This window comes from Marmota flaviventris, chromosome Y (assembly GCF_047511675.1).
Source record: "Marmota flaviventris isolate mMarFla1 chromosome Y, mMarFla1.hap1, whole genome shotgun sequence".
NCBI lineage: Eukaryota > Metazoa > Chordata > Mammalia > Rodentia > Sciuridae > Marmota > Marmota flaviventris.
The window spans coordinates 12,623,184-12,695,272 of NC_092519.1; the positions used below are offsets into that span (position 1 = coordinate 12,623,184).

At 38.8% G+C, this 72,089-nt stretch overlaps 1 protein-coding gene across 1 annotated transcript; it reads right to left on the reverse strand.

The window, feature by feature from the left end:
- Window positions 1-19,205: 19,205 nt before the first annotated feature.
- On the reverse strand, window positions 19,206-45,011 carry LOC139703579 (sex-determining region Y protein-like). Its single transcript, XM_071607070.1, has 2 exons — window positions 44,992-45,011; window positions 19,206-19,743 (listed from the first exon to the last, which is right to left on the reverse strand). Exons 1-2 carry the CDS (start codon window positions 45,009-45,011, stop codon window positions 19,206-19,208), a joined length of 558 nt encoding a protein of 185 aa, XP_071463171.1.
- Between the last annotated feature and the right edge of the window lie 27,078 nt (window positions 45,012-72,089).

The window sequence follows — 72,089 nt, forward strand, 5'->3', positions numbered from 1 at the left end:
CCTTACCCACAAAATCACCATAGCAGTAAACCTCTGAATCTCTGTTCTCCAGATTCAGTGCAATGTAGTTTCTCCTGCCCATAATGGCCATGCTCAGCTACTGGGTTAAATATGAATCAGTGCCTAGAAAATCTTGCAGTGCGATAAGAAGGTCTCTACAAGAATGTTTTAATCAGGGAAATGGGGAGGGGAAACTAGCCACTTCTTATCTTTGGTCCTTGGAAGAGGATCAGAACAGTGACTCTGGTTGTGAAATAAAGAAATATACTCATAAAACGTCTTAGGAAATTTACCTTCATGGCAGAGAGCAATCTATCCTACATGTCACCTCTGCTTTTACATATGGTATGTCCCTCCGTTGTGTACCAGCCTGCCACTGACAAGAATTAAGTAACAAAATGTTCACAATACCTCAGTTGAGTCTTCTAAAAATCTCTCTTTGAGATTGGTAAACAGTATGCTTAGGGTCTTTGCCAGCCTGAGGTAGAAAAACAGCCCACTCCAAATTGAAACTCAAGCTGATACTAAGATAATACTATGAAATTGCCATCCATCTGGGTCGTGGTCTAGTATAAGTTCCTGCTTTTGGAGAGCTCTGTGGCCTGAACACGTTCATTGGCTGATTTTTAATCTTATCTGACAACCTCTAGTGGCCCCTATATAACATTATGTGCTCTCTGCCTTTGTTCTTGTTTCACCCTCCTAATACCCCTGTGATCACCTAAACTCTTTCTTATTAGATTTTTCTGTAGCCTACATAATTGTATAGGCTGTATAACTGAGTAGGGTGATAAATGATTTGAGCATCAAAGACATTAGCAGTTAAAAATAGAATAAAAGAATCTGTGATTTCTTTCCTTATGACTACCAGATGACAGTGAATTGCCACCACTGAAAGTGTTACAGCCTGTGAATTCATTGTTCTTCAACAAAGTCTGACAATGTGGAAGGACACAAATGTATTTGGTCTTTATTAATGGCATAGCTTAGTCACAACACTGCCTTTTGTTATTTTAATAAAATGGAAATAAACTTTTAGGAACTCATGTGCCTAGCTTGGTTTTCCTTTGACTCACTGACAGTGCACATAGACCCTTGACCTTTCTTTTGCTGTTATCTGGAGATATTTTGCCAACTTTGTATTACTCTAGAATTAATTTGAAGTCCTTTCTGGAACAGTTTGTTTGATAGAAAAACTCTGGACTTTTCTCTGTCATGGGGTGCTTTGTTTAATGGTACTGGTTTGTTTCTTTGGAAGAGATAATAGGAGACATATGATATTTGAGAGATATGTGTTGTGAAAATGAAAAGCACTTTCTCAGAGATACTTAAAGAAGTTTGGGTTATAACATTGTCTACATATCTGAAAGAATAGTCTGATTCAATGCAACTATTACATATGGTTAACTTGAGAACAGACTTAGTAGTCTCTGCAATCTGATGGCTGCAATAAGAGATTTATCTACCTAAGAGACTAATCCCTTTTCAGAAGCATATACTTTATCCCTACTTATCCATTTCTGCTTCTGATTTCTGATATGGCATCATTGTAAAATGAGCTAAAAATTGGGTTTCTTTGTTGGTATCGTTAGATGTTGATCATAAGTTCTTGCGGTATTTTCAGAAGTTAAGTATTAGTCTGTCCATATCTTTATTGAGTAACATATTCTGTATGCTTTTACAAAAGTTTAATTATTGTATTTTTCATATTGGATACAAGAGAAAATCTGATGTTTAAAATTTTTTATACCCTAGACTTTGAGACATTTGTCTCTTTCAGCTTATTTTTATAATCCCATCTTTATAAAAGGTTCATATTGTAATAGAGGCTCCTTTCATGTAAACAGGTCTATCATATACTTTGAATATAAAACTGGATGCCCAACCTCTGGCAGCTTCTTTCCTCTTATTTCTGGCTTTTTTCTTCTTTCTTCTTCTTTTCTCCCTTTCACTTCAAATCAACATTAACATCTTTGTTGTCCTTAGCCAAGTTATTTGTCCTGCTCACTGTCCACACACATAATACTTTAAATCATGATTATTTTAGTAAAAGTAAAATTTTAGTAAAATAATTTTAGTAAAATTTGGTAAGTTACTAAGTTCCCTAAGTAATAAATATTCCTTCTATATTGTTTATAGTAATTTTTACTTAATGTGAGCTATGTATCTGTAGTTAATAAGGGACTTGTTCATTGAATATCTCAAGGAATCTTTGAGGATAAAAATTTTAATACAAAATATATGTAAGACTATTTTATTTAGTTATTTTTTAAATTAACTAAATGTTATAAATGTTTTATTATTAAAATTTTCAAGTTTTTCTATTTTATAGAGAAGGTCTTATGGAACTGACTTGTAGTGAAGAAAAATCAATATGACATAGAGAATGACCAAATTAAAATACGACAATATAAAAATCATCGCATATGGGTAGTATTTCCTCAATTTAAAAATGATTAGTAAAAAGTTTCTTTGGTTTGTTTGATAAGTGAGTCTTAGTGTGAGAGCTACCTAGAAACCTTAATAATCAGCACATGCTGGTGAAGAAGACAGTTCTACAGATGTTTAGCTCCAACCACTCAAAACCTCCCTCTGACCTATAACAACAGGCATGGGCTCGAGTATATCCATGTATCTGGCTCTCTTGAGGACCATGTTTTCAGTCAACATGTTCAAAGTGAGGTAGCACTTTGCAGGGGCAAAACTATACAGAACAGAGCTTGCAGATAATGGCAGTGTCCGTGGACTCCAGAGAGAGCATGATCCTTGGATCTATTAGTAGGTAACAGTGAAGCAGTCCAAAGACTCACACCCAGAAGACCCTTACCAAAATTAAGCAGAAACACCCTACCATATTTGTGCCACATAACTTCCTCTTCTTATCAGAGAGTTTTTTGCATAAGACATCAGTTATCAGCAAAAATCTGCAGAAGCCATTGTGGTTTGCAGCTTCCTCTTTGTTTATAAATGCCAAGTTTGCAGGAAAAACTTGTGAAACCCTTATCTGTCTAGGGGATGGAATAAAACATGTTTGTCATATGACCTTCCTAGCATCCTATCCCACCCCACACTGGGTATAAACTTCAAAGAATTTCTAGACTCATCGTTCAGAGGAAGAATTCTTGGGTGAGAGCCACCTCTGAACCATGCAGTCATTAAGCCTACTTCCTGAAAGTTTCTCAGGTGTCCAGACTTCTATTCTACTTCATTTGGTGACCCTGGTAGAACAGTGGGAAGGATGATAGTTTTCTGCCTCTCTTGTCTCCAGGTATAACTTCCCTGGGATGTCAGAGGACAACACTTCTCCTTGATGCACCACAGGCCACTCCTGTAGCTACTTCAAGTGATTCACCTGGCATGCCAAAGCTGCTGCCCCAGGGCACCACAGAACCCAGGAAGAACAGGAACCAGGACTAGGGGACTTGGACCACCACCAGACTAATCTGGTAGGACCTTCCCATAGAAGCCTACACAGGTGGAAGAAAGGCTTGATCAAACTATGAGGGTCCTAGGGAACCTACAAAGTATGTGGAGCCAAGGAAAACCTGGGAAGTCACCAAGTAGTCTCTGTTTGAGGTCAGCAAGTAGGGCAAAAACCTGTGACTCTGAAACTCTTTTACAGGATGGGTAGTAGAATTTGTGGAATTTTAGGAACTTGCTCTGGCCATCTCTGTGTGAAAGTGTGTAAAACTGTGTGAATGAGATGGACAAAGGAAGGGTTCCAACCCTACCCAAGGGCTGAAACAAGTGTGGAGTCCTGATCTATGATTCCTGATCTATACATTCTGTGGCAGATTTACACCAAACAATGGTGGATCTAGGTAAAAGCTTCAGATTGGGGGTTGATACCAACTCACAAGGCTAAGAGGACCCTATGTCTGTGAGACAAAAACAGCTGGGGATAGATAAAATGTGTGTTGTCCTAAGTATGCAATACTGATGCAGGGTGGAACATGCAGGGAGGCATACAAAGGAAAGTGAGTCTTTTGAAATGTATGTAAGGAAACTTTAAGAAGGGTTTTAATGGTGACTCTGAGGTGAAATTCACTTCACAAGGTTATATGCTTTGGGTGATATAATGGCCTGCCTTTGAAATGAGATGGCCACCAGAGGATCATTAGACAAAAGTGTCACTGGTAAGTTTTCTTTAATAGTTGTCAGAACCCTGAAAAACCAGAACAGTTCCTGTATATTGATTGTTGGTGAGAGATAGTACAGAAAGAGCCCCCTTGGTTGTGAGCCTTTCTAGAAAGACAATCCAAGTTAATATTACCTTAGCCTATAGTAGCCTCAAATCCCCAAATAGAGGGAATAAAAAAAAAAATCCTAACAATGCACAGACAGAAATAACATCCCCCCACACACACCTGCTCCTGCCATGAGCCAGAAAAGAACTCATCACTTTACATGTCACTCTACCTGACTTTGCCAAGACTACTAGGCAATAGGCTGTCCTCTCAGGCTCCTTGTCCCGAGAGGGAAAAAAAATGGTGGCCCCTTGACACTGGCCAGTCCTTCTTCCTTGATTTCCTCAGTGCCAGAGGCTTCCCCAGAGCCAAAGGCTCCTCCACCTTCAAGATCAAGGCTGGGGCTAATTCTACGACCAGAGCCACAACCCAGATGAGAGCTCTTCAGAAGACCCTGTGAGAGAATAGAGGACCTGCCTATGAAGACCAGAACAATGCAGTTTTGTATGCAAGCCTTTTACCACCACTGATCTTTCAAACTGGAAAAATCATACTCCCTCCTACGTGGAAAAACCCTGGGCCATGATTAATCTGATGCAGTCCAATGCCCAGATTCACTGACCTACCTGGGTTGAGAGAGGAACACATACAGGTGACCTCAGCAGCTTTAATGTGGCTAGAGGAACATGCTCCAGATGCACAAGACAACATCAAAGCCCAAGCCCAAGCCTAAGGCCAGTGCCCCAACACAGACCCAGGGGAGGGCCCCAACAAAGAGGAAGATGATCTCCTAAAAATAGATACTAAGAGGCCTTCATAGACAGCCCATAGAAAGGATAAGGAGAGGCCTAAACATGAACAAGATATCACAAGTACTCCAAAAGCCTGGTGAAAGCCTCAGCCAGTTCCATGAATGACTATGCAAAACCATTCAACCATCTCTCCCCTTTGATTAGGAGGCACCAGACAAATAGTGGTAAACAAACCCAGAGCTGAGTGAAGGGGCCACCACAGTTTTCATTAACCAAGGCCAAGAGTCTCAATGAGAGGCAGACCAAAACATAAAGAAGAGGATGAATCTCTTCGCAGCTCCCCTCACTGCAAACCCAGAGGTCACTCAAAGGGGGGGGGGGGGAGGGGGCGGGTCCTACCAGCACAAAGACAAAACAAATATCAAAGTTGGGGCCAGATTCAGGGCCAAAGAAAGGTCTAACTGAAGGAGTCAGCTCACCGGTGGACTAAGCTGATGTGCCTACTTTTACATCTAGAAGGCCAGCTGACCTGAACCAGGCTGCTACAGGGCTTCCAAAACTTACCAATCATCTTTAGGATGGCGGTGTCTTCCAATTTGAGAGTCTTTCCTTCAAAAGCACGTGAATGCTGGCCTCTGATGTAGATGCACATTGCTCCAATATGTAGATAACTTGTGACTGGCCAGAACAACCTGAGAAGATTGCATGAAGGGGATGCAACTGCTTCTTGTGATCCTATGTGAAACTGGCCACAAAGTCTCAAAGGAAGAAAACCCACATCTATCAAGAAAAAGTCATGTACCTTGGTTTGTATCCAATGTGGGGACATCAGAAACTGGGCCCCCAGAGAAAACAAGTGATCAGCTTAGTTCTGGTCCCTTCAAAATGCTGTCAGATCAGAGAGTACTGGGTGCTGCTGGATTCTGCTGTACATGGATCCTCAACTTTTCAGTTATGGTCAAACCCCTCTAACAAAGCCACAAAGAAGGGAGAATGAGATCTTCTGATGTCAGGACCAACACAACAAAAAGTCTTTGAGGACATTAAAAAGCACTTATCCATCCATCTGCACTAGGACTCCCTGACCTCACAAAGCCTTTCTTTCTGTATGTCCATGTAGGTGGTGAAATAGCTATAGGAGTGCTGACACAAAAGCTGGAGACATGGCACCATTCAGTGGCCTATCTATCTAAACAGCTTGACTCTGTATCCCAAGGCTGGCTACCTTGTTTTGGAGCCTTTTCAGCCACAGCCCTTCTGATGTTAGAGGCTGACAGCTGAATATGGGTCAGGAAGTAACACTCTGCACTAACACTGTTGAAATGCAAAGGACAATATTGACTGAGTAATGTGAGGATGATCAGCTACCAGGGCATGTTATGTGAAAATACCCAGGTCCCCATTAAAGTCATCTGGATTCTGAACCCAGCAATTCTGCTGCCCTTCAGGCCTGGGCAAAGTGATCATAACTGCATTGAGGTTATCAAATGTTCTCCAGTAAGCTGGAACTGACAGACCAGTCCCTCAAGCATTCTGATGTGGAGTGCTTCACAGATAAAAGCAGTTTCATAGATGACAGAAAACATCTTTTTGGGAATATGGTGGCTGCTCTGGTGGACTCCACCACGGAGGCAAAGCCTCTGCCTCAGGGAAAGCAGCATCAAAGGCAGAAACTATTGCTCTGATGCAAGCACTCCAAGGGACAATAGAAGTCTATGTCAGTATCTACACAGACTCAAAGTGTGATTTTACTACCCTTCATGGGCCTTATATTATAAAAAAAAAAACAGGCTAATTAATTAATTTAGGATAAAAAGACAAAAAAATATGGACAGAAAATTCTTAATCCTCTAACACTGTGGTTGCTCAGGGAAACCTACGAGAAGACAAAAAAGCAAAGTTAGTTACCTACAAGAAAAAGAAAGGAAATCCAGCCCGAGGCTTAAATGCCATCTGTCTGCCTGACCCTCTAACAGATTGAAGAGTCAAAATATTCCCAATGTGAAAGTAATTAGTTTAAGACCGAAAAAAGAAGGGTATCTCCCAAGTGGATGTTGGATTTTCTGATGGCCTCAGGAGTCCCTAAGACTCTAGCCCCTGTCATCATCAGACAGTTCCAAAGGGGATCCTACATTGACAGAGGAGCACTCGACTCAGCATTTCTCTGTCCTCCAATTCACAAGCTTCTCTTAAGTGATCTGTGAACAGTACAAAACTTGTGCCCTAAACAACTCACTCCCAGATTTGGTATCCCAATAACTACTGGTTCAGACAATGGGCCAACTTTTGTGACAGAAGTGATACAATTATTGGCCAACTGTTGAAATTTCAGATGAAAATTACATGCAGCTATAGGCCACAGAATCCTGGTAAAGTAGAATGGACAAATAGGGATTTTATAGGCTCAATTAGGCACACTGTGTCAGGAAGTTCACCTGCATTGAGATAAAATTCTCTCTATAAAATACTGTTAATGATTATATCTACTCCCATCCAGAGTACTAGATTCTCTTCTTACAAGCTAATATGGAGATCTCCCCTACTTATCAGGGGGATTACAGGAAGACTTAAGAGAAATAAGAGAATTAACATTGAGACAACAGCTTCAGGCTTTAAAGAAAACTGAAGACTCTCAACCAATGGGTTAGAGAAAAGTTGTCAGTAATTTGGACCACAGATGTATACTCTTCAAGCTTGAAGATTCAATCTAGGACAAAGAATGAAATATTGAGCCCTTTAAATTGTCTTAGAAGGCCTTTTCACTGTTATTTTACAGAGCTTTTTACTGTTATTTTATATAATTGCAGTAAAGGTTACAGGGATAGTTCCTTAGATTTGCTACACCAGGCTCAAGCCCACAGCCATGAACCTGGAATGGACTCCAGACCCTGCTGCACTTCTTAAGCTGACCATTCAGAGGAAGGAAACACTGGAGAAGCTTGAGGTTCAGAAGGACAACAGCCCTGTTCAGCCACTTGGGAGCTGGCTGATCAGTATGGCAGAAGATAAACACACCTACAGGACAAATAAACATACCTGATCTTATAATGTAATGCACTGCCACCCCTTACTTCTCATCATATATATATATATATATATATATATATATATATATATATATATATATATATATATATGCATGCTTGATTTTTGCTAAAAGTTTGATAACAGTGACTCCCACTGCCTGCACTCTAGGTAAGAAAATTCCATTTGTACTTTTTTTTTTTTTTAACCTTGCTTATATAGGTTTTCTAGGGTTTGTTTGGTGTTATTAGTTTCACATTGTTAACTTACACTGTTTAACCTGCATGTTTTATCTATCACTTAGTTTGGTCTCCTTTGATAATTAATAAACCATGTGAACTATGTGTCAAGTCAATCTTTTACAATTAAGGAGTGATATGAAACGTATATTTAGGACCTGCCACCCCAGAGAGATGCTATAATTGGATGAGTATTTGTCTAGGGATCCCCTTGTGTGAGAATCTAGGACCAAGAAGAAAAGGGTCCATTAGAAACTTAATCTAGATGGTCAAGTAAAGATGACTGGAGTAAAGATGACTGGCCACCCCAGAAGATTATTGCCACTCAAGGTCCTGCTACCTGGGCACAGGATGACAAATCGAGGCTATAGAATGCCTGTTCACAGACTAAACTTGATTACGTACTTACAAACTGTACTAAAAGTTATTATTAATCAAACTGCTACATCTTTGGACCTCCTTGCCACACAACAGACCCAGACACAAGTGGCTATCTCTCAAGACTGCTTGGAGTTAGATTACCGAAAAAGGGGAAATATGTAAAAAGTTCAACAGTTCAGACTGTCACATCCAAAGAGATGACAATGGACATGCAGCTAAAGTCATAGCCAGCAATATCAGAAAACTAGCACATGTGTCAGTTCAAACCTGAAAGGGCATTAAAGCTTGGGATCCAACCTCACATTTGGAGGATGGTTTTCAACTCTTGGTGGACTAAAAGCTTAACTGGCATAATAGGTATTCTGCTATTTAGAGAATGTTTATTGCTCCAATGTTTGCTCCCCTTAATATTAGAAAGGCAACAACTAAGATTATGGCATCATATACAGCTTGAAGCCAAGAGGATGTTGATGGTATTTTATGTAAATAATTAAATAATAATCATCAAAGAGGGTATGATCCAGGCCAGAGGTCCCCACCCAGAAGACCCTTGCCATAATTAAGCAGAGACCTCCACCATATTTGTGCCATGCAAGTTCCTCTTCTTATCAGAGATCTTTTTGCACAGGACATCAGCTATCAGCAAAAATCTGCAGAAGCCATTGTGGTCTGTAGCTGCTTCTTTATTCATAAATGCCAGATGTGCAGGGAAAAAACTTGTGAAACTGCTGTCTGTCTAGAGAATGGAAAGGAACATGCTTGTCACATCGACCACCTTTGAAGCCAGCATCAAAGACAGGCAGTCAGTATAGATAGGTAAATCAAGTGGGATCAAAGAACAGAGGCCAATCTGGGTCTGGAAAATTGAAATGCTAATGCCTTCAGAGCTCTTACTCCACCCTTATCCCTGATAACCTGCCCCTGCTCCAACCTGTTGCTAAGGTAACCTGTCCCAAGAAATGTCTCACCCTACAGGGAGTTATAAATGTTGCTAATTCACCCTGCCCCCTGCCCTTTCTGCCTGGATCACATCCACCTTGGCCCTCCTGCCTATCTGTGTCTCTCCTTTTGGCCATCCCATCAGAGCATCTCCTGGGCTGAGTCACACAGGCAGGAAGGAGAGAGGTAAAGTGAAGAGAGCAAGAGAACAAAAGAAATTTAGGATGTATAAAAGAAGCAGGACACCCTCGCTTCTTGGGATACAAGGATAGCAGCTAAGGCCCCCTTGTCCCCCCCGCCCCCCCCCCCCCCCCCGCCAGGAGAAGTCTATGTTATCCCTTTTTAAATAAACCCTGTTCTATATGCTTGCTTCAGCTTTCTTCTAAAATGTTATATTTCAACATGCAAAGGTGGGACTCCACACCTTCCACTGCACACTAGGTATAAATTTCAAAGAATTTCTATCATCATTGTTCATTGGAAAAATTCTTAGATGAGAGCCACCTCTGAACCCTGCAGTCAAGAGTGGTTCCTGGTTTTATACTAAGAAAGTGAGTCAGCCCTGGGAATGGTTAAAATTCCATAGAACTTGTGATTTAAGAGTTTGAAGCAGGAGGATTATGAGTTCACAAAGAGCCTCCGCAATTTAGCAAGATGCTGTCTCTAAATAAAAATGTTAAAAGAGGTGGGAATATGGCTCAGTGGTCAAATGCACCTGGTACCAACTCCCCATTCCTGCCCCCACCCCCAACCCCCCCCCCAAAAAAAAATTTTATGCAACTTCACAAATGTTTTCCTCTTATTTTAATGACTATCAAGTTATATATAATTACAAGACAGTGGGACTAACAGTTTATCAAAACACTTTTAAAAAATGAGTCTTAATATATCAAAGAATCTCCATTCAAAAGGAAAATACATCAGATAGTTTATCCAATGACTGGCTATTTTTAACAGAGTTGTTCCCCCACCCCCCAACTCTTTAGATTGCTTTGTGATTTATTTTATAAAATACATTTCAGTACATGTGTGTGCATTCTTAACTGATGAAATGACAGCAATTCTTGTAACCTGTATTCTAATATTTTATAGTTTTATAAAATGTACCTATATTCTAAAAAATATATACTACCCATTTAGTGATTAATCTTGATTTACATAAAAGTATCTCTGTCTGATGGACACCTTTCTAGTGCAGAACTGAAAGGATTACATTTCTAGACATGTTGCTTTTTTAGGAAAGTAAAGATGATAAAACTGAAAATCATGTTTATTAGTTTAAATCTATAATATTTCCACTTATCAACGTTTTGTATTTTTTCTGGCCTAAGAGCTATCTTTTCTGAAGGATATAGAAAATAAGTCCAATTTCCCCTATCCTGCCTTGTCTGGGGTAGCATTAAGGATTTTGTCACTTAAAATCTCAGGCCTCAGCCAGAGGGAAGAAAGGAAGGAAAAACAGGGGGAACACAAAGGGAATTTACACCTGTACAAGGAAAATAAAAGAGGACACAGAGACAAGATGCAGACGCAGAGGGGCCAAGCTGCCCACTTCATTTATGTCAGCAGGTTACTTTAGATCATTGGCATCTTTAGTACATATTGTTCATCGTATTACTAGGCAGGTTACAGACTTAGCAACATTATGAAGCTTATTCCTCAGTTACATACTAGGTTACAATGTGCAATGTTAGGAACTTTGTGTAGGTCTCAAGAAAGTCCATTGCACAGATTTGTGGTTGTCTAACAATAGAGTTCCTTTATTCCCAGGAGCTGAGCGCCTGAGATTAGGGTGGAGGCTGATAAGCCTCTAACATAAGAGTTTCCTCCTTAAGTACATTACTACAGCAGCAAGGTAACCTGTGTCTGCACAGAAGTTTTCCCAGCAGTTGGGCATTCTGTGTCTTGCCCACAAACTTCCTAGCAGTCAGGCATTCTGTGTCTTTGCACAGAATCTTCCTAGCCACCAAGCATGCCACATCATAAAGCTATCAGAGACCTCAATCCCAAACACAGAACTCCTACACACCTGACTGGCACCTGACCCCCACCCCCCTCTAATGGGTCGGCTGGCCTCAATACGGTTAGCCCCAGGAAATTCCCTATCCATACTCCTGTTGCACCCTAATGGATCAGCTGAGCCCAAAGCAATGAACCCTAGAAACTATCCCTGCCTCCAACCCTAGATGAAACCTATGGAACTCAGACTGTTTCTTTAGCCTATCATCTGACCTATTGACTCTGCGCTGAATAAAGAAGAGCTTGCTGATCCCAGTGCTACTTCCTGCCTTCCACCTTTGTCTTTGTGCTTCTGCATTATTTTGCTTAAAATTTGATAAAAGGGGTCTTCTGATAGAGTCAGGCTATCACATCCCCCTCCAATAACTCAAATGAAAGTAAAGGGAAAATCAAACAGAAGCCAAGATTCTTGACACAGATTCAGTAGTGGTGTAAGAGAAAATCATGCAGACTCTGAGGAAAGAATCAGAGTCACTTGTCACATCTCACTTAAGTGATAAACAGTCAGGGATAACATAGATAGCTTTTATGCAAACTGAAATTCAAGACTGTTGAATCTTTCAAAGTTTGCCTTCTTCAGCAATAAGCAACTGACCTCTTAGTTTGAAGTTCAACATAACCGTCCTGCAATGCACTGCTAGCCAACTGACATGGAAGCTCCAATTATGTCATTACAGTATGGACTAAACAGAGATGATTTCAAACTTACAAATTCTCCTCCATATGAAATTGGGACTGATTCCTCAGGCTGAGAGTAGAGACTAGGGAGGCTTCAACCCCTTTCGAACTGCTTCTTCAATCTATTCACCCACCTCTAACATTCTACCTTTTACTATTCTAAGTTCTAAAATATTGTTTTTAAATGCTATCTGTAAGGCTCCCCCACCACACACACACACACACACCCAAAAATAAAAGTGATATGTTTATCTAAAGGGAGATAAGATGCTGGTCCCAGGAATTCTTGCTCCTTTTTATATGACAAGGCAGCTCCAGGGTCACAGAACCTATGAAATATCTGAAACTCCTTTTGGTCAATGACTTGGAAAGAGGTGAAGGTTATAAAACTCCTGGGTTTTTGTTTGTTTGTTTGTTTGTTTTTAATCCTAGTATATCACTTCCACTCTTAAAATCTTTTTGTGGTCCAAGAGCTTTTGGGAGATAGGACTTTTGAAACAATTAAGCTTCTTCTATATTCTTTGTCTTGACAAACTAGCTTTAAATTTAAAAAAAAAAATCTACCAATTTGACTCTGAATATTTCTAAAGTAGTGAGCATTGTGGTGCAGACTTTTTTTTTTCCTCCTCCGTAGAATCTTGTGTCCCCCAGTAACATATTCCAGCTGCTGAAGCTCCTGAGTGTTTGGAAAAACCCTTTCCTTTGTTGGGTGGAGACAGTTTGTTCTGCCATTTGGTCTGCTTTGAGAAAAAAAAAAATGGAAAAAATAGCCTCAGTCATCTGGTAAGCACTCCAGTGTGCATGCCAGCAATACTGACAGTTACAAGTGAGGAGTCCTGCTTCCTCCCGTGTTGAAGCATAACATTAGAGAAACAGGCTGAGGCAAGCATATAAAGCAGGCTTTACTAAAAAAGGATGGAGAAGCAGGCTATAGCTGAGATCCTTGTATCCCAGGAAGTGAGAGCGTTCTGCCTTTCTAATATATCATGGTCTTCCTTTGTTCTATTGCTCTCTTTCGTTTACCTCTCTCCTTCCTGCCTATGTGACTAGGCCCAGGAGATGCTCAAGTGGGATGGCCAAAAGGTGAGAAGCAGATGGACAAGAGGGGCCAAGATGGAGTGATCTGGGCAGGAAGAGGGTGTAATTAACAACTTTTATAACTCCCTGTAGGAAGGGATATTTCCTGGGGTCAGGTTACCTTAGCAACAGACTGGAACAGGGGCAGTTTATCTTGATAAGGATGAAAAGGGCTCTGAAGGTATTTCAATACCTCAGGGAACAGTGTCCAACTTCCAAGACTCGTATTGGCCTCCTTGGTCTCACCTCACTTGATTTACCTATCTATACGGATGTCCTGTCTATTTCTGGCTTCACCAGGAGGCCTGACTCTACACATTTGATTCCACTTCATGTGAACATCTTGTCCCTTTTCATGGAAGATTTCTGTAGCACTGTTGGTATAGTTAGTAGAAGTAGGGAATCTAGGACTGGTTTTGTTTGTTTGATTCACTCATCTGGCCTGTCTGTTTTAAGGATTTCCAATCTGTTGGTCTTGGTCTTGTAATATATACTACCGGCACTTTAAGACAAGGGCAACCCCACCATCAGTTCCTACCAATACCCTCTTGAAAACACAATCTTGGCTGAATGAACCATGTAAATCTATTTGCCTATGACTAAGAAAAAGAGGGTGCTTTACATAGCTCAGATAATGCATGCTTTGGAAGGTGAGGAAAGAAGATTAGCATATGATATTTTGAATTGTGCAATTGGATTTTGGCTGGTCAGAACACAGATACAGAAAATTTTGTATTTGCAGGCATTTATGCATTACTCAGTAAGGAATCTGGATGGTCAGGAGTTAAGTTAATGGTGCAAGAAAGGCATAGCTTCCTGTATCCAAAGATAAGAGGACACCAAAAGGAAAAGTTGAGAAAATTTTAAATTCTTTCAACACAGTGTCAGATGATCAGCACCACTTCTTGGCCTAACTCCTGCTTTGGACATAGCCCCACATGGCTGCAGCTTATCCTTGCTATGAACTGAGAGGACCTGGGATGCCCACTCTGGGCCTGAAGAAAGAAGCACAGGAAATGGGGGGCACTCATAAACGGTCTCTGAGGATTTGGTTTCTGCCTCACCTTCTAACCTGTCTCTGGCTCTGATGAAGTCTCTTCTGCCTCTGCAGGACCAGCCAGGCTAGGAGAATTCTGGCAGTGAAAGACTGACCTAGGGAAGGGAATGATCTTCCCTTTTAAGAGCCAGTAGGGTACTCCATCTGGTCAGAAAAATACCTATTGTCAAGGCAGGGAATTTCCCTACAGAAAATGCACAAGGGGAATGGCAGGTTGAGCAATTGTGCCAGGAGGGGAAAAAAAAAAAAATTAAAACCTGAATGCAGCTAGAGAATGAGTGTCCAAAGCGTGCGTGTGCGTGCGCACGCGCGCGCGCGCGCACACACACACACACACACACACACACACACATTAGCCTCTTCTTTCAGACTTTGTAACTCCAGGGTGAAAGGTGGAGGCCAAGGTATGAGTCAGATCATCCTTGGACCCTGCTTCAGCTACACCTGGAACAACAATGTTCATCATACCTGCATGGTAACAAGTGGAATCTTCTCTGTAAGACCTCTTTGTGGGAAAGAGAGACCCAGACATAAGGAGAAAATTTCAACAAATGGAGGAAATAATTAACATACTTTCCCAGCTAGCTGATGTTGCTTTAACAATCCAGAAGGGTTAACGCCCAGAAGGAGCAGAAACTAAAATCAATATGTGTTTCACTGGCAGACTGTTCCTGCACAGGGATTCTTAGGTAAGTATAAGGAAAAAAGTGGGAACGACTGCCCTCCATTGAAGAAGAAGAAGAAGAAGAAGAGGAGGAGGAGGAGGAGGAGGAGGAGAGGAAGGGAGGGGGGAGGAGGAGGAGGAGGAGGAGAGGAAGGGAGGGGGGAGGAGGAGGAGGAGGAGGAGGAGGAGGAGGAGGAGGAGGAGGAGGAGGAGGAGGAGGAGGGCCTACTTCATGGCAGAAGTACAATGGCAAAAGGATCATTCACAGAAGTAAAGGTGCCCACAAGCCACAACCAAATTGATCCTCTGAGAAACAAATGATCTCCTAAATTCAAGGCTCAGAGTATAAGTTATAGGGCATAGAGGCACAAAGCTATGTAGAAGCTCCTAATCCAAAGCCCCACAACAGCCCCAGGTACAATTGATAGTGAGGCCCAATTGTTTGACATCCTGATCAAGAGTGGTGCAAATTATTCTGTTTTAAATTCAAAATTAACCTTTCAGCAACGACCTTGTAAGTGCTGGGTATGTTGGTCAGGCTCAGTGGCATCCATTGATCCAACCACTTGAATTCAAGCTGGAAGAACAAAAACTAAGAAGTAGCTTTTTGTCAGATTATTTGATCCCTCTCCTGAGGCTATATTTGTTGCGTATACTAAATGCACAAATAACATTTTCACCACCCTTAAGAGCTAAGATTACATTTACAAGTGCCAGAAAATGTGCCCTAGTTGCAGCTTTCACTTGCCAACTAGGAAAAGAAAAGTGAGCCAACTTCCTGGAGGTCCATGAGGAAGGGAGGAACATCTATGATCTGATGGGACCCTGGGAAGCATGCTCAGTGCTACCCCAAGCAAGATTTTACTTAAGCCAAGGATAACCTGTCCCTCAAATACAGATTGAGTTGAGCTTGCTGGTTCTTCTATAACTGTCCTGACTGTAAGGATCTTTAGGTTCTTTGTCTCTCTGATTCAGAATGAGATCCACAGAAACAAAGGACAAGAGCAAAGTAATAGGGTTTATTAAACTAATAGAAACCAGAGCGTCTGCAGTGGGGAAGAGTCGCAAGGGAGGGTTGATGCCAGGTAGCTATTGTCTAGGGGTTTATGTGATATTGGAGAGGAGTAAGGGGGCCTTCAAGACCATAGGCTAGAGATTTTTAAAGAAGTGGGTGTTTGAGTCCAGTGACACTGGAAAACCTGATATTTGTGGCCCTGTCCAATCAAGGTGTTGATCACATGCAGCTTTGCCTCAGGGAGTAGCTTAGAGTTTTGGTGCATATCTCCAGGCTCCAATGTGGTCACTGGTTATGAGCGATCTACACCACATGTGGTCAAAGGCAGAAATGTGGAAGTAAAATGCAGGCTGAGGAGGGGCCCTTAACCCTGTCTGCCTTTACATTTCTGTCTACTGCTCACATGAAGAAACCCCACACAGATGAGAACTGATTTGTTCAAGACCTATAGATGGTATTGTTCAGGATATCACTGCATAGTTTTGAATTGCTATACTCTGGCGACTGTGATAATTATAGGTACTTCACAATGCTTGAATTAAAGAATGTATTCTTTTTGCATTCCACTGGATAGGAAGTCCCAATTATTGTTTATTTTGAGTGGCAGCACCCTGATGCAAAAATAACCGCCAGTATTGCTGAAATATCCTACCACAGAGATTCAAAACCTCTTTTTCTCTGTTTAATGAGAGTCTAGAAAAGGCCTACAAAGGTTATGACTAGATCAAATTGAAATATCTTTCATTATTAGGATGGCATTCTTGTAGTTAGCCCTGACTATGTACATTGTCTTTCAAACTCTGTTACTGTACTGAGATACCTCACCCCATGTTATATGAGGTGTTCACAAATAAGGCTCAGATTTATGAACAAGAAGTCATGTAAGGATTCCAGATTATCCAAGGAACCCAAAGTTTGAGAGGTATCTTTAGCCATAGAAAGTGCAGAAACCAGAGACTGTTACATAAATTACTTGGAATCACAGAATAATGGTGTCTTCAGATCCCCCCCCCCCCTCTCTTTAACAGATACGTAGAGTTCTATATGAAGTCTTAATGGGAACAGAAAAAGAATCTTTGCTTTGGACCCCAGAATGCCATGTAAGTCAAGAAGTCTTTGACTAAGCTGCATTTAAGAAGTTAATGTGTCATAAAAGCTCTTGCTCTAAGGAGTTCAGACTATGTGTACATGAGAAACAAGGTACAGCCCTTGGAGTTCTCTTACAGTATTGGGAGGCATACCAATACTGCAGCTTATTTGTCAAAGCATCTTGACCTCATGGCAAAAGGAGGCGCTCACCATGACTTCAGGCGATGGCTACCACTTGTGATTCACTGTAGGAGGGGGAGAAGTTCACTCTAGATTGTGTTGGTACCTCATCAACTCCTGGAACTATTAAAACATAGATGACTGTTTAAGGTATGAAGAAATGCAAAGTCATTCCCTCAGACAACACTAATGTCAACTATAAAATGGTCTCCATCTTAAATCTGGCTACCCTGTTGACAGCAAGTGATAATGGGCCAATACATATGACATGAGATCTTAGGTGCTTTTTAAACAAATCTAGAAGGTTGGATTTGTTTGATCGATTGAAGACCCAGATTGGGACCTTTACACCAAAGGGAGCAGGTTTGTGAACAATGGCCAGATGATAGCCAGATATGCTGGAATCACAGAAAAGGAGATATTGGAAGCCAAGCCTCTGTTATCAGGAACATCAGCCCAGAAAGCTGAGCTAATTGCTCTGACAAGGGCTCTGAGACTGCCTAAAGGAGAGAAACTTGAGTCCTCATTCAAAATATTGTTTTATTATAGTACATGCCTATGGAGCTGTTAAAAAGGGGTAGGGTGCTATTCACCAGTGAAAAAAGGAAATCAAACATGCCTCCTAAATTGCTGTGGCTGGTCTTGAACTTTGTTATCCTCCTGCCTCAGATGCTGGGGTTACAGGCTCACTTATTTTTAAATCTCAAACTTACTTTGAAAAACAGGACAGCTAGCTCTAATGTATACTATTTTACTGTTGGAATTTAATTATTTGAGGTATTGTAAAGGCAATGAATTTCAAAACGAGGGGGTGTGTATTGGAAAATTGACAAATGACATCCACATGACTTTCCCTCCGCCCTAAAAAATGATGCCTTTGCATGTAAACTGCCAGTTTTCCACATCCCTGTACATGGAAATTTTATAACGTCTATGGCTTAAATTTTCATTGAAATCTCATCTACTGGAGCAGCTTGGACTCCCTTATCTGCCTCCCACGATGGGAATTGTTCATATTCTCAACACTTAATCGCTATTTAAGGTTTAAAAACTTAAAAGTTGGTCGTCTATGGAAAAAGGTAGATTTGTTATTGTCAAAAAAAAAAAAAAAAAAAAAAAGTTTTCAAGAAACAGAGGAAAAGTTGACTGTCGTGCACAGAGAAAAATGGCCATGAGTCAAAGATTTTATTCCACCAGTAGATGTTACACTTGGTTCTAAGCAAACATCCATGCCCACAGACTTGCGCCGCCCAGTAAAGGCAACGAATTTCAAAAGGAGGAGTGGAGGCTCCACAAAACAAGAGTTTACAAATCCGTTTCTTGGTTATGCGCAATTTGTAAGGCCAGCAAAATAGCTGAAAGACCACTAGTGAACAACTGTCTGGAGAAAGGAATAGTTTAACACGCTTAAGGAAGTGCAACATTTTCTTTCCCAAAGCCTGCTTTTTTTTGGGGGGTGTGCTTCCCACCTCTATATATCTGAGCTATAGTATTAAAAACAAAGAGTAGTGCACCGTTTTACAGAGACCGTACTCCGATAAACCACCACCAAAACGTGGGTCCAATCACTTCAGAACGTCCAAATCTTTATGCGTTAAACCCGTTCACATACCTTATTGTGAAATCAAAGTTTAAAAATGAGATAATAACAAAAGTTAAGTTGAACGGGGCCTTCCTTAGCGGGAGAAAGGAATTCCATACGGAATCTGAACGTAAGAAAGTCACGGTGTAAACTACGATAAGGGAACATCGGCTTAGGTCTGCGCAGCCAGAATTACCCGCTAGTCACTCAGGTTTGTGCGGTGCTTCGGTGCTGGGGCCCTGGGCTCCAGCAGTCGGAGCTGCAGCCCGCTGGCTGGTGTCAGTAAGTGGGGCTATGAATGGCTTCGCTGGCTCTGCTTTCATCAGTGCAGGTTTTCTGAACTGCGCTCTGGCTGCCCAAGGTTATGCAGCCTCGCGTCCACCGACGCCTGGCTGCACAGTTTTAATGGGGGCTCTTCGGGCAGGGAACTGCTGCCAGTCTTCTGTTGAGTCTTAACCTTCCTGCGAGGCCGATACTTGTAGTTCGGGTATTTCTCTCTGTGCATGGCCTGTAGTCTCTGTGCCTCTTGGAAGAATGGCCATTTTTCGGCTTCTGTAAGCGTTTTCCACCGGTATCCCAGCAGCTTGCTGATCTCTGAATTTCGCATGCTGGGGTTCTCCAGAGCCATCTTGCGCCGCTGGTCGCGAGACCATACCATGAAAGCATTCAAGGGTCTCTTGACCCGGCCCTGGGTCCCTTTAAGGTTGCCTCCTGTTTCACACTGATCATTTGAGCTAGAGTGGTCGATCCCAAGGAAGGAAGAGTTTTTTCCGAAGTCGAGGCCATCCTGTTGCTGCTGGGCTGGACTGTAATCGCTGGGGTTCAGTACTGTGAACATAGCCGAAGAATATGATGGTGCGCTTGAAGACGCACAGGGCAGGACCAGAAGGGAGGGGAGGAGAGGGGAAGACACAATCCAAGGAGTAAGACTTCGAAAGCGTGCTTCACTGTTCAAAAATGTCTTTCTATCAGAGCCTTGCTACCCTGCCATTTGTAATGAAAAGTTCATTTCTCCTCCCACAAGACCTCTCCCAACCCCCAACCACGCCCCAAACAACCTACCCGCCAGCGCGTCTATCAGCCCACCTACTCTCAATCAAAACATGGTATAACTCAGAAACTCGGTGACAGTAGCTCTCCTGCCAGTCCCGCACACTAGAGGCTCTACTATTCGCCTTAAGGGGGAGGAGGGGGGAATAAAGCAAAACCTTGCTATCTGAGAACTCATTGGGCACAGCTCCTGGCTGAGGGATACGAATGTATTATTAGTATCAATAGGAGTGAATGTTATCTTCAAAAACTCGTAGCTCAGAGCTTGAGGAGAACCTACTTCTGTTAGGCACACACCACTGGATATTGAATTAAGAGTACTCTTCCCCCACCCACGTCCATCTGTGCAATTGAAAATGTTATGTGAATTTGCGGCTGGCAAATACTTTAGAATTCCATTTCCTTATCTAGGCTAACAAGTATCAGAATACTCACAAATAATTAGCGCTCAATAAGGATTGACTTCAGGAACAACGAATACTGAACTTTCTGAACTTCTGAACGTTTCTTTAAATAAAAGAAAAACAGGGCCCAGCGGGCTGCCACACGCCCTGAAAAATGTAGAACGTCTCCTTGAGACAGGAGACGTTCTCAGCAACTTAATCAGGCCCTAAGTGAACTTGGTGAAAACCCTGTCTCAAAAAAGAAAAGAAAAAAAAAAAAGGAAGAAGAAGAAGAAGGAGAAGGAGAAGGAGAAGGAGAAGAAGAAGAAGAAGAAGAAGAAGAAGAAGAAGAAGGAGGAGGAGGAGGAGAAGAAGAAAGGGTGGGGGCGGCGGGGTGAGTGGGGATGGAGCTCCTTGGGGAGTGCTGCAGGTTCTATTCCAAGAAAACAAAGGAAAGGAAAAAAAGCAGATAACCTTGAAACCCACTCAAAACGGTTCCAGTGAAGTGACATACCATTAAACAGGGACTCATTTTGTCCCTTTGTGGTAAACTGTTGCATATTCCCCCTCTCTGGTGGTGGGGATTGAAATTCGGGTTGCTATGTACTAGGCAAGCGCCCTCCCACTGAGCCACCTCCCCAGACCCAGTGCTATGCTTTTAAGGTTACTGGGTTCAGTTTCATAGAACTAGCGATTTGGAAAAACATCTATCATAGATCCGAACTAATTTTCCATCCATAGCTCTCCCTATCCCTGACTGACAGCCACAGGTGATCATCTTCTACATTTTTCACCAACCAACTTCAAAATTAAAAGGCTATGGTTTACTAAATAAGAACCGACTTCTTTTGATGTTAAAGTTGGAGTTGAGGAAACGGGTCTTAATAGATCAAAGATGAAATAAAATAGTATTAGGGGACAGACAGGTGTGAATAGAGGAACCATGAGTTGAAAGGAATATTCTCTAAAATGGTCCTTCTCTGCTGACTCCTATGTGCTCCTGTGTGAGTGTGTTTGTGTGTGTGTGTGTCTGTGTCTGTGTGTGTGTGTGTGTGTGAGAGAGAGAGAGAGAGAGAGAGAGAGAGAGAGAGATAGTGAGCAAGCAAAATATTTTCATTTTCCACATTGTCAGCCTTTAAACACACCAGACTCTCCTTATTACCTTCCAAAAGTACGTTTAAAACCCCTTCCCAGATTCACTCCCACCCACACACCCATACACACACACACATATGTCAGTGACAGGTTATTGATGACAGGTCATTTTATCCAATTATAAAATATTAAATGACATAAATAAATCCACAGCTAAATTTGTTATTTCTCTATAAATCTGAAAGAGACTACCATTACAGAGGACTTTACTTTGGAGAACACCAGCTTGGTAAAATGCTATTGTGAACTTTATGTTTTAAAGACTTGTAGAGTTGGAGGACATGAATACATCTAATGTATAAAGAAGTCAATTACAATGATGTTCTTATATTGACCAAGTTTAACTTTTAAAGAAATATTTAGAATCTGTAGTGTAGTATATAATAAGGTAAAATAATATTGTGTATCTAACCAGACTTGTAAAAACCCTATCTCCTTTAGGACTGGTTCTCCTAAATAGTACTGGTTCTCCTAACCCACACAAGTCATTATCTTGATAGATAAGAGATGATCAGTGTTTTAACACATCCCAGTTACTTCAACACATGCAGAGTTAAATTGTGGTTTTTATCAGTATATTAAAATTTGACCTTAACACATATGTTAACACAACATACAGCATACCTGAAATAACTTTGTGCTTATTATATCCAAATTAGTCACACCCAACTCTTTTGAGATTACCTTTCACAAGCCTTATAACTTGTGTACATTACCATACAAAAGACTTACTCATCTGGAAACATCTGCTTTTCTTTTCTTTCTATTTTTTTCCATTCTATAATATATTTCTTGTATCTCTTTCCTAGTTGCTGGCCCTATCTTAAGTTTATATTCTAAACAATCCTTATGAGATGTCTGAGGTTAGACAAATTACTCCATTTTAATAAGGTGAAATACTTTGGGCTTTTTATAGTATTTTAATCAAGAGACAACTGAAATATTTTACTCTTTGCATATAGAATTACATATGTTAGAGTTTTAACTCATAGTAAGTAGTCTTGTTTTTAGTAAAGGTCCAGAAACAAAACAATCTTAATTTTTTTTTCCATTTAGCAATGTATAAAAACACATTTGATAAATTTCAATATATATTAACTTCTGGGATTCAAAAAATCAATAGTATTTGAATTTACATTTAGCAATGATGTATTAGTATTTTAACTTTGCAAACTAATTGATGCCCCCTTTAACCTACACATTTATGAAGATTAATACCATTTACATTAAATCTAATTTACTGATTTTTAGCTGTTAACTTTAGGTTGCCCATGGAAACCAAGATATCAGACAAGTGTAATTAGCAATATAAGCCATCTTTTCTCTGTTGAAGAAGAATCCTAGAAGCAATGGACATTACCCTTTAAATATTTTACAGAGACCAAAACTCTATTAATTGCCTGACCACCTAGAAAACTGTGTGGGTTAATAAGATGTCTTAACTGTTATCTGGTTGGTTGGTTGATTGATTTTTGGTACCAGGGATTAAACCAGAAGTGCTTCATCACTGAACCACATCCCCACCCCTTTTCACTTTTATTTAGAGACAGGGTCTTGCTAAATTGCCTGGGGCTTCCCTAAATTGCTAAGTCTGGCTTTGAACTTAGGATCTTCATGCCTCAGCCTCCCAAACTGCTGAGATTATAGGTATGCACCAAATAAGCCTGGCCTGCTTAACCAATTTAAAACAAACTTTTTCTTAAAGATTTAAGTCACATGAACTCAAAGGTATTTAGATCCATTCATCATTATTTGTTTTGTTTTGTTTGTTTAATTTTAATATCCATATGCCAATTTTGGTTTCATGTAAATGGTACAGAAACAAAAATACATTTGTTAACACAATATACAATACACAAGTGTGCACAAATATACATAAAAAGCAGCAGGAAACAAAGAATTTAGAGCTTTGTATTGAATACTTGATCTCTGAATAAAGACAGCAGGAAAAGTGGATAGACGGTTTAAAACCAAACCAAACAAACCCAACAACTACAATTGGCCAAAACAAGACTGATTTGGGAAATAGATATATAATTAACTTGGGTATGTTTTAATCTACCACAAAAGACCATGAGCTCAAAAAATAGAGACTTTGCAGGGAGCGGGGATTGGGGTGGACACATCCACAATTACTCTAGTAAAGGAGAACCCGGAACATCTATATCAGACCAGAGTGAACTTTTTGGACCAGATTAGTTAGTCTACCTATTTAAAGAATATGGGAGCCCACAAGTTCCTCAGGGAAAAAAAATTTTTTTTTCAATTGAAAGAAGATTTGTAAATATAGGATCCATTTTAATTTTCTTTCCCTGTGCTCATCTAAAGAGAAGTGGAAACCTCACAGGAAGCATTTCATCTCCTAATGTCCCCCAGCTTATCCTGTCAGCTTCCTGAAGCTGATTCAGGGTAATCCCAGCTGCATAATTCCCATAATAGAACGCAGACCTTGTAAGCATCCTCAAAATGTGCAGAACCTAGTACAGCTGGCCTTTCCAGATACTCTCCACCTTTCTCTCCTGTTCTCCAATATTTAGGGAGGAACTTACTGAGAACACAATCCCAGAGCACAGGGACAATAAAACAGCCATTTACATCCCACAGCAGGTTGGGTTTAAAAGTGACACTGTTTTCCTCTGGTCTTGAACTGCTTTTGGACGATTGTTTATGAAATTGTTACTTTGTTCCAGATGTAAGCTTTGGAGACATGGAGATTGTTGGGTAGAACGTGACCTAGGCAATGCTGCCTTGAAACATATCTTTCATTTCAGAACCAGAGTCATCGAAAGGTTACTCTGACTCAGCCTGACTAAACCCCTGACAATACTTCACTTATAGGCAAAGCATCCCAAACACTACATTCAGTCTCAGATAACGTAAATTGTTATCTGAGACTAAAATCCACACCACAGGATTCTTCTCTGAAAACCCCATAGTCATAGCCTAATTCCTTCATCCTCACTCTCCTACCGGTAAGTCTGGAGTGCTTGCCTAACATTCACAGGGCTCTCGGATCAATTCCTAGCACCACCAAAAAACAAAACAAAAACAACAACAACAACAACAACAACAACAAAAAATGAAATATTTTGGTCTTTATTAGAATGTGCTCTAGACTTAACCCAATAATTAGCTCAAGAGTTTTCCTCTAGAGTCACCAAGAATCAAAGGTGGAGAAAAGAGTTTCATAGAAGGCTGAATGGAGAAAGCAACCCCCAAAAAGAATTGAGGTAACTGAAGATAACCAATAACCAAAGAAGGCCAATGATAACTGGATGGGACTACCAAATGTCACAGGGCTGGGTCCTTAGGAAAACTGAGGCAACATGAAGACCCCCTTCCCCCGCCTTTAAGCCCCGATTCTTGTGATCAAGTATGAAAGATCTCCGACATGCCATCTAGAATAACAAAAATGAATTTGTGAAAAGAATAGGAAAAGGGAAGGGGAATATTCTCAAGGAAGAGAGAGGGTCTCTCTGAGAAGAGAGTGACAGCATGCCCCTACCGCCTTCCAGTTTTGTTGTGATCCCAGAGAATTTTCCAGAGAATCCCACCCAGGTCCACCTCTTGACTTTTGACTGATGATGGCAGGGTGACATCATACTTTGAAGTCCCTGCTGCCATGACACCTGTGGGTCACCTTGGACCAAACTGACTGGTTCTAATTGGAACCTATTCCTACAGATTTTATGATTGGAGGAATTATTCTTATCTCTGTTTCGGGATCTGGTCTATGAAAAGGGTCACAAAAGTTTCCCCTTTAGGGTAACTTTGGTTCCTCTTTTCAACATTATTTCTGGCCTGCATTTCTCCTGTAGGTAACAGGTAGTTTGCTGAAGAATGTGACATATCTGCCCACTCAACCCAGGCAGGGATGAAGGTCAACTGCTTCCCAGAGAAGAAAACATGTAGGATTCAGCAGAAATAGGCTCATTCTACAGAATGATTTCCTTAACCTCATATTTCCATCATGTGCAACTCTTTTGTCTCCTACCATCACAAGAAAACAATCCTGAGCTTCTACCACTCTTACAAGCCATTTTTTTTAATTGTTTGTTTATTGTTGTTGTTATTATCATTTGTTTACCTGCTTGTTTTTGGTTTTGGTTGTGGGTGTTTTTTTTTTTTTTTGCTGTTGTTGTTGTTGTTGTTATTGTTGTTCTGAGGTAATTTTAGCACAGAGATACATTCCTAGTTCTTTTTATTTAATTATTTTTATTTTATTTTGAGACAGGGTCTCTGCTAAGCTGATGAAAATTCTAACTTGCTACAGCTGCCCTTGGAAGTTCCATACTCCTGCTTCAGGCTTCCCAGGCATTGGGATTAGAGGAAGCACAACACACCTGCCCTGTGTAAGTCTTGAACCCATATTGGATTAATGAAGATTGATGCTCAGTTACTTAATTGCTGTGCCTGATTGTTCTAAGGTTCTAACTTACTTATTAACTCATTTTCTTAATGACTAATTATTCAACCGTCATATGTTCTAATACTGGTCTGAGACCCTGAAGGCACACAGATGTGTATCTTCGTGGAACTTACTTTGTAGTAGTATAGCCAGGTGTGAAATAAACAGATATTGTCAGATATCTATGTTCTGTGAAGATGAGTGGATTAAAGAGAAAATTGAGATGAGTCTGCAGTTTTGGAGAGGGTGGCTAACATCCCCTCAGTGCTCACTTGGATACTCTTAAGGCTGACTCCTGTGACCCTCACTCCATTTACAATCTCTGCCTGAGGGCAATTTTTCTGTTCATGGAAGTATGCTGCCGTACAAGTATTAGATAAGTGTTAGATATTTACTGCCTCTTGTTTTAGTCAGTTTTTCATTAGTATAACAGAACTATATAAGATGACCTAAAGAGATATATATATATATATATATATATATATATATATATATATATATATATATATATATAATGATTATTTAAAGAGAAAGAGGGTTATTTTGGCTCAAGTTCTGGAGGTTTCAAGGTTTCAGAATAGGATTGGGTAGCCCTTTCGTTTGGACCTCCAGTGAGAGTAGCTGAGCATTTAATGAAGAAATCCCTTCACTTCACCAGCTGGAAGAAAATCTGAGAGACAATAGGCCAAAGCACTTAGTCCCCCTTGGGGACATGCCTCCAATAACCTATAGAACTTTCACAAGGGCCCACTTCTTCAATATCAAAGCACCTCCCATTAGTGCCATTTGGGAACCAAGTCTTTAACATATGGACTTTTTGGAATATTCATCTAAACCATTATATTCTACTCCTGTTCCCCAAATGTCCAAGTCCAGCTCACAATGCAGAATTCATTCTGTCTACCTGGAGAACTTCAAAATACCTAAGCAGCACTGCTCAGAAGTTTGAATTCTAAAAGCACCTCTGAGCCTAAATCCTTACTTATAAATGAACTCCTATAAGAAATAAAAATAAAGTTATATAATTCTAATATCCAATGGTGGGACAGGCACAGGGTAAAGGGGATTGGAAGGAAAACAGGCAGGAGGGGATAAGCCCAAGGCAAAACTAAAATCCAGCAGGACAAACATTAAATCTTAAAAGTAAAGGTGGCAGCCTGGACACAGTGTGGTAGGATGTGAGCGCCCATGAGCTTGAGCACCCCTGCCCTTGTGACTTTACTGTTTCCAGGCAATGTGACTATAACAGAGAAATAGAAGCTGTTTTTGTTAAAAGTGCTGACTCTTTTAGTGTGCCTGCAGATACCCAACTTGTAACTAAAAACACGATATATATTGGCATCTCTGCCTTCATTTTTGTATCTGCTTCCTTTATTACCTAAAACTTTGTGGGAACTGAGCTCTATACTTAGGCATGGTGATATAAGTTTTTCGATCCTAGATTTATTTAACCTCTCTTTCCCCCCTTTCAAGACTGTTGGGACCCTCACATTCCAGATTTTACAATGTCTTGTTCAGACCCCTGGAATAGTGCTAGCAGTCCCAGTCATTCTCCAACCATGTTCAAGGAATAAGAAAGCCTAGTAGGCAGATCACCCTATGAAGAGATTGTACCATAGGCAGGAGAAATTACATCCTAGGGACAAAAAATTGCCTCATTTCAGGACCATAGTTCTGATAATCATACTGAGCCGCAAGTAGAGATTTCCCTCTCAAATGATGAACTTTTTCCAGAGCCACCTTGCATAGTCAGAACTGAGATAATGACAAACCAGATCCCTCTTTGACCAAGGCTGCTTAACTATGTGTACTTCTCACCCCTCCCCCCGATGTGACCATATTAATAAAGTTATTTTTCCTAGTTTTATTTACTTATTTTTCACCATTATTTTTTCTGTTTGGTTTTTGGGGTGAATGGCCAGGCCTTATTTTTTTTGGAACACCCATAATCAGGTTGCTGGCCTAATACTTTAGAAACATGGTCACTCTTTTAGGATGCTTTAAATGTAGCCCATGGCTTTATTCATTCCATTGAGTTTGAACTTCATTCCCACAACTTATCTGACCCTAATGTATACTGCCTGGTTTTCCAAGTTTCCTTTAAGCGCATTGGTGGACACCAACATGACCACATCATTCCAGCAATCTGTATGCCTGCAAAACCAGTTTCATAAGGATGGCAGCAAAGTTTGTTGCTAGCACAAGCTGTACCTGTGCCTGTCTGAAGTGCAGTGGCCCTTGAGTGACTTCATGGCTGTGTACAAGGAAAAATATCCCAAGGAGGTTCAGTGTCCACCAGGGGCTGGCTTTCTTAAATAATACTTCTCCAGAAAAATCTTTTAAATAAATTTTCTTACTCATCTCTCTTAGGGTGCCCTTAAAGATTTCAGAGATACTTCCAAGCATCTTTCCTTTTGCCTTGATGAAAAGCACGAATTCTTATCAGGACTAATCTCTTTAGCAAACACACTCTCCTTAGTCTCATGTTTACATGTGCTCCATTACTGGCCAGAGTATAAATTTCTCAAACCATCCCACTGTAAATTAGGCGAAAAGTATTTAGTATTCATGCTTCAACCTAAGTGATTTTCTTCCTTAAAATATCCTCCACCAATTAAACTAGTCTACCACCTTTAAACATGCCCTCCCACAAGTTATCAGGTCATGAACAAATAGCAGTTGAAATTTTCATCCTGGTGTATCAAGGATGGGTTTTCCTCCGATTCCCAAGGAGTCCACATTTCCACTTGAAGCCTCATTAGTATGGCCTTTCCTGTTCACATATCTATCAGTATTCTTGTCTTCTTATCCTTCACAGGAATCACATATTAAGTTTCCGTTATAGCCTTCTAGGTTTTCTCTAGCCTGTTCCACCAGACTGCTCCGACCTCTTTCAGTCAACCAATTCCAAAAGTTTCTCCACATCAACAAGTCAAGTTAGAATCAATCATCCTCTTCTCAGTACTAATTTTGTGATTAATTTAGTGTTAAGTAGCAAGTCAGCCATAAATGAATGAGCAGGGAATAGAAAGTGAAGGGTCACTGAACCTCACAGAGAGCTTTATCTGAAAGATAAGCACCTATAAGATGAAGATTGGTTTGTTTAAACTGCCCCCACCTGCAATTCTTAATTGAGGCATTAAATATTAGACCATATTGGTAGAATATATCATCTTTCTATTGTAACTAAGTTTTCAGGACCATTCTTTATCATCGAAACTCTCAAAACCCCAATCACCCTAATAGCCAGAACAGCAATACCCTCACAAAATTTGATGGGAATCATTTGAAGAGTGACAAACTGATTGAGAGAGAAGGAAATTGAGGCAAAAACAGAGTGACTCAATTTTCTTAAAAACTCCCATTAGATGAGCTACCACACCTTCCTCTCTTGGAGGTGTTCCTTGCAGCTCCTAGGTTGTCAATCAAATGTCCCAAAGTGATCTTTGGCGGGACTCTGGAAACCTCCCTGAAGTTGGGAGGAGAGTCCACTTTTCCTGTGTGAGTGTCCCTCTCTCCTCTTTCCCATCTCTTCTAATAAACATATGCCTATTACACTGAGCAGCACTTCTGCAGTTGTTCTGAGTTGATTTCAAGAATAGGGGCTTGAAGGGGTAGGGAAACTCGTCCTGCCTCAGTTTCCAAAAAAGCTCCAATTCTGTAACATTAGTTTCTCAACCCAATTCTTCAGATAATTAAATCAGGGGAGAAAATATTTATTTTGATTCATGATTCTGAAGTTTTAGCCCAAGCTTGAGTGGCACAGTAAAACATAGCTCTGGTACAATGTTCTTTGCTAATACAGATAAAATCGCAACAAATGAGTTACAGCAATATTTTTAAAAACGCATACAAGAAGTAATGGCAATAGAATTTTATGACAAGAATACAAGATGGATAACATTTTAATATCGACCACTGTAATTTGCCAGATTTTTAGAAAACTGAAGAAAATTTTATTCTATTTCAATGGTAAAATAAGTTTGCAAAATATGAAACTGTATTTGTATTTTAAACACTCAGGTACATATATTTAAAGTGAAAACCTTAGAGCTAACATCTTTATTTGTAAAGAGTAAGTGATTTCCAACTCAATGGAAATAAGACAAAGTTTCTGCTTTTTCTGGACATCAACTTTTGAAAGAAGAAGTAAGAGCTGTTTTTACTTGCAGAAACTACTAGATGAGTAAATTTAAAACAGGTTTAATGAATATAAGGTCAAAGTGTGTATAAATAATTATATCACTTTACACATATATAAAGTGATATGATTATCACTTATGTTTGTTGAGAATAAAAACTGAGAATGAACATGAAAGAAGAAGAATAAAAAGATGAGACTTGTATGAATACACACAAAAAACGTAGAAAACTAATAAAATATGTCATAATTTAAAATTAATTTTAGAGTGAAATGGTAATATCCTCCAGACACACAAATTTAATCATGTATTCATGCACAGAACTATCTTCACAAGAATGAAGATAGTAATATTATCCCAAATGTATCACAAAGATACAAAGGACCACAGAGAATACTATAAATTATATGTTTATAAGTTTGACTGCTCAGAATACCTGGATAAATCCATAAAAAGATATAAAACATTGTAAAAGGAGTCCATTTCATGCTCTGAGTACACTACTTGTGCTCTGCCCTGTGCCTTCTTTTAGGAGTGACATAATACTTTTCCTTTCTCTTTGTTCTCTCCCCCTCCCTAACCTTGGGGGAAGCAAGATTGACCTTCTTCCTATCACATGCAAAGTTATCTACCCTTGAGCTCATGCACACCACAGGCATGAAGGAATCCAAATTTCAGGACAGGTGCCAGACGATCAAAGAAATGGCTCTTTCTCTCAATATTACAATTAAAATTATGATCCTGTCAGACTACAGATGGAATGTAGCTTTAAAATTAACTCTTTGAAGAGCCCATTGTTCCCTTGGCAGTTGGAATCACAGACTCTGAGACAGGAGGAGTCTGTTATTTCTCCTTTGCTAATAATGAAAAAGAACACGTTTCCATCCTAAAAATCTTGTCCTCCATATTGGATTTGCACTGGGGACAAGAACTGAGCCTTTGGTAAGACCATCAACACTGAATTAAAAAAAAAAAAAGGAATATGAATTGAATTTGTAACAAGTCTCTCAACAAAATAATTTCAGTTTCATTGCTGAGTTCTATCTAACACTGAAATGAGAACTAGTATTTTCTTTCTTTTTCTGATAAAGTCTTCAAAATAATGAAAAAGGCAGGAATACATACAAACTCATTCTACAAGGTCAACATCACCATGACACTCATATCAGAATGTATACAACAAGAAGAGAAAACTATAGGCGATGGTCCTAGTCAATATTTATCAATATAACCAGCAGACCATATTCATTAGTACATATAAAAAGATCACAATCAAGAGAAAGAATACAATACTTTTAGAATGCTTCTGTAGTTCAACATATGCAAGTGAAAATGTGATAGTAGTAACAAAATGAAAGACAGCAACCATATAATCATCTCCATAGCTGCAGAAAAAGAGTTTGGCACAAGTCAATGTTATTTTAAGATAAAACTCTCAGCAAAGTAGCAAATTATGTCAAAAAAAAGAAAAAAAAAGAAAAAAAAGGGCAGATAAGTCAAATCTGTAACAACTGTAATATTTAATTGTTAAAGTTAGCAGGTCCTGCTATAATCACACGACTATAATCACAGTGGCTCGGGAGGCTGACGAAAGAGGTTCGCAAGTTAAAGAGCAGCCTTAGCTACTTTCCAAGGCTCTAAGAGACTTAATGAGGCCCTGTGCCAAATCAAACCTAAAAAGAAAAGTCCTGGGGATGTGGCTAAGTGGTTAGGCACCCCTGGATTCAATCTCTGGTACCAAAACAATTAAACAAATAATTATTTAAAATGAAGCCTCATCAAGAATGAATACTAGTGATCCCAAAATTTCTAAAATAAAAATGAGAAGACAAAAGATGAATCCTGGAGTATATGCAAATGATCCACCTAACCAATGAACGTCATGATGAATTAATATTAGAGACTCCATCAGATCACATGACCATTACGCTAAGTGAAATAAGCCAATTCCCCCAAACCAAAGGTCAGATGCTCTCTCTGATAATGTGCATGGTAACATACAAGGGGTGTGGGGTGCGGGGACTTGGACAGGAAGAATAGAAGTCCAACGGAGTAGACAAAGAGGAATGACGGAAAGGGTGAAGGATGGGAGTAGGAAAGTCAGTGAAATGAATGTAACACAACTTTTCTATGTTCATATGTGAATGTACCACACTGAACCTCATCATCATGTACATCCTCAAGAATGGGATCCTAATTAGAATAACATACATTCCATGCTTGTATAAATATGTCAAAGTACAATCTACTATCATGCATATCTAAAAAGAACAAATGAACTTTTTTGAAAAAAATTAGAAACTCCAAAACACTCTGCACATTTTACTATGTGCAGTCCAAGATAAGTATGAGAACCGTAACTTGTATACTAGTGGTCTAATAAAGTTTAGTATTCGAGATGGAGAGAAAATGGAACCTATATTTTTATTTGGATGAATTCAAAATAAGTTTCCTGGTCTGGGAGTGTGGCTCAGTGCTAGAGCACTGACCTAGCATGTTCCAGGCCCTGGCTTCGTTCTCTGGCATCTGAAAGAAGCAAACAAGCAAAGAGTGACAACAAAATAAACACATTAAAAATGTGTCTTGGAATAGAATCCACTGTCCTAGTTGTGCTCAGGCACAGTTCAGTTTTAGGTTTCCATCTGGTTTTATACTTCCTAAAACTAGAAGCAGTTCAGTGCAGGTTGGTATAGAGAATATACATCCCAAATATGAAATAAAAATAGCAAAAAGTGATACATGCTGTAACATGGATAAATCTTGAAAACTCTGGTGCTTGAAAGAGGCCACATATTAAGTGATTCCCTTTGAAGTATCCTAGAGACAGGAGGGAGAATACAGGTTGCCAGCAGCTGGGAGGGAGGGAGCATGGGGAGTAACTGCTAATGGAAGCAGGTTTTCCTATTTGGGGGTGACGAAATATTCTAGTTGTCCAATACTCCAAGTGCTCTACTGAACTGTACACTTTAAATGGGTTGAAATAATGAGCTTAATATTATGTGTATTCAACCATATTCTTGTTAAAAATAGCAAAAAGGCCAGGCATGGAGCCCCATTCCTGTAATCCCAGCTACTCAGGGGGCTGGGTCAGGAGGGGAGAAAGTCCATGGCCGTTTGGGCAACTTAACAAGACCATGTCTCAACATGACATTAAAAGAGGAAGAGATGTAAATCAGTGCTAGCCTGGGATGGGTAAGGCCCTGGGTTCGATTTCCACTACCACAAAGAAAAATAAACAAATAGAGAGACTAATAGAACCTCTTAGATATACACACCATTATATGAAAAAGGAGAGGATGACTCACTTGGAGAAAGTCTCAATGAAATAAGAATGAAAAGTAGGGATTTCTTTGTTTTTCTATTCCTCGCGCATAACATATATTAGATTCTTTCTCTCCTCTTTCTTTCCTATTTGCTTGTTTGCTTGAATTTTTGACACTGGATCTCACTAAGTTGCCCATCCTAGAACTGGTGACCTTTCTGTCTCAGCAGCCTTGTGACCCTAGTTTTAATTTCCATAGTGAATGCAACCACAGTTTAAATTTGCATTAATAATTTACATTTTTTTCTCTTCACAGACTATGATTCTGTGAATCTATAAATTAAGGAACAATGCCACAAACTCATGTGGATATTATTCCATTTATTGCTCACTAATTTTGATCTCAAGAGATTCCCATCAAAACAAATGTGTGAGGTACAAATCTTATGCTATATAGAACTAAACTGAGCCACTTATAACTCCATGTCCCCTGAAGCTATCTTTGGGGTGGGTGTTCTGTGTGTATACACGTGTGTGTGTGCGTGTGTGTATGTGTGTGTGTGTGTGTGTGTGTGTGTGAGAGAGAGAGAGAGAGAGAGAGGGAGGGAGGGAGGGAGAGAGAGTTTTCTTTGCTCATGGTGAGGGTTGTGGTTTTTGTTGTTGTTGTTGTTTTAAAGTTTGAAATACTGAGGATTGTACATAGGTCTACTTACTACTAATATATACCCAGAGCCCTTTTAAAAATATTACTAGAATCCTAACAGGACTAGAATCTTCCTATTCATCCTCACTCCACCTCACCTATCCACCCAGTTGCAGAGATAACAAACTTCTGCCACCATGCCTGACTCTATAGTCTGCTTTTTAAAGTGTGATATTGCATAGGACATTGAAGACACAAGCAACAAAAGAGAGAGTAAATATAAAGCACAACAGCAAACTTTGCACCTTTTATGAAAGAAGACACTCAACTAAATGAAAAGAAAAACACCCCAGCAATTCTAAGATTAGGGCTTTAAAATTATAGTTATTATCAACTTTCTTTTGGGACTGGAGGGTCAAGTGTTCTTTTGCATCTCCTCTCTTTTCTGTTCTTTTCAATTCTTCTCTTTTCCTTCCTTCTATCCCTTCCTTCTTCCCTCCTTCCTTCCTTCTTTTCTTCTTTCCCTCAACTGTAAGATATAAAAAATGACAAACTCCAAAATAGTGTGGACTGGGAAGAGGGGGAGTGAGGGAGAAGGCAACACATTGATAACAGTGATCCTTTCCTAGTGATAAGACAAGCCCTGGAAAGGAAGCAAACATCTAATGGCAAGACAATTCCTGGGAAGGACATATCCATCGAGTCTGGAATGGCAGTCTGTGGGAAAAGGCCAAAGCATTGATCCTTTGTCAAATAGATCCTTTCCAAGTGACAGTGAAATGGGTCCCTAAAGGGAAAGAAATAAGCACTGAACGCCCACCCCAGACCCTCCATTCTTCCCCAAGGAAAAATAGTGCCCAGTGAAAACAAATTTCAAATTCTTACAACCCTATTTCCTGAGCACCAAAACTGACACACTCTGACCATAATTAACATCACCTCTCAGTGCAACATATAAATACACACACTCCCCCTTTAATCAGTAGCTCGTTTTGCATTAGGTAAGTGGGTCCACCAGAAGCATGACTCCATGGCTGAACAAAGGTTCTGCTGACCTATGAAGTATGCACCTGACATGGTCATTTTATGCTAACACCAACCATGCTGGATTCTTCCAACAAATATGGCCTTGGACTAACCCAAAGAATTTGATTAGACCATGAAGACAGGTACAGTGCATAGCCCTGTCATCCCAGCAGCTTAGGAGGCCGAGACAGAAGGTTCACAAATTCAAAGCCAGCCTCAGCCACTTAGCCAGAACTTGTCTCAAAATAAAAAAAATAAAAAATGAGTCTGGTACCTGGCTCAATGCTTCAGCCCCCTGGGTTCAACCCCTGGTAAGAAAGAAAAAAAAAAAAAAAAAAAAAAGTAGACTTTGAAGAAATGCTTAGTGCAGATTAAAGCTCAATTACATAATTGCTGCCTTATTGTTCCAAGACTTTCATGAAAAAAAATCATCTAGATTCGGAGTCACTCACACATCATGTATTCCTTCAGCAACTCCTTCCCAGGAGTTAACTAATTAACAGGGAGGAGGGGAGCAAACTACCCGAAATAAAGAAGTTTACCAATGTATATCTACCATAGTTCATTACTTTATCATTTCCTTTCTTTTAACTTATCATCTTGATATTTCCCAAATATGTGTTTGACTATATCTAATCTTAGGGAGAAATATTGTATAGCTAGAAGCATTTTCTTATATCAATTTTAACTGATGTTTGCTTAATCTCTGCTAATCAGGCCTGAGATGGATACACAGAAAGCTGATTACATGGACAGTCTTCCTTTATACCTTGAAACAACATAGATATCCACGCTCCTGTAATTTAACTTGTGATGCATAAATGTGAGCTATACTTTGTAGCCCTTCTGATCAGCTCAGATGCTACATGTTTTAGTTTCCTCCTTTTTGTTTAAAGCATGCTGCTTTTGATCTTTTTCAGGATCTTGCTTCTGCTCCTTTCTGCCCAAGTTCAACTGCACTCCTCTAGTGAGTCAGCTGCAAGTGGAAACATTCTATCCTGCTCTTGTATACATCAATTTTTTCCCCCATTTTGTGGCATTAAGGTTCACTGCCTGCTTCATTGCATTTATAGGGCTTTGAGATACTTTGTTTTTTTCATCCAAGTACAGAAAACTCATACATATTTCTCAGTTTTCTGCACAGAACTCTCTCTCCACCCCCCACCCCCCACCCCCAACACTGCCCCTCCCCCCCAAGGCATGCTAGGTAAGCACTCTGCCACCTAGTCACACTCCCTGTCCTCTTACTGAGAATCCTTCCCCCTCCAACCCTCATATATGAGAGAGAGATTATGCTTACCTGTCACACATACAAATACTTTTCCAACTTGGACTCATGATTTCATTGTTATCCACTCACTTCCAAAACAACAATGTAATAGAGATGAGCAAAACCGTGTGCCCCTGCTGTGGTCTCATTTGACTGGTGGTGGCTTTTGCATGTTACGAGCCAAAACAATGTTTCTTGTGTGAATTATAACCTTTATGCTGAAAGCTGCAGCAGGTATCTGATGACTACAAGGAAAAATATAAGGAATTATGGGGTTTAATATTTCTATATCCTAGCCATTATGGTCTTCTTTGAAATTTTATTAGAAAAGAGCTAAAATAATTGTCTAGGTCTGGTGATTAAAAGGTGGTGACTTCAGGGAAGAGAGGAAGGAAAGGAGTAAAACTCTGGAAGGAAATCCACCAAATTATGCATAAATATATTACAAGGAATCTTTCCTCATGTTTGTGTGATTATAATGCATCAATTTAAATAAAGCAATAAATAAACAGAAGGAAGACCAGTAGAGGAGAGGAAGGAGGTAGGATGGGTGAGAAAGGGAGGGAAAGGGGAAGTAAGTGGGAGAGGGGAGAAGACAAAGTGAAGCAAATTATCTTATGTGCTATATCCCATATCTGTCTGGAATTGCAAGGACATGCTGCTCCAGATTTACAGCTGTGCTTTCCGCATCTGGATGGCTTGTGGGGGGTTCCTTTTAGACTTGGTATTTCTCAGCTGGGAGGGGTAGCAAAGGCCTATAATTCCAGTGGCTCAGGAGGCTGAGGCAGGAGGATTGCAAGTTCAAAGCCCACCCCAACAATTTAGCAAGGCCCTAGGCAACTCAGGAGACCCTGTCTCTAATTAAGTTATAAAAAGGGTTGGGGATATGGCTCAGTGGTTTAGCACCCTTGGGTTCAATTTCTGGTACCAATGATTATAAAGAGAGTCTCAGTATTTCTGTGTCTTTATTCTAAGTCCCCATCTAGGAAGAGTGTCCAATTGAGGCAGCCCTGCTTACACTTAAGTAAAGCTCATGTGTATTCATCTCTGTCATTTTGTAGCTTTTTGTGTGTCAAGTGCTGTCTCTCAAAATGACACCTCCAAATCTCACCAACATACACCTATTGTGGAGAGCAGGCTCTGCCAGCTCTGAGTTGCTCCACATCATATAGAACAGCAGCTCTCAGACTCCACTCAGTGCCTGAGTTACCGAGTTACTTGGTAAATCAACAGTTTGCTCAGACCCACTCCATTTTGAGTGCAAGTGCTGAGGCAGAAAGATTTGGTAACTTGCTGGGCAAACAGATAACCACTGGGTATCAGACATACAGAAAAAGAGAAAGAGGAAGCTCAAAAGAGAGAATGGAAAGGAGATAGAAAGAGAAGCCTAAATTATTGTATGTTTTTGCAAAAACAAAGCTTGACACAGGAAGCAGGCTCTACAGAGGCACCAACCTGGCTTAGGTTTCATTTTGAGACAGAATCTCACCTGTGTTCCAAAGGCACTTCTGATCCACCATCCTTGCCCTCTCTAGCTTCAGCCCCCCAAACAGAGCAAAGAGGGTCGGGGCACTGTCACAAATGAAAATTAAAGATAGTGAACTAACAAAAGCAAGAGAAACAAAATCTGTACCACCTCTACTAGGGCTCCCTTCCCTGGAATCAGCATTGTTGTGCCAGACTTTTTCTTCTGAAACCTGAGGTGTTAAACTTTCAGGGCAGAGGTTGAAGCTCCACAACAAAGGCTTCCCCTTGTGTGGGTCATACCTTGGATCCTGGTCTAAGGGCTGCAATACAAATGAGTGAATGAATGACTACCTAACAATCCAAGTGAAGCAACACAAAAATGTTTCTGTCATGCCAGAATCCAAGGACATCTTTTTCAAACATAGTGGTTAGCTGTGTTTGTAATAGAAGAAGGATCTAATGTACTCAGTGTTGTGAAAACCAGACTTTCAAAGAGAAATTTCTTGTCTGACCAGGATGAAGAAAGTCATAGGATGAGAAGGGATTGGTGTGTGAGCACATCCTAGAAGTAGGTAGTTCAGCAGACTTTGGTGGATCTCAGGAGTATGGAAATAGGGGATTAGCTCAGGGTGCACAAACCTGGAGGAAACAAAAGGGGACTGAGAGGCAAGAAGAGTCCTGGAAGATATACAGAGGAAAGTTTGAGTTTCTTTCTTTCCAAGTTCCTTTCTTCCAGGGTAACTAAGCATCAGAGATGACTTATTTGAAGGAGAATCATGAAGGTGATAAAACACAAATTTAACTTGTCAAGAAGGACCACATCTCTAAAGAAGGATACCTGAAATAGGATACAAGTAGAAGTTCTGATGATGATGATGGCAGCAGTATAATGGTATTCTAGGTCACTATAGTTGAAAGAAGGGGCAAGAGCAGACAGATTAGTGTGTGTCTTTGGAATCCTCCCCATTGAAAATCAGTAGTGCTTCTAATTAGAACTGGGGGCACCTGTTCTTTAGCATAGACCCTTAAGAGGCTTACATATACCCCCTCACTGACAGATGCAAAAGAGCTAGTGTTTTAGAAATATGAGTATAAACAGGCAGGAACTTCTGAAAGAGTATATTCCATCTTATTAAAAGAAAAGGGTGCAGACTACTTTGCTTCATTCCTCTGCTACTGTCAGGGACAGACAGATGCGAATAGTGGGGACACAACGTTAAGGGATAATTATTTCTCTAAACATGGTCCACTCTTCTGACCCCCACATGCTTTTCTAATGCAGGAAGCAATTGACCTGCACCTGTGCCTGGTTTAAGTCAATCAAATATGTTACATTCCTCAATAAACTACCTTTTATCTGCAGGAGAACTATAGGCCTGAAATGCTGAAATGCTGATGATGAGACACACACAAATTAGCCGGAAGTGGATTCCAGGGAGGGTCTTTTATGACCCTTAGACAGACCAGATGCCAGGACTTAGGGGAATAAGGATAATTCACCACCCCTGCCACCTTCCTGCAACCATATCATCTGTTTGTTTGTGTGTGTATTGGGGCTTGTGGTGGCAGAGAAGGATGTGATTTCAGGGATTGAACTCAGGAGCACTTGACTACTGAGCCCTATCCCCAGTCCTATTTTGTATTTTATTTAGAGTCAGGGTCTCTCTGAGTTGCTCAGTACCTCACTTTGGCTGATGCTGGCTTTGAACACACAATCTTCCTTCCTCAGCCTCCTGGGCTGCTGTGATTACAGGCATGGGCCACAGCAGCCTGCCTGCAATCATAACATCTGTAAGAAAAGATTCCAAATGGAATCAGTCAGCATGGGCCAAGGTGACCTACCATGGCTATAGCACTGGGGACTTAAAAGTCTGATGTCATCTTGGAGACAGTCAGAATAAAGAGGTGGACCAAGGTACAACTCTCTGGAAACTTGCCCAGGACCCCCAATGAAACTGGAGTTCAGGACAGCATGTGTGTTCCCTTCCCTATCACTTCTAATAAACTCATGCCAGCAACTCTGAGTGACATGTGTAAATCCTTCTGACCTTATCACAAGAACCCAGGAGTTAAGGTCAGGGCTCAGGGGTTTCCATGCCTCAGGTTTAGCACCTCAGGTTCCTGAAAGGTCCCAGCTCTGTAATAATAGGAAGGGTAGGTGAGAGAGAAAATGTCCTGAAATCATAATATTGAAAGGCCAGAAAGAAGGGGCTCAATGGTTATGGTTACTGGAACAGAGAACAGGAAAGAGTTTTATCCTGGAATTAGCACCTGTACTTTCACTACTGAGCCATATCCCCAGTCCTATTTTGGGTGCTGGGGTTGTACGGCTCAGTGTTAGAGTGCTCAACTAGCATGTGTGAGGCACTGGGTTCGATCCTCAGCACCACATTAAATAAATAAATAAATAAATAAAGGTATTGTGTCCATCTACAACTAATAAAATAAAATAAAGCATTACAGATTAACAGTCAGAGGTATAACTTAACATTCAGAGGTATTAAGGAAAAAACATAGATACTGATTGCTGTGGTTTGGATCTGGAATTCCCCACCAAACCCAATGTGTTTAAAGCACTGTCCCCAATAAATCGAAGTCCAGAGAAGAGACTTTTAGACAATGGTTGACTCTGACCTCTTCAGTGGAGTAAATTACTCTTAGTAAAATGGATTACTGGGAAGTGGAACCCAATTTGAGGAAGCAGGTCACTGCGGGTATACCTTGAAAGGGATTATCTTCTCTGTAGCCCATTCTTCTTCCCCACCTCCCCACCACAGTTGCTAGGAGCTGACCATGCCATTCTTCTATGATGAATGACTTGGGGCCAGCTGACTGTGGATTGAATGTCTGAAATCATGAGTCAAAATATATCTTCTCTCTTCAAAGTCATATTCATCAAGTACTGTGGTCACAGTGGTAAAAAGTTAAAGGATGATGCAAAGATTGGGGTCATCGACAACATATGCAGTTAGAAAAATAGAAAAATTTCAAAACCCGAGGAAAGAACATGAACAGCAAGATAGTGGAGGCACACAGAACACAAATAAATAAGACCAACAAAGATCCGTTCCTTGACAAATTATGACTTAATTGTCAAAGCCTAAATCAATAAAAAATAAAATTAAAGAAAAATAAAAAAAATAATTAAAGAAAAAGCTGCAAGAGAGAAATGCAATGAGTAAGAATAACAGATTTTGTAGAAGAAATGGTAAAGTCCAGGATGACTTGGAATGTTGTATTTCAATCCCTGAAATAAAATGATTCCTCAATAAGATTGTCATGTCTAATTAAACCATCTTCAGAATCTCAGAAGAGGAAAAGCGAAAACAAAAACAAAACAAACAAACAAAAATAGCTCCCAAGTTACAAGTATGAAGTAAAGAAATTAATGGCCACTAAGTCAGCATTCTGGAAAAACAGTTAAAGTGATCCTATACACAGAAGAAGATTGTCAACAAAAAAGAAAGCAAGGGAGAGAGAAATTGCCATTAGAAGAGTCATTAAGTAAATGAGAATTAGGATCAAATCAACTGTTAGAAATAAATCAGAATGGCAGGAAATAATAGACATCTTTCTATAATGACTCTGAATGTATTTGTTCCCAACTCTCCAATTAAAAGACATAGGCAGATTTGATTAAAAAACAAGTCCAACCTATGTGTTCTCTGTAAGAAATACAGCATACCTCACAGGCAAAGTTACCCACTGACTAAAAACAAAAGGATAGCAAATATTATTTTATGTAAATGTAAATGGGCAAGGCAAACTTCAAACCAAAATCAGTCATAAAAGACAAAGAAGGTTCCTACATACTGGGAAAGAGAAAAATCTAACAGGAATACATAACAATAGAAAATATTTATGCCCAAATATTGGTGCCCATAATTTCACAAAATAAATGCTATTTATAAAGACTCATAGAGATCACTTGAATACAAAGTGAATTCATTACAGTTCTCTTACAAATGAGCAAGACTTCCAGACACAAATTGCAGCAAGGATAAAAGAGACTTAAAAACATTAAGATCAAGTGGACTTAACAGACATCTGGAGAATATTTCATCCAAAAATAGCTGAATCTGTTTTATTTTTGGCTGCTGATGGTAATTTCTCAAAACACATTATATTTTAGTCAGAAAGTAAGTCCTAGAAGATAGGGGAAAAAGAGATATAATTCCATGAAACTTTTTCTTTTTAACTAGAACATGACAGTTGCACACAGTGACTGGGTTTGTCCTGAAAAAAATTATACATGCATGGAATGTGACCCACTCCATTTTCAACCCCATTCTTCCTCCTTCCTACCCACTCAACTCTTCCCCAGTTTAGTGATTCTCCCTGTGCTCATCCATTATTCATCCTTGATCGGTGCTTTCCATATATATGTATAGGTGAAATTATATGGTATAATTTTACGTGCACATAGCATAATTTTCTTAAATTCATTCAACCTTTCCTCTTTTCTTGCCCCCCTTACTCTTTGGTCTCCTTCTACTCCTCTGATATATCCAATATATTTATGATATCTGATCCTACCTTCCCTTTCTCCCTCATTTTGCACTAGCTTCCCACACATGAGAGAAAAATCATTTGACCTTTGCTTTTCTGAGTCTGGGCTTATTTCACTTAGCATGATGTTCTCTATTTCTAACCATTTACCAGAAATGTGCTATAATTTCATTCTTCTTTATGGCTGAATAAAACTCCACTGTTTTATTGATCCACCCATTTTCTTAATTCATTCGTCAGTCAATGGGCTTCTGGACTGATTCCTTAATTTGGCTATTGTAAATTGTACTCCTATAAACATTGCAGTGGTTATATTAGGATGATATGCTGATTTTAGTTCTTTGGGTTAATACCAATGAGCGGGAGAACTGGGTTATATGGTGGTTCCAGTCCTATTTATTTTTTTTATTTTTTAAATTTTTTGACGAATCTTCAAACTGTTTTCCAGAGTAACTGTACTCATGTTCTTTTTTCTATCTTAGTTGGGCATTTGGGAGTTTGTTTGAGAAATGCCTTATTAGATATTTGCCCATTTATTAACTGAATTATGTGGGTTGTTTTTGTTTTCTTTGATTTTGCCTTTTCTTTTTCTTTCCTTTCCTTTTCTCTCCCTCCCTTCCTTCCTTCCTTCCTCCCTCCCTCCCTCCCTCCCTTCCTTCCTTCCTTTTTTGTATCAGGCTTTTTGAGCTATCTACATAAAGACCCTATCAGAGGACTTGTTGGCACAAATTTTCTCTTTCTTTTTTTTTCATTGTATGGACACAATGCCTTTTTCTTTTATGTGGTGCTGAGGATCAAACACAGTGCCTTACACATGCTAGGTGAGTGCTCAACATCTGAGCCACAGTTCCAGCCCCTCTCTTTCATTCTTTAGGGTATTTATGTTTTTCACTGCTTCCTTTGTGGTCCAGAAGCTTCTCAATTTGATGGCATTTCACTTATTAATTCTTGATTTTATATTCTGAGTTTTAGAGGTATTGTTAAGGAAGTCAGTGCCTGCATGAATATGATGGGGTCTTGACCTTAGGTTTTCTTGTAACAGTTGCAAAGTTTCCAAACTAATTCCTAAGTCTTCGTTTTCACTTTTGTCCAGGGAAAATAATAGGAATCTAGTTTCATTCTCCCACATATGTATATCCATTTCCCAGCACCATTTGTTTATAAGCCTGGCTTTTTCTAATATATTTATTTTTGACATCTCCATCAAGTATAAGTTGACTGATAAATTTGTGGATATACCTCTGTCTTCTATTATGTTCCATTGGATTTAATGTCTGTTGTGATGCCAATACCATGCTAGTTTTGTTACTATGGCTCTGGAGTATAATTTGAAATCAGGTATTGAGGTGCATTGTGCATCTCTCTTTTTCTTGACTATTTTGACTAGTCAGGGTGTTATTTATTCAAATTAATTTTAGGACTATTTTTCTGAGTTGTTTGTAGAATGTCATTAGTTTTCTGATAAGAATTGCATTGAATCTGTATAATGGGTTTGAGAGTATGGTCATTTTGATAATATATACAATATATACACAATGATATATAATATATACAATAATACACAACAACATGAGACATCTTTTCATCTTCATCAATTTTTTTCTTCAGGGTTCTATAATTTTCACTGTAAAGCCTCTTTAACTCAGTTCAAGTCCCAAGTACAAAATATTTCAAAATATTTATGTACAGGATGGTTTCCCTGATGTCTTTATTGCCTGATTCACTGTTGTAGTATAGAAAAACTATTGACTTATGGGTGTTGAACTTGTTACACTGCTCCTTTGCTCAACTAATTTGCAAGCTCTAGAAGTATTCTGGTAGAGTTTTTTTGAGGGCTGTAAGTATAGAGTCATATTCTTAGAAAACAGAGATATTTGTTTTTTTCTTTTCCTACTTGTATCCATTTGATTTCCTGCTCTTGCCTGATCACTCTGGCCTATGATATTTTGAGGACTATATTGAATAAGAGTGGTAAGATTGAAGAACCTTTTTTTGGTCTTGATTTTAGGGGAAATGCCTTTAGTTTTTCACCAGTTAGTATGAGGGTGGCTTTGTGGTTGTCATAAATGGCCTTTATAGTATTTTTCATCCCTAGCTTCCCCCTATTTTTTTTAATTGGCTTCCTTCCTTCCTTCCTTCCTTCCTTCCTTCCTCATGAATGGCTATAGTATTTTATCAAAGGCTTATTCTACATTTATTGAGATTCTTGTAATTAATTCTGTTTAAGTGGAGAATTATTTAATTTTCATATATTGAGCCAAACTTCCATCCCTGGAAAAAAAGCCTACTTGATCCTGGTGTATTATCTTTTTTGATATGTTTTTATTTATTTGTTACCAGTGATTAGGGTCACTCGGCCACTGAGCCATACTCCCAGCCCTATTTTGTATTTTATTTAGAGACAGGGTCTCACTGAGTTGCTTAGGGCCTCACTAAATTACTGAGGCTGGCTTTGAACTCGCAATCCTCTTGCCTCAGCCTCCAGAGCCACTGGGATTACAGGCCTGCACCACCATACCTGGCCCTGATGTATTTTTAAATGAGGTTTGTCGCGACCCCTTGCCCGCAAGGAAGACGCAACTCCGAAATCTTCTCTCAGTAGTTTATTCGGGCCCTTGATATTTATTATTCTTTCTTCTTCTCTTCTTCTCTTCTTCTCTCTCCCCCGGATGCCCTCCCAGCCTTAATAAAGCATCCCAAGCCCCAATGCAAAGCTGCCGCGTGGAACTTTCTCACGGGGTGGTGAAAAATCATGTGCCAACTCTCTCAGATAAGGAGTTGTTTGTCACATACCACAGCGGAGCCAGCGCCATCTCGTAATGGCGACCATAGTCTGCAGAAACGGCAGAAGCGGCTCACCACAGAGGTTTCCTAATATTATGAGTAAATATTTTTGCATCTCTGTTCATTAGGAATATTGATATGTAGTTTTCTTTTCCATATGCTTCTTTGTCTGCATTTGGTATCAGAGTTGTACTGGCCTCACAAAATGTTTTGGGGAGTGTTCCCTCTCTTTCAGTTTCATAGAATAATTTGAGAAAGACTGATGTTGGTTCTTCTTTCAAGGTCTGGTAGGACTCAACTGAGAATACATTGTACTCACCTTTTCTTTGTTAGAAGGTTTTTAATTGCTGGCTCAATTTCATTACTTGATATTGGTCTGTTTAGGTGTTGTATAACTTTCTGATTCAGTTTTGGAAAGTTCTGTGTGGACAGAAACTGGTTCGAGTCATTCAGATTTTTCCAGTTTGTTGAAGTATAAATTCTCAAAATAGGTTTTGAGAATCCTCTGGATTTTTAGAAGGGTCTATGATGATATTTCCTTTTTCATCTCTTATCTTGATTTGTGTTTTCTCACTAGTTCCTTCAGTTAGTTTGGCAACCTTATTTGTCTTTTCAAAGGACCAGCTCTTCATTGCCTTTTTTCTGTGTATTGTTTTCTTATTCTTAATTTCATTGATTTTGGCTCTGATTGTAATTATTTTCTGTCTCCTATTGTTTTGGGGGCTGGTTTGTTCATTTTCTAAGACCTTGAGATGGAGCCTCTGCTCCATTGTTTATTTGGGATAGCCCCAATTTTTCAATGCCATGACTCAGTGCTGTCAATATTTCTCTTAGAACTGCTTTCATACTGTCCCTGAGATTTTCTGTTGTATCTCTGTACTCATTTGTTTCTAAGAATTTATTGTTTTCTATTCTCTCTTGATCCACTATTCATTAAGAGAACACTGTTCAATTTCTGTTTGCTTATGTGGTTTTTATTCTTCTGTTGATTCCTACTTTCATTCCAGTATAATCTGTTAGGATACATAGGGTTGTATAGTTTTTTGTTTGTTTGTTTTTGTTTTTGTATTTACTAAGATTTGCTTTGTGGCCTAGAATATAATCTCCCCTAGAAAAAGTTTCATGTGCAGTCTTGGATAAACTTAAAGCTTAAAGGTTAATGCTGCTGTTTTGCGGTGGGATAGTCTAAAAATGTCTTTTAAGCCCATTTGATTTATAGTGCTATTTAGATTTGAGATACCTTTACTGATTTGATGACCTATCTATTAGTGATAAGGGTGTGTTGAAATTACCCAGTATCATTGTGCTGGTATCTCTGCGGAATTTAATGTCATGAGGCATTCTTTTTTTCCATGAAATTGAGTGCACTGACATTTGGGGCATAAATGTTTACTATCATATCATTTGTTGGATTTCCCCTCCTTATTAGGATGTAGTGGCCTTATTTGTCTCTTCTGATTCATGTTTGCTTGACATCTGAATTTCAAATATGAGAGCCAATACTTCTGTCTTTTTCTTGAACCACATACATGGAATATATTTTTCCAAATTCTTATACCTTCAGCCTCTGTGTTTCTTTGCCTCTGAGTCTCTTGTAAACAACATATGGTTGGATCTTGTTTGTTTGTTTCATCCATTCTGCTAATCTGTGTCTTCTAATTGGGGATTGAGACATTCAGCTCCTGTATGGTTATATTTTAATGGTTTCCTACCATTTTATTTTTCTTTCTGGTATATTTTATCCTGTTTTGAGTCTCATTTAGTGAATCATCTTCTATTTGGGAGATATTTGTAATTTTTTTTTTTGGAGTTACTCTGTATGAAGTTTATCTTTGAATATTTGTAGTGTTGGCTTGGTGCTCATGATTCTTTTAGTTTATTCTTGTTTGGAAAGTTGTTATTTCCCCTCAATTTGAAACGGAGCTTTGCTGCATATAGCTACCTTGGCTGATAGTTGTTTTCTTTTGGGGCTTGGAATATCTCACTCCAGGCCCTCCTTAATTTTAGGATCTGAGCTGAGAAATCAGAACTGAGTCATATTGTTTTACCCCTAAATGTGACCTGGCATTTATTTATTGCAACTTTTAATATTCTTATTTTCTACGTTAGGCATTTTGATTATGATTTGTCTTGATGAGCTGCTCATTTGAGTAGGTCTACTGGGGGTTCTGTAAGCCCCCAGGATGTAAATGTCTATCTCAATTTAATATATGCAAAGTTTTCTGTAACTATCTCTTAGAAAATGTTCTTTATGACTTCAGTTTATTTCTCCATGTTCTCTTCTATCCCAACAATTCTCAGATTTGTTCCTTTAACATTGTTTCAAAGTCCTTGTATATTATGGTCATGTTCTATGCTGTTTTCCCTTTATTGCATTCTATGTACTCAGGTCTATATAGTCTGTCTTCAAGATCTGAAGTTCTCTCTTCAAGCACGGGGGCTCTATTTTCTAAGCAATCTAATGTGTTAGTGGTGCCTTCAAGTGAATTTTTAATTTGATTTGTCCTTCCTGTCTAGCAGTTATGCTTGGTTCTTTTTCACCTCCTTGCTTTCCTCTACTTTACTTGCTGTCTTAATTCCTTCTTAGACCTCCTTTTAGTTTATTAAATGTTTATTGAAAATATAAATTATAAATAAGTATCTTATAATCTTTCTCTGGGTTTTCATGTACATCACTAGCCCTGGGATCCTGTGTTGGAGAATTGTGAGTCTTAGGGAGAGATTTCTTTGCCTTTTTTCTCACATTTTCAGAGTCTCAGTCTTGTCATCAATTGAATTTGATTCCTCTGTGTGTGTGTGTGTGTGTGTACACACACACTCTTTTGTGTGTAATTATTTGTTCTGGGACTTCTCTTTGTTTTTGATGTGCAGGTAGATGCCAAGGGGTGGGATTAGAGTTACCTCTTGGATTGTTTTTCCTCGGGGTACTTGTTGTTGGATTGGGGCTTTGGTCCTGTCTTCTTTTGTTTGGAGTAATGCCAGAGAATGTTTAGTTCAGCATCAGAATCTCTAACCTGAGAGCTTTTACTGTCCCTGTAGGTTTGCCATACCTCACAGAATGTGGCAACATAAATAATTGTAACAATCATTGGAATCAAGAAACAATACTTCATGTTAAATTAAATACAGAGTTTCTAGCATGACCTGTACCACCAAGTACCATATGTTCAGCAAATGTCATCTATATAAACAATATCATGAACTAGATCTGGCCTTGAAGCAAACAACAGGTGTCAAGTATGTTATCCACAGCAGTAATGATTATATTAGCATGAATGGTGGGGGCAGGAGTTATATGAATCAATTTGTTCTGAAATATGGTAAAAACACAGTTAATTAGGGAAAAAGGAAAAGAGATGTAGTAGGTGCTGTTTATAGACAGGGAAGGGAAATATAGAAGCAGCAAGGTAGGGGGAGAAAGGGAGAGAGAATAGTATAATTTGGCCATTAGCAGAAGATAAGAAAGAATCAGAAATAAGAGAAATAAATGAAAATGATATAAACCCAAAACAAAATATAAGATCCCGAATCCCGGGACCCTCATAACCAATGCTAGAAAAAAAAAATTACATTTTTAAAATACTAAAAAATGGGAGAAAAGAAAATAAGTGCATGCATACAAATGTCCCTAATCCATTCGGGACAGCTAGAATTCATGTGCATGTGCACATATACATGCACACACAGAAACACACACACACACAATAGAAAAAATATATATGTATATAAAATTAAAATAAAAAATTAAATCCAATATCTTATTGAAGAATGAAGGAATGAATATTCTCCACTGAGGTGGTCAAAATAGTTGACCATATTGGATGATCAATGCATACGTTCAGTAGTATTTCTCTTCAGTTCTTCTTGAGTTGTGTAATGCTAGAGCAAGAGATGGGAGTTGCTAACCCCTTCCTGCCCTCTGTCAGTTGGAGTAGTCTATGGTTGAAGCTGTTTGATACAAGACTAAGCTTTTCTTGTCACCAGTAGGAGATGGGATGGGTTAGGAAGTAGTGTTAATTGGAGATGTGCTCATTCAGACCAGATTGGTCCACTCCCAGGGTAAAGTTTATGAAGAGTTACAGGAGAGGAGTACCAGGAGGTGGGGCTTAGATCTAACTGGGCCTCAGAGGCTTTGTTGGGTGGCATATTCTTTGGAGAGATTGGATTGATCTACTTTAGTGCTTTACAGTAGCTGATTTCTTCTCTGAATCTGAGAGTAAATACAGAGTTTAGCTCATAGATATCAATAAGATTTTTAATTGAAAAGTAAAAATTTTGTATATTATTATGTTCTAAAATGTAGTACATCAAAACACTTACAATATGCCGTACACCAAATGCTTGCACTTTTTGAGTAAAAATCTAATTGCTTAGCAATTTTCAATTGCAATACCGCATATTTTTATTAACTATGGTTACCATGTTTTACAATAATCTCTTGGAATTTTTTCCTCCTAACTAAAATTTGTATCCTTTAACCAAATCTCCCCAACCCCATCAACCAGCCTCTGATGGCCAACATGTTATTTTAAATTTTTAATTTTAAAAATTAAATGTATTAAATTGAACAACAATCATATATATTATTATGATATGATATTTCAAATTATGTGTACACTGTGAAATCATTACCTAGGTTAATTAACATATCCATCATAACACATGCTTTTCGTATGTGTGTGTGATGAGAATATTTTTAATCTGTTATTTTAGCAAATTTGAAATTACAGTATTAACTACATTCATGTTGTTAGATATCAAACTCTAAGAATTATTCCTCTTTTCTAAATGGAAGTCTGTATTTCTTGACCATATCTTCCCCTTGTACTCCCTTCCTGAAACACACACACCCCAAAACATTTTTACTCTTTAGCTATATAAATCTAAGCTTTTGGATTCCTCATCTAAGTAAGATCATATGGTATTTTTCTTTTCTTTACAGTTTCCATAAATGTTATATGCTCCAGATTTAGTCACATGAATAGAATTTTCTCATTTTTGAAGGCAAGACACCATTCCACTCTGTATATGTTGTCACTAGCTGTCTGTGGGCTGTGTGTGGATTGTGTTCCACATACTAGCCTTTTGAGGAAATAGGCCTGGCTCTGTGAACTCTCTGTCAGGGACTGAATGCATGATGCAGGTGTGCCTACCCCTCTAGCTCTGCCTAAGATCCCACACAGTACCTGAGATGGATGTGACTCACCAAGATGTCAATCAATCTGCTGACCACAAGACTTCACAAAGCAAGACTCCACCCTTGAAAACTTATGCCTCTCTAATGCCCATGCTATAAAATAAAGGGATTCTGTGTTCATGCTCTCTTTCTAGCGCTCTTTCCAGCGTGGACGCTGACCCTTAAGTTTTCAGAGCTGTTCCTCCCTCCATCTGAAAAACTCATGTCTGTGTTGAGTAATTTTTTGCCACTTTCTTAGCTTAATATTGCAGTCAGCTGTTTTAAACCCAGTTTTTCTCATCTGTGCACATAGTGGGCAAGATACCATATTTCCTTTATCTTGTCAGTCACTGAGTCACACTAATGTCATAATCCATAGCTTGGCTCTTTGTGAATAGTGCTGGAACAAATAAGCCAGCACAGATTTCTCTCTGACATACTGATTTTATCCTTTGATTATAAACTCAGTAGTGGGATTGCCAGGTCATATGATGTAATTCTACTTACAACCTTCCCATCCTGCTTTCCTTCCTTCATTTCACAGTATTGGAGATTGAAATTCTACATCCCCCATTTTCTTTTCAGAATTTTAATTTTGACCCCCTAGGATAAAGCAATAATCAATTGTCCAAAATGAAATTTGGCCCCATATTTTGTAAGTCCTTCAAGCTTCAGTCTATAAATAAAAGATAATACTACACACTACTTATTGAAGAAGATTAATTAAGGAATGAAGAGTCATAAATTCATAGTTCTATATGGGTATGTATGTGTGAGCGTGCTGCTTTATTTGGCTTTATGATGAATGACACATACACCACACTGTCCATACTTATGATACCAAGATGAAAAATACATAGATGCTTCTGAAAAAGCAATAAACATGATCTCATTGTTTTCAGTTGAACAGATTTAAGAATAACAAAATTATATCCAAACATGCTGGAGTTTGTTGGGTTTTTATGTTGTTGTTGTTTGTCTTTGTTTTGTTATTGTTGTTATTTTTTGTTTGTGTATTTGTTTGTTTTCCTTGTCAAACTCTCACTTAGAATTTTGTCATATTTGCTTACATTAGAGCTCTCTATTGTACATATCACTCTACTGCTTTTTTCCCCCATGGATTTGTCATGAACATCACTAAACATTTACTTCTCAATATTTTCACCTAAACTATGCTGTTTGTCATTCCAAACATTTGAAGTGTTCTTTGGAATGAGAAAGCCTAAATATGGGAATAGTAAATAGAAAGCTTTGTTTATAATATAATTGAGAAAAAAAAACAACATGTGAGACTTGTATTTTCCAGAGTATTTTATATTCTGGTAGGACTTGATTGAATATTTTGGGAAGGTGTTTCTTGATGGTCAGACCTGTATGTAGACTTTCAAATCCGTGAATGCAGAGTGTTTTCAAAACTTTGTCTTGTACCAATTCTTAAAATCTAACTGACGCATCAATATACACACTTCACCAAGGGAACCTGTAAATAATAATAATAAAGAGGACAGAGATCCAACATGGCAGCGGGCACAGAGAGATCAAGACTCTGACCTCTTCAGCTGCGCGGGCATAGGGAGTCGTAAACCGTCTAAATGCTGTTTGCTCAGGATCACTAGGCAATGCTGAGCTGACGTGGATCTGGGGCGAACAGTCTGGGCCCCTCAGAACACACACTGAGCCCGGATCACCTGCATTCAAGCTCCGGTTCGCCTGCTTCTCATGACTCAGCACTAACGATCCCGCTGAAATAACTGGTCGGCCCTTCTGAACTTACAGAGGTAAAAGCCAACCGAGCCTTCTTAGGAAGTGGCCACAGGATTGAAACGGGGCTTGGGAGAGACAGTCAGGACCCACCCATTGCATTGGTCACCATTTGCATGGGATACCACCATGGCAGAGAACTGACGTCACGGGCGGAGGAGATAACTTCATTGAAACCAGCGTGACAGGGGTGTAATCCCCTAGCCATCTCTCTCCACATAGCGGGGAAACCTTAAGGGCCCCTCCCAGCTCTCCCGTGAGCGCAATAGCCAGACCTAGAGAATCAGGAGTGGCGCGGGACTCTCGGCGCGGAACTCCCGGCTAACTGCTCCCACCAGTGCTGACAACTGAGGTCTCTTGCACCAGCTACCAGGGGGCGTGGCTACCGGAGGGCAAGCAAATTCGCTGGGGGTTCTCAGCCCCAAGCTCTACAAACTTAGGGTCTCAGGGAATGGCAAAGAGGGAGAGTGTGCCCAGTCGTTCATGAAAACAGGGCTCCCGGGAGCAGCAGACCTGGCATGTAGCCAGTATTGTGGTGAGTGTCACAGGTGAGGGGGCCTGGCTTGAGGAAACACAAGAGAAGGCCCTAGGCACTCAGGATTGGAGACCCGCCCAGTCTGGGAGGAAGAGCTGCTGCACAGTGATTGGTTCCCACCTATTGAGAGGAGAAGCTTGGCCCAGTGGGCACAGCACCACCTACTGGAAGAGAAGTTAATCGAACTCTATGACTACATTTATTATTATTATTATTATTATTTTAATTTGTTTTTTTTTCTTTTTCTTTCATTTTCATTTTTTTGTTGTTGTTCTTTAACTTTTTTAATGTTTTTATTTTTTTAATTTTTATTATTATTATTATTATTTTAATTTTAATTTTTATTTTTCTTATTATCATTATTATTTTTTTTAAAAATTTTTTTCCTTCTTTATTTATTTTCTATTTTTTTTGTCTTTTCAATTTTCTTATTCCCCCTACCTTGAATTCTACCTGCCTACTCTCATTCTCTTTAGTGACTTCTTCCCTTCCTTTCTAATATCTTTCCTCCCAAGCATCAAATAAATTTATAAGAGTAAACAGTAACTCAGCAGTCAAACAGAACAAGAAGTAACATGAGCAGCATAAAAAAGCAAGGAAGAAAAGGAGTACAAACAATGCAGGACAGCCTAAATATTCAGGAGGACCTAGAGTCATCAGAAAAATGGTCAAATAAAGAACTCAAGGAATACCTTAGACAGATGGAATGGAACCTTAAAAAGGATACGAGACAGCAAATCCAAACAGTGAAAGAACACATTGAAAATGAGTTACATAAACAGATAAAAGAAGAAGTTAAGGATCTTTATCAGGAGATAGAGATCATAAAAAAAATCAAACAATAATTCTAGAAATGAAGGAAATGATAAACCAAATCAAAAACTCAATTGAGAGTATCACTAACAGAGTGGAGCAAGTAGAAGCCAGAACGTCAGATAATGAAGACAAAATATATCATCTTGAAAAGAGTCTAGCCAACTCAGAAAGGCTGGTAAAAAATCACGAGAAAAACATCCAAGAGATATGGGATAACATAAAAAAAAACCAAACCTACGAGTCATCGGGATAGAGGAAGGTACAGAGATTCAAACCAAGGGAATGAGTAGCCTGCTGAATGAAATAATTACAGAAAACTTTCCAGAAATAAAAAAGGAAACGGATATACAAATTGTAGATGCATACAGGACACCGAGCACACAAAATCACAGTAGACCAACGCCAAGACACATTGTTATGAAGATACTCAATATACAGAACAAAGAGAAAATATTAAGAGCTACAAGAGAAAGGAGGCAGATTACATTCAGGGGTAAACCAATAAGGTTAACAACGGATTTTTCATCACAGACGCTGAAAGCGAGAAGATCCTGGAACAACGTATTTCAAACACTGAAAAACAATGGATGCCAACCAAGAATTCTGTATCCAGCAAAATTAAGCTTCAGGTACGACAACGAAATAAAAATCTTTCATGATAAACAAAAGCTAAAAGAATTTGCAGCCAGAAAACCAGCATTGCAAAGCGTCTTGAGCAAAACACTACACGAGGAAGAAATGAAAACAATAACCAAAACCATCAGTGGGAAGTGCCTCTATAAAGACAGAGGGCAGGGGGAAAGCTAACCATGGAGAAACAAACTAAATTAAATTAAAAAAAAAGAAGATAAATAATCAAACATGGCTGGCAGTACAAACCATATATCAATAGTAACTCTAAACGTTAATGGCTTAAACTCTCCAATAAAGCGACATAGGCTGGTAACTTGGGTTAAAAAAACAAATCCAACAATATGTTGCCTCCAGGAGAGACATTTGAATGGAAAAGACATACACAGGCTGAAGGTGAAAGGTGGGGAAAAAATATACCACACACACAGTACTCGTAAGCAAGCAGGGGTGGCCATCCTCATATCGAATAAAATCGACTTCAAGACTAAGTTAATCAAAAGGGATAAGGAAGGACATTATATACTGTTAAAAGGAACCATTCACCAACAAGACATAACAATTATCAATATTTATGCACCAAATAATGGTGCTGCGACATTCATAAAACAAATTCTCCTTAAGTTCAAGAATCAAATAGACCACAACACAATAATTATGGGTGACTACAACACACCTCTCTCACCATTGGACAGATCCTCCAAACAAAAGTTGAATAAAGAAACTATAGAACTCAATATCACAATCAATAACCTAGACTTAACTGACATATATAGAATATATCAACCATCATCAAGTGGATATACTTTTTTCTCAGCAGCTTATGGATCCTTCTGAAAAATAGACCATATATTATGCCATAGGGCAACCCTCAGTAAATATAAAGGGGTGGAGATAATACCATGCATTTTATCTGATCATAATGGAATGAAACTGGAAATCAATGATAAAAGAAGGAAGGAAAAATCCTACATCACATGGAAAATGAACAATATGCTACTGAATGATCAATGGGTTACAGAAGACATAAAGGAGGAAATCAAAAAAATTCTTAGAGATAAATGAAAATACAGACACAACATATCGGAATCTATGGGACACAATGAAAGCAGTTTTAAGAGGGAAATTCATCACCTGGAGGTCATTCCTCAAAAAAAGGAAAAAAACAACAAATAAATGAGCTCACACTTCATCTCAAAGCCATAGAAAAGGAAGAGCAAAACAACAGCAAATGTAGCAGAAGGCAAGAAATGATTATAATCAGAGTGGAAATCAATGAAATTGAATCAAAAGAAACTATTGAAAAAATTAACAAAACTAAAAGTTGGTTCTTCGAAAAAATAAATAAGATCGACAGACCCTTAGCCATGCTAACGAAGAGAAGAAGAGAGAGAACTCAAATTGCTAACATATGGAATGAAAAAGGCAATATCACAACAGACGCTACAGAAATACAGAAGACAATTAGAAATTATTTTGAAAACCTATATTCCAATAAAATAGAAGATAGTGAAGACATCAATAAATTTCTTAAGTCATATGATTTGCCCAGACTGAGTCAGGAGGATACTCACAATTTGAACAGACCAATATCAATGGATGAAATAGAAGAAGAAATCAAAAGACTTCCAACCAAGAAAAGCCCAGGACCGGAAGGGTATACAGTGCAGTTTTACAAAACCTTTAAAGAAGAATTAATACCAATACTTTTCAAGTTATTTCAGGAAATAGAAAAAGAGGGAGCTCTGCCAAATTCATTCTATGAGGCCAACATCACCCTGATTCTGAAACCAGACAAAGACACCTCAAAGAAAGAAAACTACAGACCAATATCTCTAATGAACCTAGATGCAAAAATCCTCAATAAAATTCTGGCGAATCGGATACAAAGGCACATCAAAAAAATTGTGCACCATGATCAAGTAGGATTCATCCCTGGGATGCAAGGATGGTTCAATATACAGAAATCAATAAATGTTATTCACCACATTAATAGACTTAAAGACAAGAACCATATGATCATCTCGATAGATGTGGAAAAAGCATTCAACAAAGTACAGCATCCCTTTATGTTCAAAACATTAGATAAAACTAGGGATAACAGGAACTTACCTCGACATTGTAAAAGCTATCTATGCTAAGCCTCAGGCTAGCATCATTCTGAATGGAGAAAAATTGAAGGCATTCCCTCTAAAATCTGGAACAAGACAGGGATGCCCTCTATCACCACTTCTGTTTAATATAGTTCTCGAAACACTGGCGAGAGCAATTAGACAGACGAAAGAAATTAAAGGCATAAAAATAGGAAAAGAAGAACTTAAATTATCACTATTTGTGGGAGACATGATTCTATACCTAGAAGACCCAAAAGGGTCTACAAAAAAACTACTAGAACTAATAAATGAATTCAGCAAAGTGGCAGGATATAAAATCAACACGCATAAATCAAAGGCATTTCTGTATATCAGCGACAAAACTTCTGAAACGGAAATGAGGAAAAACACTCCATTCACAATATCCTCAAAAAAAATAAAATACTTGGGAATCAACCTAACAAAAGAGGTGAAAGATTTATACAATGAAAACTACAGAACCCTAAAGAGAGAAGTAGAAGAAGATCTTAGAAGATGGAAAAATATACCCTGTTCATGGATAGGCAGAACTAACATCATCAAAATGGCGATATTACCAAAAGTTCTCTATAGGTTTAATGCAATGCCAATCAAAATCCCAATGGCATTTCTTGTAGAAATAGAGAAAGCAATCATGAAATTCATATGGAAAAATAAAAGGCCCAGAATAGCAAAAGCAATTCTAAGCAGGAAGTGTGAATCAGGCGGTATAGCGATACCAGACTTCAAACTATACTATAGAGCAATAGTAACAAAAACAGCATGGTACTGGTACCAAAACAGGTGGGTGGACCAGTGGTACAGAATAGAGGACACAGAGACTAATCCACAAAGCTACAACTATCTTATATTTGATAAAGGAGCTAAAAGCACGCAATGGAGGAAGAATAGCATCTTCAACAAATGGTGCTGGGAAAACTGGAAATCCATATGCAACAAAATGAAACTGAATCCCCTCCTCTCGCCATGCACAAAAGTTAACTCAAAGTGGATCAAGGAGCTTGATATCAAATTAGAGACTCTGCGTCTGATAGAAGAAAAAGTTGGCTCCGATCTACATATTGTGGGGTCGGGCTCCAAATTCCTTAATAGGACACCCATAGCACAAAAGTTAATAACAAGAATCAACAAATGGGACTTACTTAAACTGAAAAGTTTTTTCTCAGCAAGAGAAACAATAAGAGAGGTAAATAGGGAGCCTACATCATGGGAACAAATTTTTACTCCTCACACTTCAGATAGAGCCCTAATATCCAGAGTATACAAAGAACTCAAAAAATTAGACAATAAGATAACAAATAACCCAATCAACAAATGGGCCAAGGACCTGAATAGACACTTCTCAGAGGAGGACATACAATCAATCAACAAGTACATGAAAAAATGCTCAACATCTCTAGCAGTCAGAGAAATGCAAATCAAAACCACCCTAAGATACCATCTCACTCCAGTAAGATTGGCAGCCATTATGAAGTCAAACAACAACAAGTGCTGGCGAGGATGTGGGGAAAAGGGTACTCTTGTACATTGCTGGTGGGACTGCAAACTGGTGCGGCCAATTTGGAAAGCAGTATGGAGATTCCTGGGAAAGCTGGGAATGGAACCACCATTTGACCTAGCTATTGCCCTTCTCGGACTATTCCCTGAAGACCTTAAAAGAGCGTACTACAGGGATACTGCCACATTGATGTTCATAGCAGCACAATTCACAATTGCTAGACTGTGGAACCAACCCAGATGCCCTTCAATAGATGAATGGATTAAAAAAAAATGTGGCATTTATACACCATGGAGTATTACGCAGCACTAAAAAATGACAAAATCATGGAATTTGCAGGGAAATGGATGGCACTAGAGCAGATTATGCTTAGTGAAGCTAGCCAATCCCTAAAAACCAAATACCAAATGTCTTCTTTGATATAATGAGAGCAACTAAGAACAGAGCAGGGAGGAAGAGCAGGAAGAAAGGATTAACATTAAACAGATACTTGAGGTGGGAGGGAAAGGGAGAGAAAAGGGAAATTGCATGGTAATGGAGGGAGACCCTCATTGTTATACAAAATTACATATAAGAGGTTGTGAGGGGAATGGGAAAATAAACAAGGAGAGAAATGAATTACAGTAGATGGGGTAGAGAGAGAAGATGGGAGGGGAGGGGAGGGGAGATAGTTGAGGATAGGAAAGGTAGCAGAATACAACAATAACTAATAGGGCATTATGTAAAAATGTGGATGTGTAACCGATGTGATTCTGCAATCTGTATTTGGGGTAAAAATGGGAGTTCATAACCCACTTGAATCTAATGTATGAAATATTATATGTCAAGAGCTTTGTAATGTTTGGAGCAACCAATAAAAACAATAAGTAAAATAATAATAATAATAATGATAATAATAATAATAATAATAATAATAAAGAGTAGACAGAGACAAGGTGCAGAGGCAGGGAAGGTGGTAGAGTGGCTCTTTGTCCAAGTGGACACGTTTATTTATAACAATAGGTCACATTAGGTCATTAGTACCAATAACCACATTATTGTTTAGAGTAGCAGTAAGGTTGCTTATTCTGCAGTTACATTTCATAGTTACAATGTACAATGCTAAGAGCTTTGTGCAGTTCTCAAGAAGGTCCATTGTCTGAAGTTAAGGTTAGGCGGGCAGCTCCAAGGGCACTGGAGCTTGGTGAAACACTGTATCAAGTAAGCAAGTTCCTGTGTTCCTAGGAGTTTTGTGCCTAAGATTAAGGCCCAAGCTGATAAGACTCTATAATGGAGGGCATTACCATAGCAACCGGGCATCCTATGCCTTTGCACAGAAACTTTCCCAGGCACCAAGCATGCCACAGCCGTGAAGTCATCCAGGACCCCAGTCCCAAACACAGAACCCCTACAGGAACCAGTAAAAAGTATACACAGACTTATACAAGCTTAAGGAGTTTTTGTTTGTTTGTTTTGGGGGGGGGAAAAAACAGGGAATGATAGAAAGAACCTAAATATTCACAAGGAATGGTAAGCGTGTCAATCACATTTTACCTTTATCTCCCAAATGCAGCAAAGAATGTGGAAATTTATGGCACACCCATACTACATTACATATAACCTACAAGAATATTCATGGATACATGTCTCATCAAATCAGGAACATCTTTTAATGTGTGTTTCACTTTTAATATGATAAAAGACTTGAGATGATAGAAGTTCAAACCAACAGGCAAACTTACTTAAGAAAAAAGAAGAAAACCAAAAACAGAGAAGAAGATTGGAAGGAAAGAGTTATCAAAAAATGTCCTGAATGGAACATGAGTTCATATATTCAAAAAGATTCTTCTCATGACCAGGCCCAACAAGATGAAACAGACTTCCTCAAAGTATTTCTTCATGTGGAATACAGAGAAAATGCTAGAAGCATGGGCAGAGACTTGGGACCGAAATCACTGGCACTATTGGAAGTGCTAGGACTTCTCAATAGCAGCTCAATCAATGAAACAGCTTTTGCTATTTTGAGGGAAAGCAATTTCCAGCCAAGATTTCCATGCCAAAGCAAAAAACATTCAAAAATAACGGTGAAATGCTGACATTTTCAGACTTGAGAAATTTCTTGCTTTCATTATATTTTCTGTCTGTTTTTTCTCTTTGAGATAAGGTTCTCCCTATGTTCTTCAAAATCCAGGGCTCAAGCAATCTTCTCACCTCAGCCTAATGAGGAGTGGGAAACTGCTGTCTGGTGGGTGGCTTCAAAAGTTCTTTGAAATGTCTCACCCTTCCATTGGGAAAGACAAGTGGAAGTGCTGAGATAAGCTGTGCATGGGGGCACACGTTGAAAATCTCAGCAGCTCAGGAGACTGAGGCAGAAGCATTGTGAGTTCAAAGCCAGCCTCAGCAACAGGGATGCGCTAAGTAACTCAGTGAGATCTTGTCTCTAAATAAAATACAAAATAGGGCTGGGATGTGGCTTAGTGGTCAAGTGCCCTAAGTTCAATCCCTGGAAACAACAACAACAACAACAAATTAGTGCTGAGATAGTAAATCATACGAGGGATATCATATTGTAGGAATCTGGATCCAACTTGGGTTTCTTGCAGGATTAGAGCACTTTGAAGAAGTTTTACTAATAACTGTTGAAAACACAAGTCTTGAAACTAAAAGATGCCTCAATGTATGGCTCTCTGTAATCTACTTCCATGGAGGTATGTGGTTATACTTCAGAAAGTGGGTGAAGCTTGGGACGATGAAAACATTCCAGAGGATTTAAATTCTGAGATGCCTCTCTTCTCTTCTCCTGGGAAATAATACTTGAGGAGAAACTATTTAGATGGAAGATTAAGGTTTTTTTTTTCTCTCTCCAAGGAGATGCAGAACACAGTGTAAATGTATATATGAGTCAAATGAATCAAATTTCCATATACAGCACAGACATATGAATGAGATGACATGGGTCTGCCTCTCATCACTTCATCCCAGGAAAGGCAAGAGTTGTGACAAGGGGAACAGGTATGGCTACTGTCATTAGTAAGATGAATACATCCCTGTTCCCAGAAACCTCAAGCATGCTTTCAGGATAAAAGAAATAAGTGTAGATATCAAAAGCCTTACTGCCTGCATTGTGATGTCTCTGGATGTATTGAAATGCAAATGGCTGGAGTTAGGGCCTGAGAGCTTGGCAGTGGGTAGGTACATGGAGCTAAATGTAGGAACCACAGCAGGGAAAGAAAGTTTCCAAGAACAGAAATGTCAGATTTTGTAACAGCAAGTGCAATTCATATACTCAGAATCATATAAACACCAGATTTACACATCTCCCTGGTTTTTGTTTGTATGTTTATTTGATTTTGATGCTGGGGATTGAACCAAGGGTCACATAACCACTAAGTCACTTTCCCACCCTTTTTATGTTTTTTACTTTGAGACAGGGTCTTAATAAGTTTTGATGTTGGCCTTGAACTTGTGATCCTCCTCCTTCACACTTTCATCACTGAGATTATAGGCACACCTGGCTGCCCCAGATTATGAAAAGATATATTATTATTTTTCCTTTTTTCTATTTTCATTGTTTATACTTCATATAATTTTGTACTTGTAATTTGATCTCTGTCTTTCAGGGGGAAGGTCTTCACATTGTATGAGTTTAACAATCCCCAAAGTACTCCTGCCATTAAAAGAACAATGAATACCTGATGAAAAGACTGATGAAAAGGATAGACTAATGAAAAGCAGAAAGCTTAAAATTGTCTGCTGCTCAAAGAGAAAAAGAGATAACCTGTGGCACAAAATGGACAGAATTGAAATACAGGAAGTCAGCAGTTGATCCTATTTAGATAAATATTTTATTTTGGGGGTGAGGTGTAACTCTGTGGTAGACACTTGTTTTATTGTGCACTGGGTTCTGCTAGCAGAGCTGCAAAAGAAGGAAAGCAAGAAAGAAACGGAAAAAGGGAGGGAAAGAAGAGAAAAGAAAAATACACATACAAAAATATATACATATATACAAAAACAATATATATATATATATATATATATATATATATATATATATATATATATATATATATATATATATATTTATATATATATATTATAAAAAGTAAATTTTTCTGTGGTTGTCAAAATGAATCAAACAGTGATAGAGTGGGGTGAAAACTGTCTATTCGAGGTCTTAGAGAACAAATTCACTGTTTAAATCAAACTCCTACTTTTCCAGCACTATTCAATAGCCCATAAACAAATGAGGGGGAGGGTCACAGACTTCCTTATGCTTGATGTGTAATTTTAAGATGCTCAAACAGACAAGAAGCACATGAAAAATATGCTCAAGGTAATTGTACATTAGTTGATGGTACAAAGCCACACACTTTATATTGGTTAACCGTTAATCTCATAAATGTCATATGAACTTATAAAGGAAGAAAAACATTTTTAACAAAATAATACAGAGTGATTTAGGCATAAGAAGAAGTATTGACACACAACAGAACTTAAATAAACCTTGAAAGCATCATCTAAGTCTTTCTCTCTCCCTCTCCCTCTCTTCTTCTATCTCCTTTACCTCCAGTAAGTTAAAAAAAAAAAAAAAGAATGCTCGACAAAATATGTATGCTATTTTTATATTTATCATGAGTGAATGTGCAATTTTCTCTTTGAGTAAGCAACTTTTGGGATGTGTGTTCCTGGAAATCTTTCACATGTCAAGCATAAGGAAGAATCTTGAAGTGAGAGAAAGACAACAACTACAAGGCGGGCAGTGGATTCTAGTGCATTTCTACTAGAAGACATAAAGTTTCAGAGGTGGAATCCCAAAACTACAACTCTCCTTCCTCTAACTTCCTCTGGATCAGGATCGCAGAGCAGAATTTCTCTGGAAAGGAAGATTCCTTTGCATTCTTGGCATCTTGTGGTTGTAGGGCACATTTAGTGAAGCTCCATCTGTGTCCCCAAGACTCATTATTCCACTCTTGTTGTCCTTCCTTATTGGGGACTTCCATTTTTGGCAGAAAGGAAGTTTTCCTGTTTTACTCAATGAAGCCGAATCTGGTGGGCAGAGGTAGGAGAAGAATGCTGCCCTGAAGTCTGAGCTGGTGTTCCCCCAGACTTGCTCTTAGCATCACAATAAATAGTTCTGGAGTCTGCCTCAGAAGAGAGATCATTCTTGACTATGCAGCCAGGGACTGGCTTTTCCTCCAGTTGGCTTATCTTGACACCTTTAAACTCAGTAAGGACAATAAAGAATGATGTGAGGGCTTCCATAGTTTGGAAATTTTGCAGGGTCTATTTTTTTCCTTCTTTCAAAATGGGCTTTCTCCTCAGAATCAGTAGTTAGCAAATACTTGCATTTTTTTTTAATGTCAGATGAGATAAAACCCTTTTTTTTTTTTTTTTCCGGTACTGGGAATTGAACTCAAGTCTCTCAACCCAATGGAGCTGAAATTCTGTGAGAGTTTGGTGTTGTTTCTAGGCCACCACCCCAAGAGGTACTTAAAGCAAGTTAGAGCACTGAAGCATGGTCGACAAACTACCTGGGTGTGTATGTGAGTATGACTATATTTACTCCTTAGTCATAAGAAAATGGCTCAGAGCTACAATGTTTGCTGTGTGGTAGGGGCTATTTGCTTGTTCTTTGCAGGCGGGCTGCAGCATTCATCTGGATTACAGTAAGCAGAAATGTGCACAGAACTTGTCTACCTGTATTCTTTCATAAAGTACCTTAACAAAAAAGATAGGATATCTTCTTTAGAAACCGTGGGTCAAATGGCCCCCTACATGTCTTTCACTGTGGATGGAGATACACACACACACACACACACACACACCCCAGGGATTTGGAATTGTACCTTTAACCTCTGAGCCTCATCTCCAGATCTTTTATGTTTTATTTTGACACAGAGTCTTGTTAAGTTGTTGAGACTGGATTTGAACTTGCTATCCTCTTGCTTCAGCCTCTTGATTACAGGTGGATTACAGTATGTGCTTGCACTCCTGGCTTGCTCTTGACTTTGAACTCTGCTCTCTGATCCATAATTAACAACCATTCCCCCGAGCTTAATGCTCTTCAGGCACTATTACAGACCCCTGGGATATACCCCATATGAAATTGTTGCAAAAGTCAACAGTCACAAGAATCTTCCCTCTCTTGATGGAGTATATTGTTCACTGTTTAAAATCTGGAGGTGAGGATTAGGGGAAAACAGGTAGGAGAAAAGGAGGTGGGACAGCGCATTAGGAACCAGTTTTAAAGAAGGTGAAAAGCAAAAGCCTATTCTAAGAGATCAGAAAGAGATAAGGGACTGAACCCCTAGAGATGTTAGATGGTTTATATGCCCAAAAGGTCTGTTGGGCTGCTGTGAAGGGGGAGATTTTTTACAAATTTATACAAGCACTCCTGAGAGATATACCTGCTACATTCCTTAACTTTTGCAGAACTGAAAGAACTCCAGTAAAAGAAGACCAGGCTGCCACACTTTGGAGGTCTCCTTTACTCTTGATGCTTCCTGGGCCCAGGACACATGGGATGACCAAACCTGTAGAGTTAAGTAAAAGAAAAGTTAAATTATAGTTCATTATGTTGCATAAGTACTTAAATGTATCTAACTGTAAGTTGTTTTAAAGAAGGTAAAGAAGGCTGCTTTTTGCCTTCTGTTTTTTTCTTATTGATTTGACAGTACAACCTGTAGAGGCCATCAAGAGGAGGAAGTGTTAGAAGAGGACTTCTACCCACCCAGAAATACATGTTTCAGAAAAAGCAAGGGTCTGACAAGAAAGAGGTATGTAGTGCCTGTCTTTGGTAGTGCCTATATTTGTCTGTGAGAAAGTGAAGACTGATTGAAGCCGTTAAGACTTGGCCTTCTGAGACAGAGAAGAAACCAGAGTAGAGAAGAAGAAACTTCATCAGAACAAGATGCAGAAAATGGCCAGGCGCTGTGGTGCATACCTCCCAGACGCTCTGGAGTCTGAGATAGAAGGATCGAGAGTTTAAAAACCAGCCTTGGCAACAGCAGGGCACCAAGCAACTCAGCGATACCCTGTCTACAAATAAAATACAAAATAGGGCTGGCTCAGTATAATAAAATTTATATTCATCAAATGGTACCATTAAAAATACAAAATGAAATGACAGATTGGGAGAAACAAATCACCTCACATTAGCAAAACCCTTTTTTTTTTTTTTTTTTTTTTTGGTACTGGGAATTGAACTCAACGCACTCGACCCTTGAGCCACATCCTCAGCCCTATTTTGTGTTTTATTTAGAGGTTGCCCCTGAGCCTGATTCCCTGATTTCTGATTTAAAAAAAAAAAAAAGATGCAAAAAGTGCCAGAGGTTTCTAACAGGCATAAATGTGAAATGTTCTGTATAGCCAGACAGTAGACAGCTCTGAGTGTCTCTATAGGAGTCATTTAGTAACTAACTTGAGGGGATATTTGGTCTTTTCCTGAATTCCTAGGAATCAAAATCTTCATTCCTTGTCCTGGTTTGTTTGTTTTTTGGGGGGTACAATCTAGAAATGTTTCTTGTCTAGATTTCTGGACATGTGACCTGTTTTTATCTATTTCTGCACAAATGTTACCTCTGCTAAAGTTCTATGGCTCTCTGACCTTTTAGGGGTAGGCAGGTTGTTGTTTCTTAAGCTGTCAGATGTGTGAGTAAGGTACCGTTTTTAAGGATACTTTCTAGGAATGTCCTATTCAGCCTTGTGGCCTACATGCACCTCCTTCCCTATGATAGTTATGGAAAGGTCTGGTTAATAATGGTGAATCTTTTCAAGGGGAAAAAAGTATTAAAAAAGTACTCTGTACAAGAGGGGTCCCATACCTGGTGTTTCAGGATGGCTGCTGGTCCCATCTTCTACCCAGGGCCTTTCATCATGATGAACAACACAGTGTGGATTGTTTAGGGCCTGGTAAGGTTACTGACTTTTTCAAATTTGACATGTGTAAGTTTTTTTCGTCTTTTATCCTATTTTTTTCCCATCTACTCTCATTTTTCTTTCTTCCTGTTGCTCATTTATTTTTTTAAATGCAAAACAGTATTTTTATTAAAAATCAGGAAAATATTGTAATAAAGTTTGTATTCATCAAATGGTACCATTAAAGATATAAAATGAAGTGACAGATTGGGGGAAACTAATTACCTCATATATAGCAAAACACTTTTTTTTTTTTTTTTTGGTACTGGAGATTGAACTCAGGGCATTCAACCTTGAGCCACATTCCCAGCCCTATTTTGTGTTTTATTTAGAGGCAGGGTTGCTTAGCGCCTTATCATTGCTGAGGCTGGCTTTGAACTCACTGTCATCCTGCCTCAGCCTCCCGAGCCACTAGGATGACAAATCCATGCCTGGCTCAAAACACTTTTTATAGAAAGGAACATATAGGGAGCCCCAATAAGAAAGAAGGCAAGAGAATGGAAATAATACTGAACAAAACATACATATTTCATCAATAAGTATAAAAATCACCATCTTTGGAAATAAGAGAAATTTTAAAAAAATCACATCTCAGAGACAAAATAAAAAAATGTCAATGAAGATATGGAACAAATGTATTTTCAAGAGCTAAAGATGAGGTGTGAATCATTAACGATGTATGAAAACTGGCTATTAAAAATATATTATATTGGCCAGGGTTTTGGCTCAGAAATAGAGTGCTTGCCCACCATGGTGAGGCACTGGGTTTGATCCCTGGCACCACATAAAAAGCAAAACAAAACTGAAATAAAGGTATTATATCCATGTACAACTTTAAAAATAAAATAAAAATGAAAGGTACACGTTAAAAAGAAAAAAACATTTAAAAATAAACACACACACACACACACACACACACACACGTATATAGATAGATAATTCCCCACCACAAGCACTGACTGTACACATGAACCATGATGATACAAAAGGATATAACTTTCTCAGAATCTAGTGTATTAGATGTTAGCATACATTCTGTTTGTTTGTTTTGTTTTTTGGTACCAGGGATTGAACTCAGGGGCCCTCGACCACTGAGCCCCACCCCAGCCCTGTTTGTATTTTATTTAGAGAGAGAAGCTCAGTGAGTTGCTTAGCACCTTCCTGTTGCTGAGGCTGCCTTGAACTTGAGATCCTCCCACCTCAGCCTCCAGAGCTGCTGGGATTACAGGCAGGCATTACCATGCCTGGACCATAGTTGACTTTTGTTGATCTCCTGGGGATTGAATTCAGGGTCACTAAACCATTGAACCACATCTCCACTCCTTCCTTGTATTTTTATTTAGAGACAGGGTCTCACTGAGTTGGTTAGGGCCTCACTAAATTGCTGAGGCTGGCTTTGAACTTGCCTTCCTCCTGCCTCGGCCTCCTGAGCAACTGGAATTACAGGCTTGCAGCACCATATTTGGCTAGCATACTTAAAAAAATGTTCTTTTAGGTATATATGATAGTAGAGTATATTTTGACATATTATACATACATGGAGTATAACTTATTAGGATCCCATTTTTGTGATTGTACATGTTATGGAGTTTCACTGGTTGTGTATTCATATATGAACATAGAAAAGTTATGACCAATTCATTTTATGTCTTTCCTATTCCTATCCCCTCTTCCCTTCCCTTATTTGTCTAACACAATGAACTTCTATTTTTTCTTCCTTCCCCCTTATTTTGTGTCAATATCTACATATCAAAGAAGACATTCGGTCCTTGGTTTTTAGAGATTGACTTAGCATGGTAGTCTCTAGTTCCATCCATTTATTGGCAAGTGACATAACTTTATTCTTCTTTATGGCTGAATAATGTTCCGTTATGTATCTATACCACATTTTCTTAGTCCATTCATCTGTTGAAGGGCATCTAGGTTGGTTCCATAGTTTAACTAGATTTTCCCAAAATCTAAAATATTTGGAAATCTTAAATGAGCTGCTATAAACATTGATGTGGTTGTGTCACTGTAGTATGCTGATTTTAAATCCTTTGGGTATAAACTGAGCAGTGGGATGACTGAGTCCATTAAAAGTTTCCATAGGAATCTCTGTAGGCTTTGCACCAATTTTCATTCCCACCACAATGAACCTTTTCCCCCACATCCTTGCCAGCATTTATTTTCACTGGTATTCTTGGTAATTGCCATTTGGACTCAAGTAAGTTAGTATCTCAGTGTTTTAATTTGCATTTCCATAATTGCAAGAGATGTTGAACATTTTTTTTTTTTTCATGTATTTCTTGGCCATTTGTATTTCTTCTGTGAAGTGCTTCTTCAGTTCTTTTGACCATTTGCTAACTGGGTTGTTTGTTTTTGTGGTCTTAGTTTTTTGAGTTCTTTGTAGATCCTGGAGATAAATGCTGTATCTGAAGAGCAGATGGCTAAGATTTTCTCCTGTTCTGAAGGCTCTCTTTTTACTGTTTCTTTTGCTGTGAAGAAGCTTTTTAGTTTGACACTATCCCAATTATTAATTTTGGTTTTACTTCTTTCACTTTACAAGTCTTATTGGTGGGGGATCAGTTCCTAAGCCAACATTATACAGAGGTGAGCCTACATTTTTTTCTGGTAAGCACAGGATCTCTGGTCTAATAAGTAGGTTCTTAATCCATTTTGAGTTTTGCACAGGGTGCAAGATGGGGGTTTAATTTCATTCTACTGCGTAAGGATTTCCAGTTTTCCCAGCTCCATTTATTAAAGAGGCTGTCTTTTTAAAAAATATATGTTTATGGCTCCTTTGTCTAGCATGAGATAACTGATATTTGTTAGTATGATTCTATATCTTCTATTCTGTTCTGTTGACCTGTTTGGGGGCCAGTACCATGTTGGTTTGCTACTATAGCTCTGTAGTTCTGATATTCTGATGCCTCCTGCTTCACTTTTCCTGATGAGGATTGCTTTAGCTGTTCTGGGCCTCCATCCAAATGAATTTCATGACTGCTGTTTCTATTTCTATGAAGAAATAGAAATTGCAATTTCAATAGGAATTACATGAAATCTGTATAGTCCTTTTGGTAGTATGGACATTTTGACAATATCGATTCTGTATATCCAAGAGCCTAAGAGGTCTTTCTATCTTCTAAGGTCTTCTTCAATATTTTCCTTTAGTGTTCTCTGGTTTTCATGGTTTTGTTAGATTGATTTGCAAGGGTTTTTGTTTGTTTGTTTGTTTTTGTTGGTTTGTTTTTGAGGCTATTTTGAATGGGATAGTTTCCCTAATTTCTCTTTCAGCTAATACATCATTGATATATAGTACACATTTTTAATTTTGTCTGCATCTGTATCTTCATTAGAGACACCAAACACGTTAGCCTCTTCTAGTAAAGGTAAGAGGTTGCCAGATGGTCTTCTGGGTTCTTGATGATGAGTAGTGAGTGATGTTGCCACTCTTTGGACTGCATCTGTCAGCCCCTTGTGCATATGAACCTCGGCTATAGTTTAGCTATGTAAAACTTTGTATGACACCTAGAGGTGTCCAAATAACCTTAAACTAGCATGTTAGAAAGATTTTCATATAGATTTCTCTCTCCTTCATGTACCCCAAGTTTTTCTGATCAGTGTATACCCAGCATTTGCCCTCACGTCAGAGATGCTAAGGAAAAAACATATTTTACCCAGTTTTCCACATCTAAGGTTGACTTTAGTCTGAGCCCGACATTTCTACCACTGAAATACTTCCCCAGCCCTATTTATTTAAGAAAATCTCTCTCTCTCTCTCTCTCTCTCTCTCTCTCTCTCTCTCTCTCTCTCTCTGGAATTGCTTCACCACTGAACAACAAACTCAGCTGCATCCCCCAAATAATTTTTTAGTTTGAGTCAGGGTCACCCTCAGTTTCCCAGCTGTCCTTAAACTCACCATTCTTCTGTTTCAGGTTTCTGGGTCATTGCAATTACAGAGCTGCACTACAACTTCCAGTAAATCATTTTTTTAGACTTCTTTATCCTATAAGTCCTTCACTGTTTATATTTTAAAAGAACCCAGGCTACTTGTCTTATTCAGTGCTCCCAGATTGGGATTATCTGTTCAATTGTCATTTTTTTTTAACCAACAGTATTGTTCCTGCATTGCCTATGTACCTGGTATTCATTGTTGAACTGGAAAACTTAGGGCACCCATATCCTGGTTGTCAAAGCTAAGTCTCCCCACTAAGCAAAACATTGAAAGGAAGAAATATTAAAGCTCATGGGATTGTGGCTGTGACATCTAAACCTATTGGTTGACTTTAGTCTGAGCCCGACATTTCAGTGCATAGAATAGCTGAGAAAATCATCTTTTCAAGAAGAAAATTCAAGAAGCAAGGATGAGGCAAAACTTAAGAGACTAAAATGTTTCTCTTTTTCTCACACTTGAAGCTCTTGATATTTTTAATTACTTAATTTATCCTCATACCTTTCACAAAAGAATCTCAAAAGTGCAAAGTCAATATTCCAGTACTAAAAAAACAACTGGCTGAAATGAGGGATATCTTTGCAATTCTTTTTTTTTTTTAAATCACTAAAATAAAACAAAGTGCTAAAGGACTCGTACCAAAATTTTACCCTCTGAACTAAATTTTTAAAATGCATAGCTTCATGTCCTTTAGCAAAAACATGTTGCTGTGCCTATTTGTGCGTCAGTATATATTTTTTTCCTCCTTCCAACAACCTTGGAATACTGACGTTGTATTTTTACTTCCATGAGATATAAGTTAAATTATTGAGTTCTTCAATTTAATGTAAACATTGGTGGTTATACTGTTTTCTTTTTCTTTTATGGCAGGGATTGTCTTCCAGTCTATTTTCTCTGCCCAAACTCAATGTGGCCACTCCTGCTCTGTTGTATTTTATCTGCTTGATTATTCAATTCTCATTTCTTTGAGGAAGAATGGCAGAGCAAGGCTTAGAACTGACCATTTTCACATTTTTTTCACAGCTTACAGACAAAATATATCATCAGAACCGTCTCATTCACAGAAGGCAAAAATAGCTCACATCCATGTCTATGTTCATGTTACAAGTCTAGCATGTTAGAAAATATTTTTGTATGGATTTCTCTCTCCTTCGTGTACCCCAAGTTTTTCTGACCAGTGTATACCCAGCACACAAAAAAAGAGTAAGAGAAAAAAAGAAAGAGGAAGCAGGGAAGAGAGAGGAAGGAAGGAAATAAAGTAATCAACATGCATAACTGTTCTGTCTATGCAGAAAAATCTGCATTCCCAGTTTAACCTTACTCTTCTTATTCTTGTAACTTTGGTTTTGTTTTTTTCTTGTTTTACTTATTGTGACATGAGCAGTGAACAGAACAAGCTGGAATGCTGGCCACCCACAACATAATCTCTGGTATAGAAAATAGATTAATTTTAAAAATCAACTAAAATAAACAAGGCTGTGTCCATGAAGAAGCAAAATATATTATCAAGTTAGACAGCAAAGAGTCCCTTTAGATAATGCCATGCTTGAAGAACTGAATGGTGATGTTTGGGGTGTGGAACAGCAGAATCAAAAGTTGGCCAATGTTGTGCATCAAAGTTGTGTGTATGTTAGTTTACTTTGGGTTTTCATAACAAAGACCATGAAATGGATGTCTCAAAAGATAAAAATATGTTATATTTAGTTCTGTAGATCAAAAGTCCAAAATTGAGGTGTTGGCAGTGCCTCTTTCTGAATGTGTAGAGAAGGATCTGTTGTAAGAGGCTTTCTTCTAGCCTTGGTATTTCCTTGGCTTGTGGCAATATAACTCCAGTCTTCACAAAGTGTTCTGTTTGTATGTCAGGAACATTTTCCTTTTTCCCAATCCCTCTCTCCTATCCTTCCTTCCTTTACTTATTCAATTACTTATCTAGAGCCTCATGCTTTCTAGGCAAGTACTCAACCAGTGAGCTGCATCTTCCACCCTTTTTATATTTTTTTTAAATTTTGAGATGGGGTCTTCTAAATGACGGGCCAACATTTTCCTTGATTTTCAGTGGTCCTGCCTCAGCCTTCTGCATGGCTAGGATTAGAGGTGTCTACCCCCATGCACCCTCCTTTATTTTCAATCACTTTTTATTGTTTACTTTTTTACATTTTTTAATTCTTAAATGAAATACTTGCTTCCATCTATTTTATTATCTTTATTTAATAAAGTATATAATGACACTTTAGCACTACTGTCTTGATCCACATTTTGTTGGAAGCCTGGAAATGTTTTTGTATCTTTGTGCAAATGTCAGCATAGTAAAAAGAGCAAATAATAGCATTTTAATATTAAGGAAGTGATTTGCACTTCATGTATACCTGAAAATGGGTTTGAGGCAATGCTTTGTTCCAACAGGCATTTGTAATACCTTCATTTCAATCTTCAATAGCTTCTGATGTCAAAGAAAAAAATCAACCAGGTATTACATATCTACTGTAAGTGTACAACACTCAAAGAATTAAGGTATCTATGTAATGTAACTACAAAAGTGTGTGTTCTGAATACTGTTATATAGATCTCATAATATATAGGAAAATATGAAGAGAGAGTCTAAAGGAATGGAAAGTTAATAAACAGAAAAAGGAAAGTAATAAATAGACTACAAAGCAATAAGAAGAAAGCACTGCTATTCACTGAGTAACATGAAAGTACCGCTAGTGTTTTAGATGAAGGGAAACTAA

Excerpts from the sequence above, each read along its gene's own strand:
- LOC139703579 (XM_071607070.1), bottom strand. The coding sequence starts at position 45,011 with ATGGCGCTGGCTCCGCTGTG. Across the intron at positions 19,744-44,991 it reads ATGGCGCTGGCTCCGCTGTG|CGCACCATCATATTCTTCGG; the intron begins GTATGTGACAAA and ends TGCGTCTTCAAG.